General features: G+C 34.9%; 1 protein-coding gene and 3 long non-coding RNA genes across 6 annotated transcripts in view; 2 read left to right on the forward strand and 2 right to left on the reverse strand.

The window, feature by feature from the left end:
- The window catches only part of LOC132069252 (uncharacterized), a 2,269-nt gene extending 1,165 nt beyond the window's left edge, over window positions 1-1,104 (reverse strand). The window contains exons 1-4 of the long non-coding RNA XR_009417713.1: window positions 910-1,104; window positions 742-796; window positions 101-366; window positions 1-11 (exon numbers count right to left, since the gene is read on the reverse strand). The exon at window positions 1-11 is cut by the window's left edge and continues 796 nt beyond it. This is a non-coding gene — a long non-coding RNA (uncharacterized LOC132069252). The remainder of the gene's footprint in view (window positions 12-100; window positions 367-741; window positions 797-909) is intronic.
- A 2,260-nt stretch (window positions 1,105-3,364) lies between these two features.
- Window positions 3,365-10,098, reverse strand: LOC132029733 (bark storage protein A). Its single transcript, XM_059419076.1, has 5 exons — window positions 9,797-10,098; window positions 9,588-9,655; window positions 9,345-9,500; window positions 7,295-7,546; window positions 3,365-3,850 (listed from the first exon to the last, which is right to left on the reverse strand). Exons 1-5 carry the CDS (start codon window positions 10,017-10,019, stop codon window positions 3,491-3,493), a joined length of 1,059 nt encoding a protein of 352 aa, XP_059275059.1. The 5' UTR covers window positions 10,020-10,098; the 3' UTR covers window positions 3,365-3,490.
- Window positions 3,857-6,140, forward strand: LOC132029735 (uncharacterized). The gene is made up of 2 exons (XR_009407902.1): window positions 3,857-4,636; window positions 6,027-6,140. It is a non-coding gene; the product is annotated as an uncharacterized LOC132029735 (long non-coding RNA).
- A 22,832-nt stretch (window positions 10,099-32,930) lies between the features above and the next one.
- On the forward strand, window positions 32,931-40,887 carry LOC132029737 (uncharacterized). Of its 3 annotated transcripts, XR_009407904.1 has the most exons (7): window positions 32,931-33,113; window positions 33,214-34,112; window positions 35,115-35,234; window positions 35,399-35,529; window positions 35,772-35,844; window positions 35,983-36,168; window positions 40,778-40,887. It is a non-coding gene; the product is annotated as an uncharacterized LOC132029737 (long non-coding RNA). The 3 variants fall into 3 exon arrangements; XR_009407903.1 differs by having other exon boundaries at window positions 35,399-35,844; XR_009407905.1 differs by lacking the exons at window positions 35,115-35,234; window positions 35,399-35,529 and having other exon boundaries at window positions 32,933-33,113.
- The last annotated feature ends 26,125 nt before the right edge of the window (window positions 40,888-67,012 follow it).

A 67,012-nucleotide genomic window follows, 5' to 3' on the forward strand; every position in this document is an offset into this window, starting at 1 on the left:
ATAGTCCGTAGCTACATTTGTTTGCAAATATTAATGATTGAATAAATTTGTAATGTAATACATAAGACGATTAATTAAGTTTAAGACTAAGAAAACTTACCAACGCCTCATACTATCCTGCGGGTGCTACATATCCTCGGCCATCTGCATGAGGCCTCGCAGGGTAGTCAATCAAGCTGCGAGTGATCCGCGCCACTCCATGTACCTCTGAACCGGAGTCGCATGTCCGACCACCACTAGCGTCCCCATCCTCTGATCCCAACGCCGGACCCGGAGTTTCATAAAGGCCCGCCATGCATTAGTGACGGTCGCACGCTCGCCCCACGAGTAATGGTCGTGCTCCCAAGTAACCGTCTTAGGTATATTCTGTACATGGCCGAACTGTCGTAATACGCGGTCGATCGCGTGATCCTCAATGATATCCATATGTATTAACGGACACTCCAAAAAGGGCATTTCAATTAAGTTTAATTAGTTAAAATATCAACATCTAAACAATTAATTTTGTACTAATACTAGATTATATAGTTGTTAGTATTTTAATACTTATATATATGAATTGTATATGTAACTGTATACTTCGGTATGGTAATCGTTATTTCGTTATATTTTTCACAAATACCAAATACCATACCGAATACCAAGTTTTTTAAAAATGCATACCAAATACCGTACCAAATACCATAATACCAAAACCACGATATAAAAAATTCAGTTTTTGGTATGGTAATCGATATATACCGTACCATGCCCACCACTAACCAGTCCTACAAAACGTCAGCAGCTGATCCAAAATCTGATCATACGGTGTCCATATAAAAGCATGTAAAAAGAATTGAATTAGTTAACAATAAAAGACTAAAATAGTAAAAATAAATAACATACTAATGTTAAATCGAAAAAACTTACCGTGTCCGCCTTCATACAATCTAGCTGATCCCTGAACGGGAGAACTTTGTGGTGCGTATCCATATCTCGGATTACACCTCCCATCCATCTCCATGAGTATGGCACCATATCAACAAAGTAGTCAAGCGGAGGGTGAGCAGCTATGGGCTGAAAAGGTCTCATCCTAGTCCACACTCATATCTGAAATGGTCATTAAAAAAAATGTTTTATTAGACGTCGTTTCAAAAAGCTATATTTAAAATAAAATTACACACACTTAAATATATTACTTGGAGGAGCAGGAAAAATGCAAAGAACATAGGTCCTCGAGCCCATAGACGCTCGACAGAATCCTCGATACATGTAAGCGTAATGCTAAAGACCCCCAACCGTAACATCCCAACTCGCCCAAATGCTCCAAAAACGGCAGATACCTCAATCTCACATGGGAACCCGATGTGTTCGGGAACAGGATGCCCCCGAATATGAAGAGAAGGTACAGACGAGCATGTTGTTCAACATCCACCTGAGGTGTGTCCTCTATAATCGGATGCTCCATGGCTACGAGGAGCAAGTGAGTAGAGAGGAAATGTATCGACACCCGACTCTGTCCCAATATATCACCCTCATGAGGCGCAAAACCAAAGAAGCTTAGTCAACTCCTCTCAATACAAAGGCATCTATTGAGGCTCCTCAATATACAACGCACGTCCATCTACCTGTAGACCGTAAATGACCTCCACATCCTGAAGGGAGATGATGGCCTCACTAGTGCGGAAATGAAATGTATGGGTCTCTGATCGCCATCGCTCAATCATGGCCATCACAAGAGCCCTATCATTCTGTACCCGACCAGCAGTGACGCAACGGTAGATACCGCCCTGATATAGTATATCTAAGACGCGACGATGGGGGCTGATCGCCTAAAATATCCCATGCTTGTTCCATCAACCGGACGAAACAGCTACTGGCCACATCCTCATCCCATACTAGTCGGGACTTATGATGTCATGTGATGTAGAGATCTTCCGGCTCGGGCGGATCGGATCCATAGGTGTCGTATCTGTTTTACGCATTTTTAATTAATCATTAACACGTAACATTAATTATGTAATGTTTTATCGAAATATTATACTAAGGATGTTCAATCCTAAACTAAGTATGTTCAATTTCTAATTAGCACTAATCAAACAATTAACAAATAAATAAATTAACAAATAAAGATATAAAGATTAACAATTCATTATCAAACAATAAACAATTAGCTAATCAAACAATTAACAAATCTTTCACAAATAAAAATATAAAGAATAACAATTCACTATCAAATAATTAACAATTAGCTTGCAAGCAATTAGCAAATAATTAATAAATAATTAACAATTAGCTAGCAAATAATTAATAAATAATTAACAAATAAACAATTAGCTAATCAAACAATTAACAAATAAATAATTATCTAATCAAACAATTAACAAAATACTAAATAAAAAAATTAACAAATACTAAATAAATAAATAATTAACAAATAAACAATTAGCTAACAAATAATGAAGAAATACTAAATAAATAATTAACAAATAAACAATTAGCTAAAAAACTATTAACAATCAATTAAGAAAAAATTAACAAATAAACAATTAGCTAACTAACAATTAAAAATTAACTAATAAAAAAAATAACGAAACAAAAGTGCAGTGGACAGCCCCCAATTGCGCAAGAAAAATTTGCGTAAAAGTTTTTTTATTTGGAAATCCGCAACTATTACACAATAATCATGCTTAGAATAATAATATATTTAACAATGTAATAGAAAATTCATAGTAAAATACTTAGATTAAAGGTTGTTTTTGAGTTTCTTAGATTAAAGGTTGTTTTTGAGTTTTTGAATCAAGTTCTGTGCCGCTTTATTCTGAAATGCAAGCTTTGAAACTTATTCCTTGCCTTGAATATACTAAGAATATTGACTTTCGGGTTAAAAAATAACACGAAAACGATATTTTTTTTTTTTTAATGTGGGGACTACTATTTTTTCGTTGTTGATTTTTTTTTTTTTTAATGGTGGGGGGATCGATCAGTGGGGAAGAAGAAGAGCCCTTTTTTTATACCCCTATTGCGCGACCCTTTTTTTATACCCCTATTGCGCACTAATTTAGTGCGCAATAGGACTTAACTGTAAAGTTACAGTTTAATCCTATTGCGCACTAAATTAGTGCGCAAAAGTACTTACGTAATTTTTTTTTAATGGGTTATTTTAGTTTCAAATCCCATTTTTTGAGTCATTTAAGTTGCGTACTCAATGCAACATATATAGAGCCACTCCTTATGGGGGGATTGTTAATTGTGATAAACACAATGTCCTACATGATTGGAAGTTGATAAGAAAAGAAATTATGCATTAATTATAGGAGTACTTTACTGGTACGAGGCTTTTGAAGAAAAAACATACGACTTTGACCTCCAGAACAATATCGCATCATACAAATTCCTTCGCGACTTTGCTTATTTTCACGCAAATTCCATTGTTAGGGAAATTTACGTACTAGTACACATCAAATTAAAGTTCACTCAAGAAACTTCCATCAAATTAAAATACATAAAATCAGGCATCTTGATATTTCTTCACAGACAACTGCTTTATGAATTGCACGGTAACTTCAACGGAGTTAGTGGCAGCAAGGGTGATGAAGGTAGCAGCCTCATTCGACTCGGCGGAGCCGCCTCCCGCCATGTCAGAAAGGGCACGGATTACGATGTAAGGTACGTTCTGCTGGTAACAAATGAGAGCCACAGCTGCACTTTCCATTTCAACAGGGCTGACATCGAACTTGTTGTAGATGAAGCTCCTATATGCTGCATTGTCTAAGTATATGCTTGCACTTGTTCCTCTGTGTACTCTTGTTACCTTTGGTGTATGGCTCAAGCATGTTGTTGCGTTTAAACACTTTTCTAGTTTCAAACCCTAGTTACACAAACATTGTTGAGACAAACATAGTTAATTAACGTAAAAAAATGTCTTCTATTTAACGGCTTAAGCTTTTAGAAAAGATGATCACATACTTTAATATGGTACTAGAGTAGGTAGAAGTCACACATTCAAATCTTGCGGGTGAAAAGCGTGTAGAAACATAATATAATTAAGTAATAAAAAAAATAATAGCTGTAATTTTACTAACAGCTTAACTTTGTAGATGGGATGGCAAATGTTTTTTTTGTCCAAGAATAAAAGCATTAAGAAATTGTCTCACAAAATAATGGAAATTACAAAAGAAAAGAAAAAAATTGATGAAGTCCAGTAACACATAAAAATAAGTAATTATTAACTAGCTACGTATTATCTTATTGCCGAGTGCCGACACACGAGTTATGTTGAAGATGAATCAAGGTTATCATCACGTCCATTTAAATTGATGTCCTACTTTCCAAAAATATGCTGAGCGACAAAGAAAAAAGCTGAGCGACAAAGAAAAAAGACGACACCGATAATTATTTTGCAAGTATTTCTTGAGAAGAGGATTGATGGAGTACTTATTTTAATTTGTAATTAAGACTAATCTTTCTTTTTTTTATAATTTTTTTATTTTTTTATTATTACATAGAGGGTAGGGAAAGAGAAAATGAGGAAGGGATTACAACGTGGGGGATTCGAACCCTGACCAACAAGGGCTACTAAGATCCCTAAAATTAATTAAGACTAATCAACCCCACCATGGGCCCTCTCTTTTTCATTAACTACTCTCAAGTAGGGGTGGCAAACGGGTGGGTCGAGTCGGATATGGTGGAAAATGGGTTGACAAAAACAGATACGATTTATCCGACCCGCCCATATTTAACACGGTTAAAAAATGGGTTACCCGTCTGATAATATGGATATCCATATTATCCAAATTATCCAAAGCTACTTTCAAAGATGTTGGCTTCATGTAGCCAATAAAATTAATTAATTTACCATTTTGTCCACAAATCCAATCCCCACCAACATTTGTGGGAAAAGTAGAACCCTTTTCAATGACACGACCTCAAAGAAAATCTTTTTGGAAAATATCCATTACCCCCCACCACCTACTCCCCCAACCAAATCCTCCCAAACGATCACCCTCGAACGCCACTTCATCTTCATTTATCCTAAAAAAATATATAATATATGACTACTTTGTACTTAAGACTTTTCTACCCTTTTTTAACAAAAATGGCTATTTTTGTAAATTACCATTTTTATAAAGTGACTTATTTTTGCAAAAATTTATTTCTTGTGTAAAATGCAAATTTGCAAAAATAAGCAACTTTTTTGTCATTTTTCAAAAATGGCTTTACAAAAGTAATTTTTGTGCCACTTTAAAAAAATGGCTACTTTACAAAATTGACCACTATCTTGGAAATGGCACATTTCAAAATGGTTATTTTAATACTTTCACAAAGATGCTATTTTAAAAATGGCTACTTTTGCAAAGCTAGTTTTTAAAGTAACTACTTTCACAAAATGACTATTCATGAAAATTGACTACTTTCAAAAAGTGACTATTTTTAAAAAGTATCTACTTTCACAAAGTGGCTATTTTCTAAAAGTGACTAATTTTACAAAGTGACTATTTTCTTAAGTGAATACTTTTGCAAAACGACTATTTTTGAAAAGTAGCTACTTTTCGCAAGTAATATTTTGAAAAAGTGGCTACTTTTGTAATGTCATTACTTTTGCAAAGTTGCTATTTTTGAAAGTTACTACTTTCACAAAATGTCTAGTTTTGCAAAGTTGAGAGATAGGAATGGTGGTGGGGAGGTGAGAGGTAAGGGTCGGTGGTGATAGGGGGAGGGGGTGGCTGGGTGGTTATAGGGAGGGAGGGAGGTGTGGGGAGGAGGGTGGTTAAGAACTTGTTTTCTGAGAAAATATTTTCCAAAACATTTTTGACTAACCAAACACTGGGAAAATGGAAACATTTCCTTCATACCAAACACACTCTATATGTTGTGGTTTTATCTATTTTACCCATTAAATTACCCATATTTTAAGTGGATAATATGGGTTGACTCATATTGGACCCATATTAAATGGATAGGGTATCCAACCCATTTAAAATGGGTTGAATCGGGCGGATAACCATATTTTTAACCCATTTTGCCACCTCTACTCTCAAGTGGAGTATTTAACAAAAATATATAATTATCGTTTAACTTTTTCTACCCTACCACGAATTAACAAACTTAATGTGTACCGTGACCCTCTTAAATAATTGTTACAAACCATCCACGCACATCATCAATTAAATATTGTACTACTATTATAAACCCCACTAGAAACCTTTTTTTCGGCCTTTTAATCGGCTTTTTTAAGAGGGTTAAATTTAAAGGAATGTCATGTAGCACAATAGCCCGACCCACCATCAAGCCTGGTTCCGCCCAACCAACATTTTTTTTTTTTTTGAATTAATAAAGGAGATTTTTACTAGGTGCAACACATTTATAGAGTTTAGTAAAGCAAATGGCGCGCGTGCGCACACACACGCATATATATATATAAAATTCTGCATTGATTGATAATTAAATGAAATCCCAGGGGATGTGGGATTTCATATTTTGTTCCTTTTTTCAACGTACACTAATTATTCTCTTTGTATGTTTATTTTAAGAATACTTAATTAATGTAAAGTGGATATATAGATATTGATTTATTTGTAGACTTAGAACTAATAAATATTATACTATGCTTAATATATATTGCTACTACGCCATATACACTTGCAATATACTATTTCAAATATACAATTTACATACATACAATAGTTAATATATAATTAACAAATTTATAAGCTGGTTAAATAATATGTATACGATTCAAACTTGAAAATAATAAAGCAGTTATGTTTCCAATATAAAAATAAAATTAAAAAGAAATATAATAGAAAAGGAAATTAACAAATTGCCCACATTTTTCCACGCCCCAAAAAATGAATGAATTCATGTCCCTATTTTTTAGGCTAGGAAAAGGGTTCCTATTAATTAGGAGACAACAGTTTCTTTCGTTTTTTAAGGACATGAAAAAGGAAATTTGTTTAGGTTGGAATTTTGAGATAATATGAAGAAGAATGAATTTTATTTATAGATTGAAAATAGGACTAAAGTATAATTTAAGGAACTTGATAATTAAAATAAAATTGGCAACAACTAGATTTTAAAATATCAAATTTAATAAATTTTAGTATAGAATTTTTTTTTAAATAATTAAAATCCAGCCCGGCCCAATTAGCTCGCTATCTACCCCTACCCGGGTAGGAGGCTACGCCAGACACCCTTTCTCCTCCACAAACTATGGCCCAGCCCGGCCATAGTTACCGTTTGACAAGTAAGCAAATATTGTTGATCATATGAATACTTTAGACAAAACAAAATTGTACTACATTATATAATTTACCTCGAGGTTCTTGGCAATTGCATAGTAATGAGAGTCAACAGGGACCCAAAAGATATGCTGTCTTTCCTCGGGAGTGCCAAAAACAGGAAATACTTCTTCAGGTTGATACCATACATTGTTAAGAAGATTATTATTTGAGTTGCAATTTGTCACATTCACTGCGTATTTGGAAAACTTCAAGTATCCAATATCTCGAGTGTAATCTCCATTCACCTCAAGGGGTAGTTCATTCTCAGGGCCATCTCCATATCTCTGCATGCAGAAATTTATTTGATATATAAGTTTGACTTTTATCAAATTAAATTCAGTACGTAATTAAATGGAACAACCAAAGACTTTTTAACTTAAACTAAATTTTCTTCTATTATTGGATGCTGTTTTTCTTTTGCACAATTTCAATATAAGTAAAGTTCAAACTTTTGAAAAGAAGCCGTTGAGAGGTAAATGTACAAAACATAACTTAGAATTCAAAACTTTCTTTTCAATTTTAACACGCAAAATAAATGTAACACTAATGATTGTATGAGAAAACGCCTTCAGGAGGTACCCGCGCAATCAAATCTGATGCTTGGCCAAACTTTCAAAATACGGTTATTTTAAAACGTGTTTTATATCTGAAGTGTCTCGAAAAGAGTACTTTTAGGAATTAGCAGTTTGTGTTTGGCTAATCAAAAAACACTACTGTTAATATTAGAACAGTACTTTGTGCTTGACCAATATTCCAAAAGTGCTTTGTGGAAAAATATCACTTTTTTAGCTAATGAGAAATATTAGCTTCGATACTGCTCAAAAACATATATATTTTCTCTATTAAAAGTTTGGTCAAACACCTCAACTTTCTGAAAATATTTAAAAAGCACTTTCGGCTTCCCAAATACTTAACATACAGCATTCACTAATCCATTTGTGAAGGAAGATTTCTACAAGAACGTAACTTCTTCGAGACCAAAACTGTTAGAGCTAGTACAAAATAGAATTTGATTACGCACGTGAACTTTGCTTCTACGTCTTCATATGTTTTAGCTATACGAATATTGACTTTTAATAATCCAAAGTTGCTTGTAATGAGATAAGATTTGTTGACTTTGTCCGATCCAAATAAGCTTCTTCTTTCTTCTCTTATTCTTTTTTCCAAAGTTGGAATTAATAGACTTTTATATTAGATAAGGATAATTAGTATATCAATGTAGGCAGAGACGAATTTAGGATTTCAAGAGGATGAGTTCACTGTTTCTTTAAAGATAAGATATAAAATTTTATAGTAACGTCAACTTGGCGAGCAAAACGTTAAAAGCTGCTTAGAAATTTAAAAAAGAAAGACGTAAAAATGCATTTAGTAGGGTTCAATCCCGCGGTAAGGGATTAAACCCAGCACTTAACCAGTGCTCCATTGAATTTTATTTGAGCATCTATTCCTTTAGTTAATATTAGATATATTTTGAGGATTATATACATAATATACCAAGTTTAGTCGGGTGACCATGGATTCACGTGACCCATTTTTTATACATAAATTTGCCCCTGAATGTGGGGATAACTAAGATATTTAGGCAGCCAGCTAATTAAATTTTGTCCACCTAGTTACAACAGTTTTTAACCATCGATTGCTGGTTACTCACAATATCATCAACGTATAATGTGTACACACTAATGCACACAAATTATATATTGATTATGCATTGCATACTCGCTAAAATTTATAAGAAATAAAGACCAGGCCTGTTTTTTGCTGTGATTTTTACCAGGCTGTTGTGTAGTGTAAAAATCCCTAAATTAAAATGTTGGAAAAGTAGCTACCTGCCCATTCCAAAGAATAAATCGTCTTTTTAACCAAAAAAATTTGGAATTAATAGACTTTGTATACTCTATTATATAGGGATAATCAATATACAATGTAGGGATACCTAACGTTTCTAGGGAGACGCTAGGTGCAACTATATGTAGCCACCGGTGTATAAAACGGTGTATAAAAAAGTGTGTAACTAGTGTATAATGTATAGACGCTGATTATACACTGCATACTGGCTAAAAAGCATGGAAAATTAGGTACCTGCCAATTCCAAAGAGCAGTATGTGCCCAGTATTGAGGAATTGCAACATCTCCAATATGGAGAGATGGGTTTGCATTTCCTGCAATTCCATAGTGCACCACTCCTTTAACCTTGAACAGAGCTAACAACAGCTGTGTTGTTATTCCTGCATTTAGCTGAAAGTAATGCAAAAAATAAAAATAAAAATGAGGACATACGTACAACTAATTTCACAATAAAAAGGAAAGATAAAAAATACATACCATGGCAAGTCCGGTCATAACCAAAACGACGGGCTGTTTATCAATGTATCCAAACTGAAATCTCCTCCCTTAGGATGATAAATGAAGGAAACGTTCGATAAGCAAGTGATCGAATAAAAGAGAAAAAAAAAAAGCATACGCACAGATCATGTTAATAATGAAAGTATAACTTATAGGGAAAACATTAAGTTTATGATTATATTAATTACCTGCATAATCAATGGTAAGGTTACTAGGTTTGTAACTAGGGTGTTTAAGAAGTGGGTTCATCTCAAATAGATTAGGAATGACCAATCCCAAGTAAGGGCCTTTTCTATTAGCCATATCAATCAATTTTCTAGTTTTTCCACTTACAGCACCATTTGCTTCTTCTAGGGAAATTAGCACCATGAAAGGCAAAACCAATGCCAAAAAAAGCTTGGAAACTGCCATGGTACTGTATTTGGTACACAATTTGACAAGTTGATAAGAGGGGACTTTGTGGAGCTAAAGAGAATAGTATTATTAAGTTGAGAAGGGAAAACAAACAGAACCCTCATATTTATAGTTATTAGTTACGTTGCATCTGTTAACTAATAATTATACTACTTTCAACCACTTTTAACCCATACCTATTTTCAACCCAATTTTAACCCTTGCTTTTTTTTTTTTAACGCATGACTCATTTTTAACCCGTGCTCACTTTCAACGCACCGAGCTCCAATAATTTTAACCCGTGTTCACTTTTAACGCACCGGGATCCAATTTTCAATCAATACCAATTTTTAACCAATACTTGTTTTAATCCATACAAATTTTATCCCTACCTATTTAGAACCATGTCAAGCATCAATATAGCTTGAATGCTCCACAAATCTTCATTGATGAAAAGTGAAAATTATCACAATTGGCCAGTGAAGATGAAGTTAAAAAATAATTTTACACAACCTTCAAGAAGAAGGAGAAGAATCAAGTCTTCAAACTCAAATTGGATACACCAACTTCACTTTGAGGGGGAATGTTAAAATTTAAGTTTCTTCTACTTTATGATGTAATTGATGGTAGAAAGATTTACTTTCTTTTTAGTCTAGAAATATTCTAGAACATTTAGTTTCCTTCTAAGTCTAGTTACTACACTAATTATGAAATATTTAGTTTCCTTTTAGTTTGGTATCTATAATGAAAATAATATATTTTATTTTATTTTATTCTCTTTATTTATCTATAAATATATAGAGGCGTAATCTTTTATTTTTCGATACAAGAAACAATATAATAAATTAATGCAATGAGTTTTCATTCATTCTCTCTTCGATTTTCTCTCTAGTTTTTTCCGTTCCATAATAGCATCATCCATCAAAACAGCACCTCTACTCATGGATATTATTTAAGTTTTGTATAGCAACACTAGTTTTATGGCATGATACACGACATCCCCCTTTTGATAGCTTTGACCCTCTTGAACGCTGTTATAGGTGCATCACTGTGAAGAAAATCTAAAAATCAGCTTATAAGAGAGTACTTTTTAACCATTATAATAGCCACATAATGATATACAATACTGTTTTTTATTTGTTCCAACCGTATATTTCTTCTTACTTCTTAATATGTTAATATACCACTAAACATTCAAGTTTTCCTAATAACACTAAATCTTGTACTGCTGCGTATTAGGCTTATACATAATATATTATTTCCAACAAAAAAAAAAAGAGCAAAAAAAACCAACAATGACAACACAAGAAAGTAGAAATAAAAATTATCAGAGTTGAGTATACTATGAGTATATATGTTTGATCTGTTTTATTGTAAGCTATTTCTGAATAATTAATTACTCTATGCACCAAGTAAGTAAAGATTACGAGAATATCTAGGGTATTTTCCTTCTCATTTGTGCAAGAGAACTTAAGATTCTACACCTTTTATTTTCTTAAATTTAGTTTAAAAAAAAGTGAAGAACAAAGTCAACTCAATTATACTACAAGAAAACAAGCATTTTGCCGTGGTTCAAGGACAATCCTATAATTAAATTGAGAAATAAGTTTAAGTTGCAGAAGTATGTTTCTTGAGATGTTTTATCAATTTCTTTCCATTTGTATCTGTTGAACCGCTGTTAAAATTTCTTTTTCGTCCGGTAAACAAAGTGCCACCAATTGTTGCTAACTAGCGGCTACCATATATGTCAACTCACTCTTGCAATTAGACAATAGATAGTGGCGAGTTGGCGACTAGGTTAATCACTTGGAACCGGCTCCCATCCAGTATCTCTTCCTTCCAGTCCCTCCAGTTTTCCTTTTGATTGGTGACACGTGTCACTTATTATAATTAATGGCTCAGATTATTCTCTGATAATAATTCAATACATCGCACTGAACTAAACCCATTTCTCTTCCTTGAGTGCCCTTCATGTTTTTCTTCTTTCTGCACAGTGCTAAGCTGCTATTTAATGCACACTACTTTAATTTCCGTTCTCTTTAACTCCATCTAGAATCAATAACTTATGTTCAATCTTCAAACTACTTTAATGACTTATGAATATTAGGGGCTAATATTAACGAATCAAAAATATAAAAATGTTGACAGGAGTTTATTTAGAGCTAGTTCTAAAGATTACACCAAAAAGTTAAATGCAAACTACGAATGATTCATCGTTCTGTCAGCACTAGGTATAATATTGTCAATTTTCTCATTGGCATTTTTTTTTCCTCCAAATTCTCATTGGCATTCATTGGGCCAGACTTGACCTGCTCAGGAAGAGAGGAAATTAGCTGGGTTTGGTTCTCTGTAGAGGTGTGTTTAGAGTCATATTTGGAAGAAGGAATTTGAGCCATTAATTATAATGAGTGACACATGTCACCAATCAAAAGGGAAACTGGAGGGAAGAAGTACCGGAGGGGAGCCGGTTCCTAATCACTTAGATATTCAAGAGCTTTGCAACGTTTATTGGTACATATTGATGTTTCAAAAATAGAGGTTGTATAAAGCAATAAATTTAAACATCTAAAGTCCAACGTAAACAACTTAATGACCTTTGGTGATGGCTTAATTTTAACCCAAAAAAACACGTGCAACATGACCAAAGGGTCGAGATATTGAAAAGTATCTCCCCTAGTTTTTTTATAATTTCTAATGCTTACAAAGACATGTACTCTGATTTACTAAATCCAAAAGTAGCTCTATGGGTAAAAGGGTCAAATATATTCCTATACTTTAGTTTATTGTCTAATTTTGCCCTCCGTTAGTTAAAGTAGTCAAATATACCCCTTTGTTAGCCAAAGTATACACATGTACTCCTGAATGAATGAAAATTCCCAAATCAGCCAAAATTACCCATTTAACTAAAATTACCAATGCCCCATAAGTTAAACCCGACCCGACCCGACCCATAAATTCCCCCCACCCTAAAAAAAAAAAAAAAAAAATTAATCTCTGTAGTTTTTTTTTTTTTTTTCAAATTTACAAGTGATTGTGTTTTCTTAAATTTAAGCAATATTTGCTATGTTAATTAAGAAGAAGAATATTATCGTAGTGTTATGTGTTGTTTAATTTTAGCTTTACTTATTTTTCTTAATTTCTAAGCACAAATTTGCAGCGTATATTTTTTTTTTTAAAAACTAAAAAAAAAACAAAAACTATTCATCAGTAAAATTATTTTCTCTATCGAAGCTCATTTCATCGTCACATTGAATGTTTTTCAGTTGCAAATAATTTATTAGTTTTAATCATCGTTTCATTTTTGTAGAATATATATATATATATATATATAGCTTCTATTGATTTGCAAGTTTGTGTGTATTCTAATGTTTTAGTAGAAATTTGCGATGTTAAGAAGAAGACAATATTATCGAGTAATAATGCGATTAATTTTGTATGTTTGTGGTTATTACTACTGGTGTTATGTGTTTTTTAATTTTAGCTTTACTTGTTTTTCTTAATTTCTAAGCATAAATTTGCATAGTACTATGTTAAGAAGAAACGAGAGAAGAAATTATTTGTCTTATAATAGGAGATTAATCGAGTATCTTGCAGTTATACAAGTTAATTTCTGTAGCTTTTTTTTTTTTTGGGTATATTAGGGTATGGGGAAATTATTTTTCGGGTCGGGTCTAACTTATGGGGCATGGGTAATTTTAGTTAAATGGGTAATTTTGGCTGATTTGGGGATTTCCATCCATTCAAGGGTATATGTGTATACTTTGACTAACGGAGGGATATATTTGACTACTTTAGCTAACGGAGGACAAAGTTAACCAATAAACTAAAATAGAGGGGTATATTTGACTCGTTTCCCTAGCTCTATTGTTGCTGAAAAGGGCATCACTAATCCGTTGGTTTTTTGTCATTTATACCACCTATTTTCTAGAATAGATTTGATTAATGATCATTCAAATCTTATAGAGAATTTTAAAATTGATAAAAGTTAAAATGCCTCATTTAAATATTCTTGTGAAAATGAATTTTTTATTTTCTAGAATAGGTTTGATTAATGATCATTCAAATCTTATAGAGAATTTTAAAGTTGATAAAAGTTAAAATGCCTTCATTTAAATATTCTTGTAAAAATGACTTTTTATTACCATGTGTTGGCTATTACTATTGCACCACCAGCCATCGATTGCCAAAATCGCTCCACACTAATCTAACACTACGAGCTATTTTTTGGGGGGTTTTTCATTTGATATCTAGTAATTATATTGGATCCCAACTAAATTCGGATCACGCACTGCAAGGCCCATTTCTGAGCGGCGCTGCCACCATAATTTTTTCCATTTTCAGAAGCTCGAACCTCAAACCTTTGGTTAAGAGTGGAAGAATCTCAAGCATTCCACCACAACCCATGTTGTATACACTACAGATGACCAGAGGCGGATCTAGGATTTGAAGGTGGCGGGTGCCACAATTTTCTTCGATGTACATTTTGTTAGGAACATGGATTTGGGTCGGATCAATCTCTTTTTAGTTTATTCGGATCAACTTAATAGGCTTTTTTTTTTCCATTTGTAATAACAGAAGTGAAATTAACATTTTCACCAAGGGACTTGCATCTCTTATGTATATTCAAAAATGAATTTGCACAAGTAAAATAACATCTTCAATAAGGGAATTACACCAATCAAAATAAGAAAAATAATAGAAAAACTCTTCAATGGGTAAATACACCTCATAAGTAAATATAGAATTAGATAAACTACAAGTTCTCAAAAATAAATCATAAATTTCATGTTTTTTCTAAGCAGTGCTTACAAAATTTCCATCACAATTTAAGTAGTAAAGTGATTTAAATTGAATTTAACAATTATAGAATAGCACAAATTTTTATAATACACTCCCTCCGTCCATTTTTATTGTTCATTATACTAAAAATATATGTCCACTTTTACTTGTAAGTTATATAGTTTGAAAACCAAGACATAATTTACCATTTTATACCTATTTTACCCTTATTATTAATTACTCCAATTCATTTCTCATTTTATTTATTGCTTATTAAGAGTGTCCCAAGTCAAATATAGACAAGTAAATATGGACGGAGGGATTTTGAAGTTTCTATTTGTGTGTTCTCGCTAGAGATCATAGATAAAATAACAGAAAAAAAGGCAATATAAATAATAAAAAGATAAATAGATAATTGGGAGAACCGAAAAAATTACTTGCCGAAGAAAAAACACAAAGAAAAAGCGGGAGTCGAAAAAATGTTCAAGATAGATTCAAACTTGTGTCTACCAGCCGTGGCACCGTTGTCTAATTTACGACTAGGGTGGCAGGATCAAATATTTAACTTAATTTCAGTAAATTACAACATAAGCATATAAAAAATTTATTAATCGAGAGGGTACCATGCCACCCGCCCCCGCCGACAACCACCACCACCACCATAGCTAGCCATCATTATTAGCCACCACCGCCAATCTCACCATCTCATGATAATACCGTCAACTATCACCCCAGGTCATGTTTTACAGTGCGCTTATCAAACAAACACTTTTTATAACATACAAGCTGATATTTTTGTCTTATTTTGTGAATATATATTATTGTTTTACTTAAAATTTTATATATTTATCAATCTTAAATAGAGCTACATCATGCACATTCAAATGTTGGGAAAAAAAAAATCAACTATCCAAATTGTTCGATGCACAAATTTAGAGATAATATCTTAAGACTCATACATGTATTTCATAGTCAAAGACATTTTAATCTTAAAAGAATATCAGAATGAGGCCTAAATCAAAACCCCTTCGTCAATATTTTCAAATTTGACACATTCAATGATGACATATGTTGCCTCCTTTTTTCTTGTAATTTAAATGCAATTGAGAACATTATAATGTTAATTCATGAATTTTATTCCAAATTGAGTGTCTTGGAGATTTTTCCTTTAATGACGTCATTAATTGTCTTTGGTTTTTCACTTTTTCTCAAGAAAAGTTTTTGCTTAAAAGAATTACATATGTATCTGTAATGTACATAATAAGCACTTCCTTGATTTGGTCAATAACGGAAAATTTTATTATGGGTGAGGCACACCCATTAGCAGGTGTGTGGGGAATTTTTTAATTGAAATTATAATGTGGGACCCACAGCTGCTCCTCATTCTCCACCATCCACTTTTCTTCTTCGTTGGCATTTTCTTTCTCTTTCCTTTTTTTTTTTCCTCCTTATTTTCTGTTTTTCATCTTCTTTGAAACCAATTTTATTAAGGGGAAAGGGTTAAAAATACCTCTTTACTTTGAAAAAAGAGCTAAAAATATCCTCCGAATTTATTTTGGGTCAAAAATACCCTTCTCATCATTAAAGTTTTCAAATATACCCCTATCTTGACGGAAATTATCCCCCAAAATAACCCGAAATCGTTTTTTAAACCCACTCCATCATTTAAACCTGACCCAACTAAATAATAGCTCATAAGATCTCTTTATTCTCCCAATACGTGAGTATGAAGTTTAAGGGAATTAGGGGAATAAGGGGATATTATGAGTTATTATTTAGTTGGGTTGGGTTTAAATGATGGAGCAGTTTAAAAAATGATTTCGGATTATTTTGAGTGATAATTTCCGTCAAGACATGGTGTATATGAAAACTTTAAAGATGAAAGAGGTATTTTTGACCCAAAATAAGTAAGAAGAATATTTTTAATCATTTTTCCAAAGTAGAGGGTATTTTTGACCTATACTATTGGAAAAGGGCTAAATATACCCTTCGTTATCTTTAAGTCCGAATATCTGCTTGTTATATCTTATGAGTCCAAATATACCCTTCCACCGTTAAAATTAACCAAGGTCAAACCCAATCCCACATGGCATGAATATTTTAATAAAACAAAGATTATGTGGCATGCCACCTCACAAACAAGTTAAAAAATATATATATTCTCCTTTCCTAAACTTACAGACCAACACTTTTTGTGTCTGAATTCCAAAATTTCCAGTAACTCCATTTCCGTCAGGAAAGTTGTTCTGATCCAATACTAGGTTCCTAGCAACTCGAATGCAATTCAAAGTAATATATTTCAACGTTTCAAGCCCATTAATCGACATATTGTTATTCACGTTTACAATATTGAGAAATTATATTCAATGAATAAAAATTATAATGATAAGCAACATTACTTGTTTGATGTTTGATCAGTTCACTGAGCTCCTACGATTTTGTCAGCTACACTCGGCAAAAGTGAGAAAAATGGGGATTTCATGGGAGGAAACCAGAGCAAAGAGGATAGGAGTCAGATGATTACCATTTCGGATCGAACGAAAAGTAGAGCCGGCAAGAGACCCATCAGAAAAAGAGTGATTCTCACCGAGTTAAAGCGAAAACGATTACTGCTTGAAGCTAAAGGAACAGGACTACAGAGGAGTAGGGATTTTTCCCGGGTAGGATGGAAGCTAAAGCTACAATGACTACTTTGAATTGCATTCGAGCTGCTAGGGACCTAGCATTAGATCAGAACAACTTTCCTGCCGGAAATGGAGTTACCGGCAATTTTGGAATTCAGACATAAAGAGTGGAAGGAGAATAATTTTATTTTTTTAGTTTGGCATGCCACATAATCTTTGTTTTATTAAAATATTCATGCCATGTGGGATTGGGTTTGACCTTGGTTAATTTTAACGGTGGAAGGGTATATTTGAATTTCAAGATAACAAGAAAAAGATATTCGATAAAGATAACGAAGGGTATATTTGACCCTTTTTCAATAGTACAGGGGTATATTTGGCCCTTTTCCGTTTATTAAATACAGTCTACAGACAACATTTCCCGACATGCTGCAATTTCACTATCTAGTTTTTGAGTTTTTCCGGTAGAGTCCATCATTTTACCACCTACCTGCTCAAAGGATTCCACCATCTTTCCCTTCAGGATTGTTTATGCTCATAGCCTCTAATTATCTATTTAGGCTGGTCACTTTTTTATTTTCATTTGCCATAGCCAAACCAGTTGTATAAAATTATCAAACGTATATACGGATCACAAATATTCAATCCAAAATTCACTATATGAAAAGGAAAAGAAGCCTAGAACTAATAAATCGGCTAACCAAAATCCCCCAAAACCATTCTCCAAAACTAAACCCTTGAAACGAAAAGAATCTAAATTGTGTTATAAAATGATAAATAACACTTCATGTAATTTTTTTTTTTAAAAAGCATTCAATAAAATAGAGAAACAAGATATTTTAAAAGGAGTGAAAAAAGAATCTAATGGTAGGTGAAAGGCATAAGGAAGAAGATGTTAAGGTGAAAGGCGTAAGGAAGAAGAATTTAATGGTAGGTGAAGGACATGCTATCTGACTACCCGTGATAACATGTCCTCTTCAGTAGTCAATACCCGTGATAACATGTCCTCTTCAGGACCCATTTTTTTTGTTTCGTTTCGTTTCGTTTTGATCGATAAAGAGAAGGGGAAATTATTGGGAGGTAACAATGACCTATGCAAGGATGTTCGGTTAACGATACTCTAAGATGAAAGGATTACCAAAAATTAAAACGGAAAAGGGTCAAATATACCCCTGAACTATCAGAAAAGGTTAAATATACCCCTCGTTATACTTTGGGTCTAAATATATTCTTTCTGTTATACTTTGGGTTCAAATATACCCCTCTAGTATATTTTGGGTCCAAATACATGGCACTGACAATTCGATGAGGTGGACACCACATGGCATGCCACCTCACCACCCCAATCCATTTACCCCTCTCTTCTCTTTCTTCTTCCACCACTACCATCTCCTCCCCTCCACAACCTTTGCCACAATTAGCACCACCACACCACATAACTAGAGGTTCCCTTGATTATGCGTTATCACGTTAAAAGAACTGAGATTTTTTATTCCTTTCCTTTGATCTCAATGTTCTAGGGTCGTGTTCACTTTAGAAGTATATTGGCTGATTTGAACACTGACACAACACAATTGCTGAAATTGATTGGTCTCAAGCAATAGTATTTTATGGGGTGATTTTATGAAGTGTTTTCTCTTCTTTTGCATCTAACCTAAGGCATGTATCCAGCTTTGAAGCTCTTCAGCCAGTAAATAGGTATAATTTTCCTGTCCAACTACATGTAATAAACATTTTGCTGCTATCTGAAGAGAACAGTTATTCATTTGCAATTGCCCTCTATCATGATATCACTGTTGCAGCTAAACAATTGTATCTAGGTTCTTAGTGTGTGATTTTCCATTCTTCTAATCAATTGCTTAAAAAACATGGTTGCTTCTTTCTCTTCATCGTCAAGTTTCACGCACTTAGTTGGCACCATCAGGAATCTGAAAGGGCAGAAATTCCAATCCGGAGATGGTGGTGTGGTGGTGCTAATTGTGGCAAAAGTTGTGGAGGGGAGGAGATAGTAGTGGTGGAAGAAGAATGGAAAGGGAGGGGTAAATAGGTTGGGGTGGTGAGGTGGCATGCCAGGTGGTATCCACCTCACCGAGTTGTCAGTGTCACGTCATATCTCATATCCACCATGGACAATTTTAATGGAGGAGGGGTATATTTGGACCCAAAGTATAATAGAGGGGTATATTTGAACCCAAAGTATAACGGGAAGGGTATATTTGGACCCGAAATATAACGAGGGGTATATTTAACCCTTTTCTGATCGTTCAGGGGTATATTTGACCCTTTTCCGAAATTAAAAAAATATTAACGAAATAGATTGCTAAACCAATAACTCTTTTTTTTTTTTGTTCAGTTTATCGGTTAAACTGATTTTTGCACACCCCTAAATTCAGGCTCTACTTTGATGATACTTAGGACTTTGAATTTCTCGGGTGTAGAATGTAGTAACTTTGAATTGAATATATATTAAAAGAAAAAGAAAATTCTTATGTAGCAACTTTGAATTGAATATGTACTAAAATAAAAAGAAAAAAAAAGAATTCCAATAAATTTCCTAAGGTGTTTTTACTTTTAAAAGTATCCTACATTCATTTTTGGTTATCAATTTTTACATTAATTTTTTTTTTTAGTGCCAATTATTTTCTTTTAAACTTGTACAGATTTTAACTGATTTTTAAGAAAAAGTTGAAAATATGAATAATAAAATGAAAGAATATCTTAAAAAAAATTGATCTGCGTATAATAGAATTGGTTTTAAAATTAATGAAAAAAAAGAAAATGAAAAAAAAGAGGATAGAGAAATGACCGAAGAGGAAGAAACAAAAACGTGGAAAAAGAAAGGAAGAGAAGGAAGAGCATAAAGTGGTGGGCCCGCATTATAATTGTAATAAAATACTCCCTCACACACCATGTCATATATATGTCTCACCCATTGTGAATTTTTTTTCGAGATGTACTATATATTTGTGATAATAAAAAACCTGAGGTAGGTCAGAAGTTAATACTCGTAATAACATATCCTCTTCAGGACCCATTTTTTTATTTTGTTTTGTTTTGATCGATAAAAGAAGGGGAAATTATTGGAGGTAACAATGACGTATGACAGGATGTTCGGTTAACGATACTCTAAGATGAAAGGATTACTAAAAATTAAAAACATATTAACCAAATAGATTGCTAAATCAATAACCTTTTTTCTGTTCAGTTTATCGGTTAAACTGATTTTTGCACACCCCTAAATTCAGGGTCTACTTTGATGACACTTAGGACTTTGAATTCTCGGGTGTAGAATGTAAAGAACTTTGAATTGAATATATACTAAAAGAAAAAGAAAATTCTTATGTAGAAAAAGAAAAAAAAGAGAGAATTCCAATAAATTTTCTAAGGTGTTTTTACTTTTAAAAGTATCCTACATTCATTTTTGGTTATTAATTTTTACATTAAAAACTTTTTTTGAGTGCCAATTATTTTCTTTCAAACTTGTACAGAGTTTAACTGATTTTTTAAGAAAAAGTTGAAAATCTTAATAATAAAACGGAAGAATATCTTAAAAAAATTTGATCTGCGTGTAATAGAATTGGTTTTAAAATTGATGAAAAAAAAGAAAATGAAAAGAAAAGAAAAAAAGAGTGAAGAGAAATGACTGAAGAGGAAGAAAAAACGTGGAAAAAGAAAGGAAGAGCATAAAGTGGTGGGGCCCACATTATAATTACAATAAAATACTCTCTCACACAACATGTCATATATATGCCTCACACATTGTGAATTTTTTTTCGACATGTACTATATATTTGTGATAATAAAAAACCTGAGGTAGATGAGAATTTAATACTCGTAATAACATATCCTCTTCAGGACCCATTTTTTTGTTTTGTTTTGTTTTGATCGATAAAAAGAAGGGGAAATTATTGGAGCTAACAATGACGTATGACAGGACATTCAGTTAACGATACTCTAAGATGAAACGGTTACTAAAAATTAAAAAAACATTAACCAAATAGATTGCTAAACCAATAATCTTTTTTTCTGTTCAGTTTATTGGTTAAACCGATTTTTGCACACCCCTAAATTCAGGATTACTTTGATGACACTTAGGACTTTGAATTTCTCGGGTGTAGAATGTAGCAACTTTGAATTGAATATATACTAAAAGAAAAAGAAAAATCTTATGTAGTAACTTTGAATTGAATATATACTAAGATAAAAAGAAAAAAGAAAAAAAGAGAACTCCAATAAATTTCCTAAGGTGTTTTTACTTTTAAAAGTATCCTACATTCATTTTTTGTTATCAATTCTTACATTAATTTTTTTTTGAGTGCCAATTATTTTCTTTCAAACTTGTACGGAGTCTAACTGATTTTTTAAGAAAAAGTTGAAAAGCTTAATAATAAAACGGAAAAATATCTTAAAAAAATTAATCTGTGTATAATAGAATTAGTTTTAAAATTGATGAAAAAAAAGAAAATGAAAAAAAAAAAGAGGAAAGAGGAGAGAGAAATGACTGAAGAGGAAGGAAAAAAACGTGGGAAGAGAAGGAACAAATGGAAGAGCATAAAGTGGTGGGGCCCGCATTCTAATTGTAATAAAATACTCCCTCACACGTCATGTCATATATAAGCCTCACCCATTGTGAATTTTTTTTCAAAATGTACTATATATTTGTGATAATAAAAAATCTGAGGTAGGTCACAGGCTAATACTGGTGATAACACGTCCTCTTCAGGACCAATTTTTTTTGTTTTGTTTTGTTTTGTTTTGATCGATAAGGAGAAGGGGAAATTATTGGAGGTAACAATGACCTATGCAAGGACGTTTGCTTTCAACTGTTTTCCTTTCTTGTGATCCTGTAGAAACTCTTTCATTTACAATTAAGAGTAGCTAAACATTTTTTTTTGTGTGTGTACTAGAAACCTGTTTGTCTGGAAGATCTAAAAATGTCAGTAAGAAATTAAACGAAAGAACACCTAGTATTAGAAATGAAATGTAATTAGGAGTGAATAGGATATTGAAGATTCTTATAGCTGATCCTAAACAGCTTGCAATTGAGGTGCGATTGTAAAGTTGAATTTGTATCATGAATTGACCAACTTACCAGTAGACAACATTCAGCAAATCCTGAACCCAAAAATAGGGACAATTTCATATATGGTCATCCAAGTATAGTAAATTACTTGCTAAAGTCACTTATTTTTATTTTGTATCAATAAAGTCACTCAAGTTAAATCACTTTATCCATAAAGTCATTATAGCTAGAAAATTAAAGGGATAATTGTTGGGATCAAAATAGTCAGGGCGTCATGCGGAAGCTATCAATTGCAAACCTTGAACGATGATAAATCAGATGACAAAGAAAACTATAAAAAAGACTTTATTATATGATATGAGTTTGATCAATTGACCTACTCATGATAATACTAATATAAAAACATATTCTAAAACTATTGAGAGAATAAATCTCCCCTAAAGCAAAATTCTCTAAAGGACTACATTATTGATGCTTTTGTGTTTTGCATGAGAAGAATGGATCCTCTATTTATAGAAGTCCAAAAACTTCTCCTCCAAGATAAGGGATAAATATGGTAAAATCCTTTTCCACAAAGAAAACCTTTTTACCAAGAAATCCTTTTTTAATTAAACATAATTATGGTAAAATTCAAATAAGGCCGTAAATTTAGGGCAAACCCTAACAAATCTCCCCTTGGCCTGAATTTTCTGGCAAAATAATCTTTATTTTTCATCTTCATATAATCTTCATCACTGCTGCTTGTCATGGTTAAAAATAAGGTTAAAAATATTATGATTTAAAAATTGGTTTAAAATTATTTTTGCTTTACTTTTAAAGATGCAGCAGTAGAGATGTTGAAAATATGGTTGAAAATTTATCACCACATGTAGTACTCTGGACAAAAACTTCATTATCGTGAAATTGATTACAGCTTGATTTGAACACGCCTTGAACCTGTCTTCAACCCCCTAAACCATTGGCTGAACTATCGGCTTTGATACCACTTGTTGGGATCGAAATAATTAGGGCGTCATGCGGAAGCTATCAATTGCAAACCTTGAACGACGATAAATCAGATGATAAAGAAAACTATAAAAAGGACTTTATTATATGATATGAGTTTGGTCAATTAACCTAAACATGAAAATACTAATATAAAAAAATATTCTAAAACTATCTCAGACCTCTCATACTCCACCCATTTTAGAAGAGCCTCAGCTCCAGCTCCAACACCCCCAGTTCCTCCGGATGCCTCGGAGGCAGAGATGAGAGAGCCATCTTTCGACCGATTAGTAGGCACGCCAGCTCGGCGATAGGGTGCGGGCCATGGTGATAGGGGTCAGAGCAAGAGGGCCAGGCTTTCAAGGTTTGACAGTGAGTTCAGAGATGGCCCAAGGCAGCAGTTCTCTAAACGCTCAGCTCATTTAGCAGCTAGTGCGCCTCCATAGTTTCCTGGACCCAGGTTTGATAGACCCACTTATTCTGGGCCAGCTCAGAGTTCCAGAGTTCCCAGTTCTCAGATTAGGAGTGGTTCCAGTCAGACGAGACCACCTATACCACGATGTACTCAGTGTGGTAAGTTGCATTAGGGACCATGCCGATTGGGTTTAGATGTTTGTTATGTCGGCGGTCAGCCAGGCCATATCAAGCGTGACTGTCCATCGATAGGTGGTAGAGGTAGGGTCCAGCCCACAGGATCAACAACTAGTTTTTCGTCATCTGTACGCCCTCCAAGGCAAGGCTCACAGACACCAGCGGGCCGTGGCAGGGATCGAGGAGGAGCGTTCGGTTCGAGTGGTCCTCAGTGTAACGCCTTATTTTGAACGGGTCCAATATAGTTTACAACTTCACGGTTCTTCTAACTAGTTTTAAAAGGGTTAGAGTCACCACCTAATTTTTAAGGAAAAATAGGAAACCTATATGTATTTGTGTGTCTACTCCATTTTTAGTCCACGAAACCTATAAGATTCTAGATAAGGGTTTTATTTACCCTTGGAAGGTATTAAGCATCCCTCGAGCACGCCCCTCGAAGAAATCCTTAGACTTAGTTTAAGCGAACACTAGAGGATTATCTATCTGTTTATCATTATTATTACCTGTTTTCAAAATGTTACGACTTCATGAAAAGTTACACTAGGTGATAATATCCTAAGTATATACAGTGTATAAAAATATATTTATATCAAGTATTCATAAAGAATGTATAGTAAAAAAAGAATATATAAAAGAGTATAAAGAGAATGTACCTCGTAAGTATAAAAGTATATTTGTTAGTACAAAGAGTGTATATATATATGTTAGTGTAAAGAATGTGTAACTATATTAAGAATATAAAAAAACGTAAGACTATGTAAAAATAAATATATCAAGGATATAAAGAATGTGTGTCTATGTAAAGTGCGTCTATATATATTAAAAGAATGTATGTATATTAAACATATAAAGAACATATTTCAAGTGTAAAAGAGTGTACGTCAAACCTAAAATGTATAAAGAATTATATAACTAGGTATATTAGTGCATAAAGAATGTAAAAATAATTTACGAATATTCATTGGTGTAAAGATTTTATATAACGAAATTATTTAGAAAAGAGAAGTTTATTTGACTTGTTTCTACTATTTAGTTTAAAAAAAAAATTTTGTTTAATGAATATCCTATCAAAAGAATAAGGAATAAAATAATTGTAAAAAGTATTGGTAAAAAATAAGTATAAGGAATTGTGGATAAAAAATAAGTGAAAATGTATAATGCCTCTAAAGAATAAAAGATTTGTAAATGGACGACTTAATATTTGCCTAGTGTCAAAAGGTGGATTTAACTTAATTAAAATATGTATTAGTGTACACAAAATAATATAAAATGTAAGTTGTATTAAGAGTGTATAAAGAATATAAAATAAAGGATGGACTAGTATGTTTGCCTAATCGTCAAAAGTGTGAATTTATTTAACAAAGTATTTATACCAAGTCAATTTAATCTAGTTATGAAAGTATTGACGGCCTAAGTCTTGCCTAAAGCGAATGACAATTTTAAGTTTAACAAACAAGGCGACAAGTAAATAAATATATCAACCTGTCATTCCAAAAAATAAAATTTCACTATACTATGAGTTTATGTTTTGTATAGCTATAAAAAAAATGCGGAAAGTAAATACAAAATTGATTCGATGAAGTCTTGGGTTCCTTCCGAGTGTCTCTTGGGATGTATCTCGAATGCACTTGATAAACACTTAAGAAAATGTTAGTAAGAAAATAAATAACTATCGGATGAATTAAAGAAATAATGAATAAACTTAAAATCAAAAATCCGTCTTTTGTACATGGGAGGCCTTAGAAATCGACGGAAATTTCTTCATCGGCCATTTGGGTGTAGTATTTTCCCAAATCAGTTTTTTATATAAAATGATACGAGGGGTGAAAGTATCAACAACAGTCTTGGGCAGCGCGTTCGCAGCGAGTCGGCCAAGAAATGTTAAACATAGTACCGTTGGCCGCCGAAGTAGTATTTTTCCGAAACAAAACCAACATTTATTTAGCAAACAAAACAAAAAAATCAAAATAGTGTGAACATCCGTGAACCGGAGCAGCAGCGGTGCTAATGTAACAGCAAAACAAAACAGAGACAGTAGCATGTCCTAAAAACGTGATAGCAAATCGAAAAAATAAGAAAAGGCAGCAACAAAATTGAAAATAAATAGCTGTGGCAGTAGTGCTAGAGAACAACAGAAGCATACAATGGTAAAACTAAAGCAAATCACACCCATTAACGCCGAAAAGCAAATGAATGTGACCATAAATCATACACAATAGCAAGACGAAACATTAACGATTAAAATAGAACGGAACGGACAAAATTAGTCAAGAAGACAAACAAAGCTCAATATATTGTTGTTGATGGTGTTTTCGATCAGATCCGAGTTCGTGGCAAGCCATATCATTTTCTGGTGTAAACTAGCAAAACAGAGGGGAAGAGGAGGAAGGGGCGTCGTGGTTGCTGGCTACTCCGGTTCACCGGAGCAGCAAAGAAGACGAAGGGGACTGTTTAATGTTGTTGTTTCGTTCTGGCCGAAGCTCGTTTGTTTTTTTTTTTTTTTTTAATTTAAGATAGAACAACAGTGAGGAGAGGTGGCAAGGGCTGTCCGTGGTGGCGTTTGGGGTGGAGTTTTGGTGGCTGGTGGGGTGGAGTTTGATTGCTCCATTCACGATCTGGAAAAGAGAGGGAAAAAGAAAAAAATGAGAACGGAGATGGAGGAAGAAAGGAAGGGGGCAGTGGGGTCATGTTGTTGTTGGCGGTGGCTGTTTGGTTGGAGATCACCGGCGGTGGCAGCGAGGGTGGTGGTCGGCGGCTGTGGGTGAAGAGAGAAGTGTTTTATGGCTTTAAAAATCTAAAAATTGTGAAGGCTTAAGAGAGGAAAAGAAATCTGGAAAATTATGTGTGTAGTGTGTGTAAATGAAGACAAAGGATGAAAAAATAACATTAAACCCCCAACTTCTTTTATAAAATAAAGTGACCCATTTTATTGTCCAAAAAATATAAAGCAATACCCCCTTGTCCCCTCAATGCTCATTTTAATCTTTGGGTTATTATCCAATGGAGATTTCACCCTTTTAACCAATGTATAAAATTTATTATTTAATGGATCAAGAACCCAACCCATCACCTCAAATGTCAACTTTATAAAAGGTGACGAGATCTGACTTGATCTTTTTGCTTCCGCGTTTAAAAATTAATTCTTATTTTCTCTCGCACTAATGACTATATGCTATATATGTATAAATAATAATGTAAGTATAAAAATATAAATATTAATGTATAAGATATAAAAATGTATCTTTATAAAATAAAGAAAATTATTAAATGCACAAAATGGTAGTATTACGCTGTACATGTGCAAAAATAATGATTCTTAAAAATGACAATAAATTGATAAAATTCCTAAAATAAGGATAATTATCGATAAATTGTCGAAAAATGCAAAAATGTGTAAAAATGCTATTCCGTGCTCTTTTAACGAATTAGGCCCCCAAAACGTTAATTTTAACCTCAATTTGAGTCTTCCCTTGATATTGTTTATTATCACTCTTATGACGTATATGCGTTGACATTGATCCGGTTATAGCATATATTATAAGTTATATTGTCGATCGTATTATAGAACCGAGTCAATCAAACCTTTTGAGTGTTTACACACAATGGTGACCAAGATAGCTAGACGAGTATATAGCTTGTAGTTTGCGACCATCTTGGGCCGATTGGATTGAAATTTGCCGAAAATGGTAGATTTTGATGTTGCTATGGGTACGGATTGGTTAGCCTCCTGTTATGCCAATATTGATTGTAAGACAAAATGGTCAGTTTCCAGTTTTCGGGAGATTGATTTCGCTCTTGATGTGTTACCGGATATTAAGCCCATATCTATTCCTCCTTACAAAATGGCTCCTGCAGAATTAAGGGACTTGAAGGAGCAATTAAAAGATTTGCTCGAGAAAGGCTTTATTAGGCCTAGTTCGTTGCTGTAGGGAGCACCTGTGTTGTTTGTAAGAAAGTAAGATGGTTCCTTGCGGATGTGTATTGATTACAGACAGTTGAATCAGGTGGCAATAAAGAATAAATATCCACTTCCAAGGATTGATGATTTATTTGATCAGTTGCAGGGTGACAAATGGTTCTCAAAGATAGATCTGCGATCGGGTTACCACCAAGTGAGAGTCAGGGAAAAGGACATTCCGAAGACAGCCTTTAGTACTAGATATGGTCATTTTGAGTTTCGGGTAATGTCGTTTGGATTGATTAATGCACCAGCGGTATTCATGAATTTGATGAATAATGTGTTCAGGCCTTTCCTAGATCTATGTATGATTGTGTTTATTGATGATATCCTGGTGTATTCTCGATCTGAGGCAGAGCATACAGATCATTTGCGTACCGTCCTTAAAGTTCTTTAGACTCGAGAGCTATATGCAAAGTTTTCAAAATGTGAGTTTTGGTTAAATTCTGTAACTTTTCTAGGGCATATTATTTCAGCTGATGGCATTCGAGTGGATACCCAGAAGATTGAAGCTGTGAAGACTTAGCCAAAGCTTACAACACCTACGGAGGTTCATAGTTTTTTAGGGTTGGCAGGTTATTACAGAAGATTTGTAAAAGAATTTTCTTTTATTTCTGCACCACTGACGAAGCTGACTCAGAAATTAGCTAAATTTCAGTGGACGGATGCTTGTGAGCGCAATTTTCAGGAGCTGAAGAAGGGATTGACTTCAGCCCCGGTCCTGATACTTCCAGAAGGATCGGAGGGCTATGTTTTTTATTATGATGCTTCAGGCGTGGGGTTAGGTTGTGTGTTGATACAGCACGGTAAAGTTATTGCTTATGCTTTAAGGCAGTTGCGGAAGCACGAGAAAAGCTACCCGACCCATGATCTAGAGTTAGCTGCGGTTATTCATGCATTAAAGATATGGAGACATTATTTGTATGGCGTTCATGTTGATATTTATACAGACCACAAGAGTCTCCAACATATTTTCAAGCAGAAGGAGTTGAATTTACGCCAAAGACGGTGGATGGAGGGATGGAGCTATTGAAGGATTACGATGTGAGTATCTTATACCATCCTGGAAAGGCAAATGTAGTAACTGATGCTCTTAGCCGCAAATCCATGGGCAGTTTATGTGATGTTCAGCCGAAGAAGAGGGAGTTAGCTCGCGAGCTTCAATAGCTAGCCAGCCTAAGAGTTCGCGACGATGGACTCAGGCAATGCGAGAGGCATTGTCCAAAATTCAGCTGTTTCATCTTTGATAGTGGAGGTGAAAAAGAGCCAATATGAGGACCCCATATTAATTCATTACAGAGATATACTTCCTCAGAAGAAAAAGTCACCATTTGAGATTTCTGCAAATGGAGTTCTCAGGTATCGAGGCAGATTATGTGTTCCTGATGTTGTAGGGTTACGTCGACAGATTTTGGGAGAAGCCCATCATTCCCGTTATTCTGTTCATACAGGAGCGACAAAGATATATCGTGATCTTAAATCCATTTATTGGTGGGATGGAATAAAGAAAGATATAGCAGAGTTCGTAGCTCAATGTCTTAACTATCAGCAGGTAAAGATTGAGCATCAGAAGCCTGGGGGATTGTTGCAAGCTATGAAAATTCCAACTTGGAAATGCGACGTGATTAATATGGATTTCATTGTAGGCTTGCCTCGTTCTCAGCGTAAGTATGATTCGACATGGGTAATTGTGGATAGACTTATGAAGTCAGCTCATTTTCTACCGGTCAGAACTACGTACTCGGCTGAAGATTATGCAATGCTATATGTCAAAGAGATAGTACGACTCCATGGCGTTCCAATATCCATTATTTCCCATAGAGGAGCACAATTTACAGCTAATTTCTGGAAGTCCTTTCAAGAAGGTTTGGGGACTCAGGTGAGACTTAGCACAACATTTCATCCACAGACTAATGGACAAGCTGAGTGCACCATTCAGACTCTCGAAGATATGCTACGGGTATGTGTGTTAGACTTCAGAGGCAGTTGGGATGATCATTTGCCGCTCATTGAGTTTGCATATAGTAATAGTTATCACTCTAGAATCCAGATGACCCCGTATGAGGCTCTATATGGGCGAAAGTGTAGATCGCCAATTGGATAGTTCAAAGTATGGGAGGCAAAGTTACTAGTGCAGACTTGATCCAGCAAGCGGTAGAGAAATCAAGCTCATCCAGGACTGATTGTTGACAGCCCAGAGTCGATAGAAGTCTTATACGGAAAATCGCCGACGAAACTTGGAATTTCAAGTTAATGACTGGGTATTCTTGAAGGTGTCGCCTGTAAAGGGTGTGATGAGATTTGGTAAGAAGGGCAAGCTTAGTCCTCGGTATATTGGGCCTTACAAGATTATGCGTAAGGTAGGCCAGGTGACTTATGAGTTAGATCTACCTTCGGACTTGGAGTCAGTCCACCCAGTTTTTCATGTGCCAATGCTTTGCAATTGCATTGGAGATCCTTCCAGAATTGTACCTGTAAATGATTTCCAAGTCACTGAGCAATTATCTTATGAAGAAATTCCCATTGCAATCCTAGATAGACAAGTTCGAAGACTAAGAACTAAAGATGTAGTTTTGGTTAAAGTTCTGTGGAGAAAAAATAGTAGAGAAGAAATGACTTGGGAAGCTGAGGAAGATATGAAGTCCAGGTATCCACATTTGTTTCCACCCCCAGAGGAGGTTCAGACAGAGTCAACATTGTTTTTAGTTGCGTAATGCTTTCTTTTTATGATGTTTTGGTCATGTGTGGCTATTATTATTGTTGTTGTTGTTGTGGCCCTATGAGGCGTTGTATATTTTGGGTTGTTGTGACAGGACGGTAGTGGCATATTTACAGGGGAAACTCTGGCGAAATTTTTGTAGAATTCCTAAGGGTCTAACATTCGAGGACGAATGTTTCTAAGGGGGAAATGATGTTACATCTCACATTTTTGTATGTTGAGTTTCGCCGAGTACTAGTTGTCCTAGTCTTGGGAAGCAGGACAAATTTTTCAAGGTCATGAGGATAGATATGTCCATATTGGGTATATAAGAGAGTAAAACCATGTTTAGTAAGCTTCGGGAAGGTTTAAGACTTATCGGATCATCGGAGTTAAGTTTCAGCGAAAGTTCGACAAAGTGTCACATTATAGCGCAATATATGGCTCTCAGAGCACAACATGTGGGCCGCAAAGGGCGCTTTGAGAGACACAGTTGTGCAGCAAAATGCGACAGAGAATTTTTGGTGATGTTGCAAGGTCTGCGACACAACATGCGACTTTCAAAGGTTGAGTATGAATTGTTCTAGACTTGGTATGGTTGTGATGTTGTTGGGTTGGTTTGTGCAAATAAAGTTGTAATATGAAGTTGTTAGATTGTTAAGTGAGTTGTGAAGATGAAAAGGGAACTAGTGAAGGATTGATGCTACCGAAATATGTATAGGATTGAGGAAAACAAGCTACATGAATCTTATGCACATAAAATGTTCGACAAAATGTCTAAATGAGTTCTCTTATAAGTTATGAACCCATCGTTGATACGGATGCTTCGTTTACTGTAGATAATCATTCATAGAGCGTACAAGGATTCGTGAGATCCGTATACTAAGGAGACAAGGTATGTAAGGCTAACCCTTTCTTTCTAAAGGCATGATTTTTCTATTGTGAGTCCACACATGGTACCCATAATGTCCTACTCCTAGAAATGCTAGAAGCTCATAATTCTTAAAGTTCCTATGATATTATTGATAAATGCTCTTCATGATGATGATGATGATCCTATTTCTAAAGATATCAAAGCTTATAGTTCTTGATGTTCTCGTAATATTATTGAGCTTATTCCTATGATATTATTGATTTTACTCATTATTGTTGGTCTCATCTTATAATAATTGTTCTTTCAAGGTGAGATATAGCGATGATGATGATTCCATAATAGAAATCGGAGGTTTATCGACCTTACGCCACTCCGATAGAGTAGTAATGTTTCATTGGGTTCTCATACATGCTTTATAGAGTAGTAATGTTTCATTGGGCTCTCATGCATGCTTTGTTGCACTCCACTAGTTCCGGAGTTGCCTTGTGAGTCAGCATGGTTACATATGCATATGCATGTGTATGGAGGGGCCCTGTCCCGACCACATATTGTCTTGTACTCCAGTAGAGGCTTGTAGACAGTTATGTACAGTCGGATGTTGTACGGCCTTGTTGGCCCATACTGTATGTCCAGCTTATTTACGCAGTTATGTCCTTTCAGATTTGTCATATTTCAGTCTATTACTTCTGTGAGATAGCATGCTATCTCATGGCGGCTCTAATGGCCTACCTAGGCTTATGATTACGTTATGGATGTATGTCTAGTGGTACTTGACAAGTAAGTCAAGTGCCCGTCATGGCCCTCCAGTTTGGATCGTGACAATTTGCTTTTCTATATTTTCAATTTTCCATTAGAAAATTCTAAGTTATAAGAAAAGGTCATCGTCAATTTCTGTTGATAATAGTTTTTTATCAACTGTATCCACTTTTTGTTCAAATTCTTCTTTCAATAATTTTTTGAGTTAATGACACTAAACGTTTTTATAATATGATTTAATTTTGAGTACACCTTATGAATTTTTTTTTAATATATTATGAAAATCATATGCTTACATCTCATGTGAGGTACATCCGTAATTAAGTATATTAAAATAGATAAATCAGAATTATAATGTATTTACTTTTTATGAAATTAAAAAGGATAATTATTTTAGTTGAAAATATTTATTTAATCAAAAAAGAGTTTTTTTTGGAATGTGTATCTTTTGATACTCTTAAATTTACTTTACTATATATATTTTTTATATTGGAAATGACACTTTGGGGTGGACGAACATGGACAAATAGAGGTTACAAAAGTTGTACTTTGTGCTTGGAATGGCATAGGACGAACAAGGGCATTTTGGGAATTTCGGATGACTTTCGATAATGCTACTAATTGAGTTAACAATGCCTTCTGCTTCAAATGAAACACAGGTGTTCTATTCATGTCACCACTCACCACTTCAGCTCTATATTTTTCCCTTACTTCTTGGTTGCTCCTTCAGGATTTTCCTTTTTCTTTTGTTGCTTCTCTTTCTTCTTTTCTTATCTTTGTTCGTGGTCAGTTCGCTGTACATCTTTCCCCCCTGAACTGTTTTATGTAAGTAACTTTTTCTTGCTTCATATTTTCATTGAGGTTTTTAACCCTATGTTTGAAATTGGGTTTTGAAGAATTCAACTACATGTTTATCTTATTTCAGAATTGGACCTGACAATTGGAAAGTCTCAAAATGCGATAGGATGTTTTGGAGTTCTGAGAGATAGTGCTCTAAATGTCCGTTTGAGTCCTTTCATTGTGAATGCGATGGCAATTTTGGAAGTTAAGTTTCTTCATTGTTCTTTTCGTCCATATTCTGCATTTTTCATGGTTGGTTCTATATTCTATATGCTCCGCCTTCTATGCTTTTTTTTTTTTGGGCTTAATCTCTGAGTGATTTCTACTGCTGTCTAACTTTTGTCGTGAGATTTGGTGAGTTCTTTTTTCTTTACTTCCTTACCCTGCTTTTGTTAGTTGGTTTGTTTGCATGTATGTGGTTTCATTTGTTAGGCTAAATGGTGAGATTAAGTAAGAGGTTAGTGTTTAAGGATGTAAGCCACTACAAATGTTTCTTTTCCTGTGCTCTCTTCAATGTTATCCAAGATCACATATTTGCAATTTTAACTTGGGGTTCAAGGGGTCTTAGGAATTCAAGGAAGTAATGACCGTTTTGAGTGTCCTGGGATTGTTCGCTGTTGATTCAACCTCTATGGTGTTATAGCAGTTTAAAGAGCGAGTATTAAGAAGATCTGAGTTGACAGAGGAAGATATGGTGCTCAATACATAAAAGGCCACCCACAAGAAAAACTAATGAACTTGAGAGAAATGATCAGGTTAGAGGCGATTTACTGGCAAAGGGAATTGCTCTAATGGATGTAGGAACACAAACTGTTTGGAGGCCTTGCAGAGTAATTGTTTATTTTATTTTTGGATAGGTGACTTCTCCTATTAATCAAGTTGGTGATCGCAATTTGGCTATGCTTAAAACTTTGGCAGATGATTACTATTCGCATATGCTTTATTGATTTGCTTGCTTATGAACTTCCTCAAATGAAATGAAAGGTAGAATAAGAGCCTATAGTGCTCAGTGGCGGATCCAGGATTTTCAATCAGGGTGTTCGGAAAAACAAATGAACCTATTTTTGCATTTGTTCAGGGTGTTCAAAAGTCAATATATCTACATGAACACAAAAAATTGACCCTAAATATACACTGTAATTTTTTGCCGAGGGTGTTCGGGTGAACACCCTGGGCCTTGACTACATCCGCCCCTGATAGTGCTCTGTCTTTTCCTTTTAAGATAATATCATGTGAGGAACTGAGACGGGAACTTGCTTTTACAATTTTATAGGATCACAGTCTGTACAGTTGAATAGTTGGAGAAAAATGTAGTTCATGTTAGACTGAGAGATGTTAGTGAATTTAACTCCACAAAGCCTGATTATTATTCATGTCCAAGATATGAATGACTCTTTAATTTTTCTACTTCAAAGATATTGAAATATTCTACTTTTTACAGTTAGATGCTTCCATTCAGTTAGTCTTGGTATTTTTTCTACTTATGATTCCATATGGTGAAGTCCCGTGGTTTTCTCCTTGCGGAGGCGAAGCTGCTTATATTTCCTAAGATATTCCCAAACCATGTAGCCAACAATGTGCTATAAATTGTGCTCTCATTAGAATGCTATGTACCATTTTATATGAAATTGTTTAAGCCTACTTAATTACTTTTCCTAATAGCTAATTAGATCCAATAATATTATGATTAGCATAATATCGTGAATCATAGAATTATTAAAAGCCTTGCACTATTTGATATTTCTTGAGTTCTTTACCTTTTTTACAATCTGATGGTTCTCTTTTTGTGGTTTTGGAGCATTCAAAGTTTATGGCATATAGCATGTGATCTGTTGGTTGTCCTTTGTGATCTAAAGCTGATTTTATTGACTGGACACCCCTGGATTATAATAGGAAAATTGTTGCAGTACAGAGGCTAAATGTATCGTCTTTCACTATGCTTCCCCTTCTCCTCATTATTTGTGCTGATCATTCATTTGTTCTCAGTCCTACCTGGAGTGCTTCTGTGCAATCAAGGACAACAAACAGTTGTGTTCTGTTAATGGTATTTTTAGACTCTCTGACTTATATGCTGAATCAAGAAGAATCTTTTTTTTTACTTTGTGTGTGAGTGAAGGTTCTTAAATAAATTAACTGATACTAAATTTGCAGCTCTGGTCTCAATGTAGGATCTTACAAATTTTACAGCGGTATGGACATTGGAATTGTTTTTCTAGAATTTGAAAATCTCTATTTCGGTGTTATCAATCTTTCAAATGCTTTATGTTAAGGAATCTTGCTTTGGGGATTCCTTGACGTTCTTCTGGGAAGAATGACGATGGCAAGGGGGCTAGGAAAGTTTTTTTTTTTTTTTGCCTCTGACATAGCACTACAAAAACAGAAAAAAAAAAAAAAAAAAACTGTGAGTTGATACCTCTTTACTTCTTGCATGAAGATATATGGGTGTCTGCTTTGTAGGATAAAGTAACTATACTTCAATTTGCTTGAATTGATGGTTCAGAATCATAAGATTTGCCTGACATACATAAGTTGATATAGACTTATTCCAATTATGCCTTATTATTTCCTTATATTGATAATATTTTGGACGAATGTTGTATTTTCCCAGTTAGCAAAGGTTATCATGTTCCTTCCTACATGCAGATTGCGAAGGAAGGAAAGATATATTCAGGGGATGGAGCATGTGCCAACAATATTCATGTATATGTAGAAAAATGTAATAAGCTATTGGTTTTATTCTTTAGATATTTTTGCATTTTCTCTAGAAAGATTCTGGTTTATAAATTCCATGCTTCAGGCTAATGGCACTATACTGAGTTTTGAAATTTGACGTTTCCGAAATTGCATGTTATAGGTTGAAGGGAAGGGCTTAACTTTGACTAAGAGAATGATGATATCCATAAAGGAAACTTTCAGTGCCTTATGGTTGATCAATAGAAGATGACGGGATCTACAGGAAGCATAAGGAAAGTCATAAATTCTGATCTCTTAATGGAAGATGTAACACGGGATGGCTGAAATGGTTTTCTGTCAAGACCTAGTTCGCTAAGTCGCACGGGCATCTACCTTTTACACCTCAGTAGGCGAACCCTTATCCCGACAATCTTAAAATCATGAATAAATAAATAAATAAATAAATAAGCGGAAGGGATAAAAACACGTAAGTCTGACGATAATGATATAGAAACATATAGAAGTAAGAAAATCCAACCAAAAGGACCACTTGAAAATCCAAAATCGTATCCGCAAGGTAAATTATTTAATTTGTATAAAATCACTAATTTTTCTAACTTCTAAAAATATATAATTTCTTAAATCGCTAATGAATAATTTCCAACTAAATTTACAGCAATAAAATGTCACGACCCAAATTACCGTTCGTGTGGGCACCTACCTTATTATCACTAGTAGGCAAACCCTTACTCGTTAACCCATTATTCACTAGCCAATTTTAACTTCTTTAATCATTTATACTTAAACAATCAATGAACAAGTAAATGAATAAATAGTCTAACCAAGTCATAAATAATAATTAATATAAATGCGGAAGTCTTAACTATTACACTCTCCCAAAATCTGAAAGTCATCGTACAAGGACTCTAACCAACAATGCCTAAGGAATAAAGTATATCTCAAATATAATAACAAATAATGTCTGGAATGAAAGTAGACATCTGGAAAGAGAGATCTTCAGGTGGCATGGTATGGATAAAAGCTCACCCTCAGATCCGATCAAGTTAACAAGCTTCAAGCTAGAGATGTCGTCTGGATGAAATCTCTGGAACACAATCTGCACTAAAAAAGGGTGCAGTAAGGTAGTATCAGTACAAACACTATGTACCGGTAAGCATCATAGGCCGACTAAGATTAGTTCATGTATATAAGCATAAAATCAACAAGATAAATAGATAGGCACTTAATACTCAAATTCAAGTCATAGAATATCCCATAACTGAGTCACAACCTAAGATGAAGCTTCTAAACCACAAGTCTGTCACGTCTCAATAATCTTATATGATAATCACAAGTCCAAGTTCCAACCCTAGGTAGAGTCACTAATCCACAATTTAACTCAGTCAATGATCATATTTATATCACAATAGACATTCAACATCCATATCAAAATCAGAACCAAACGAGTATATAATAATGTAGAATAAAATATAATGATATGCAATACAATGCAATGTGGTGCAATGATCAACCACACACTATACATACATGCTAACTGGTGTCATTGCCCGGTAGTCATGATATGCAGGGGACCCATGGTGTCCATGTACCACTCGTTCCGGACTCACTCCTCGGACCCGATCTTACAACTAGACTACATCCTTACCCCCAGTCAAATGTCCATGTTCATGTCTAGGGTTGATCCTCACCCCCGATCAAATGAGCCTTTTCATATATATATATATATATATATATATATATATATATATATATATATATATAGACACACACACACGCACACACATATTGTCACATCACTTTCAATGATCAGTTATCAAGTACCATGTATCAAATAGTATCACAAGTTCAACAAGAAGATTATATTAACTTCTTCACTAATTCCTTTCCATCATGTATGAATGTATGAATGCATAAATGAGTGCAAACATGATAAAACAATACAAATAAACTAAAAATGAGGGTACAAGGCACAAGCCACAAGTTATATCAAGACTTAGATAAATCAGCTCAACCATGAAATGAATCATGCAAACCATCTCAGCCAACATTAGAGGCTATGTCCCTCTTTACTTCCCAACATAACAAGTACACCTCACAACAAAGTCTTGTATCACCAAGGTGCTCCATTTCATTATATATCATCATCAACAGTAAAATCATACATCAAGTTTTCATCTATGTGCTATCATAAGTTTATATCACAATTCAAGTCTAAACTCATTATCCTTCCTTTCTCCGATGATATGTGTCACGATAAGAGAGATTGTGTACATCAGGTATTACAACACAACAATTCAGGTAACAAGTCTAATCACAATAACAGGGAAACAAGCCACCATCAACAACAATCAACCTAATAGAAATTCATCCCGAAGCACCACAGTATGAATAAAACTACACCTCATATTTCATAAGACATAACGTAATGGCGACTAACCACAAAATCAGAAGTCATACCAACCTAGCTAATATCCAACCAAAACACCATGTCCGAAGACCTAATCATGCTTTCTCCCGTCAATTCTACACAATACATACGTTTCGCTAATCAAAGTCTAACTAAAGTAAGCCGTAACCTACCTGGAATGCCGAGCAACAGTCTCGAATCGTCAAACCTTAGGCTTGCCTTCCTCTTTGGAGAACCTCAAAACTATTAACATCTATCAAATATGAATTCAATGTCAAAATATGAATCTAAGGGTACCCATATTGCCATAGTTTTACCCAAAACTCAAAAATGGACCCAAAATAGCCAAACCCAAGCCACGAGGCTAAAACTGTAATTTTATTGAAAATTTCGATGCAATATAGTCAAAATAATACTCTACGAGTCCAACAATATCCATATTGAAATACTTTTAGAAAAATACCCAAAATACCCCTATAATGTGAATTCGTGTTCATGAGGATAAAACAGAAAACTTAGTGTACAATTATGTTACCCATCATCTAGTTAACCTTCAATCTTAATTTCATGAAATTCTATTCATCATAAGATATCCCAATTAATCTTTTTTATTTTTAGCCCTAGGGTTCTTAACCCATTACTTCTTCACAATTAGTGTATAGGATAACTATGAGATGACGATAATCGACAATAAATAATGAATACTAGGTTAGAATCTTACCCCTAAAGTGCTTGTGAATGATTTTCCATTGCTATCGCCCCAACCCTTCAACTATTGAAGGTTTCATCAATTCTTGGGTTCTAATCTTGCACCCACCATTAATGGAGCTTAAGCTTGCCATGGGATTTGAAGAAGGGAAGATAATGAATCACGTAAGGGTTTGCACTTACCTTTAAGGAGGAACCCCACCCTAGCCCTAGGAAAATAGCCTCTCACTTTCTAGAGAAGTGTTTTGGGTTTATGAGGGGAAAGACTTGAAAATAACACTTAAAAACGACTTTTCTGCCCCAGATTTTCGCTGCATCAGATTTACCCTTCACTACAACCGGTGCACATTTCGCTACAGCGGGTGCCCAAAATTCTAAAATGTTCAAAACTTTGTTTTAGCCCCTGAAATTCATCCGGAACCTCCCGAACACAAACCATATATGCATTTTGATTGTAAACCACGTTACGGACTTAACCGTGACCTAGGAATTCCCAAAAGAGATCATTTAAACCCGGTATTGACCAAGTCAACCCCAACACTATGAAACTAAGCCTTTACTCGAGACTCAAAACATCCCCGAACGCCTTGGCACCCAAACCAATGGCTTCACTAAGTCGTAAGTCGTACTAACGGGACTCGAGGCAAGGGTCAACAAGGTTAAGTGGGTCAAAACACTGTAATGACTAAACGGGTCGTTACATAAAATCCCCAAGTAATTTCTATGGTAATAAAACTCCCAGGCAGTTTTGTAAAAGGCGGGGGCGTGAGGCAGGGCATTTTACTTAGTACGGTGCGAGGCGTAAGCCCCATGGATCTTTAAATTTTTAATTTATAACGTAGTAAAATAGTATAACAACACACAAATTATAAAAGATATATTAATAGTTTTATAAAATTAAAAAAAATGATTAAAGAAACTCATAGAAAACAAAACTTCTAACATGATTTTACAACTATAATTAATGCAATGATTTGAAACTTATTATGAGATGCAAATCAACTCTAACATCTTAATTTTCAAACCGTAAAAGAATGACAATTTCTTAAAGTATACTACTATCATACTATGCAGTTTACTTCCCTAAAAGAAAATAATCAATAAGCTATATCATATTATAATTAAAACATCACTCCTTCATGAATATAAATAAAATTACTTTCAATTAGCAAAATAATAAACTATGATAATTTTCAGACACAGGACAAAAACGTGAAGACCAATGTCAAGTAAAGATGTAAAATTCGGCTATGTATATTTGAAAAAAAATGTTAAGTGATATTCACCCTCACAGTGTTCTCAAATAGTAAATATGCAGAACTACTGTTTGTTATTTGAGTTACTTTCAATTGTCTTATTTCTATAAATGAAGAAAACTATTAAGCATCATTCATTTAATAATGAATTATAAGGGTCAATAATGTTAATTGAAGAATTTGACACATAATTTGTATAAGAACTCTAGGCGAGCCCCGAGCATTGGGCGTTAGGCGTATTTAGGGCGTACAATCGGGCGTTTAGAGCACAAGCCTCACACAACTAATCCCCACACGTAAGCCCCGAGGCGTTTTGCCAGTGCCCCGCCTCCTGAACTAGTCCCAGGACTGCCTTTTAAAATACTGCTCCCAGGTAAATCTCCAAGAAATTTACCTGGGAGTTTATTAACAACAATAAAATCCTCAAGTAATTTCTATGGTAATAAAACTTCAGTGCCTCATGGTTGATCAATAGAAGATGACGGGATCTGCAGGAAGCATAAGGAAAGTCATAAATTCTGATCTATTAATGGAAGATGTAACAAGAAATGGCTGAAATGGTTTTCAAAAGGGGGCATGCGTAGCCGCCCCCTTTAATTACTATTTTGTTCATTCTAACATAAAAGTAGATAAGCTTATGTATTTTTTGAATTGGTAATCCTTGATGTATACTTTAATGTTCTATTTGAGCAAATGATATCTTCAAACAAAAGGACCACTTTAAAATCCAAACTAAAGGGCCACTTGAAAATCCAAAAGGAACACTTGAAAATCCAAACAAAAGGACCACTTGAAAATCCAAAATCATATTCGAAGATAAATTATTTAATTTGTATACAATCACTAATTTTTGTAACTTCTAAAAATATATAATTTCTTAAATCTCTAAAGGGGCGCCCCCCTTTAATTACTATTTTGTTCATTCTAACATAAAAGTGGATAAGCTTATGTACTTTTTGAATTAGTAATCCTTGATATATACTTTAATGTTCTATTTGAGCAAATGTTATCTTCAAACAAAAGGACCACTTTAAAATTTAAACAAAAGGACCACTTGAAAATCCACTTAAACTCCCAAGAAATTTAACTGGGAGTTTATTCATAGCAATAAAATCCCCAAAAAATTTATTCACAGCAATAAAATCCCCAAAAAATTTATTCACAGCAATAAAATCCCCAAGTAATTTCTATGGTAATAAAACTTCAGTGCCTTATGGTTGATTAATAGAAGATGACGGGATCTGCAGGAAGCATAAGGAAAGTCATAAATTATGATCTCTTAATGGAAGATGTAACACGAAATGGCTGAAAAGGTTTTCAAAAGGGGGCATGCGTAGCCTCCCCCTTTTAATTACTATTTTGCTCATTCTAACATAAAAGTGGATAAGCTTATGTAATTTTGAATTGGTAATCCTTGATCTACGCTTTAATGTTCTATTTGAGCAAATAATATCTTCAAACAAAAGGGCCACTTGAAAATCCAAACAAAAGGACCACTTGAAAATCCAAAATCATATCCCTAAGTAAATTATTTAATTTTTATACAATCACTAATTATTTAAAATATATAATTTCTTATATCTCTAATGAATAATTTCCAACTAAATTCACAACAATAAAATCCCCAAGTAATTTCTATGGTAATAACACTCCCAGGTAAATCTCCAAGAAATAATCCCCAGTAATTCACAGTAACGAACCTGCCAAATAATTTCTTAGGTAATAAAATCTCCTGGTACATCCCCAAGTTATAAGCCTCATCTAAATTTGCAGCAATAAAATTCCTAAGTAACTCCCTAGGTGATAAAATTCCTTGGTAAATCCCCAAGAAACAATCCCTAGCTAAATTAGCAGGAACACAATTTCCTAGATGATAAAGTCCCCAGGTAAATTCCCAACATATAATTCCTAGGTAAATCTACAAGTACCAATACCTAGGGATTTTCCTACGAGTTCAAAAAGAAAATATTTTTTTTAGATTTTTGGTTGTTTACCTGTGGAATTACCTATGAAAATGATACTTGAGGATTATTTTTCCACATAAATCCCCAGGCAATAATTTGGCACTAAATTTACTAGCAGATTTACCTAGGGAAATCGTATCCGAATGTAAATATTCTAGAAATTAGGATTTTTTAGATTTTTGCATGAAAATCCACAGGAATTACATGCGGAAAAATTCCCAGGTAAAATTCCCATGTAATTCGAGTTTTTCTAGTAGTGCGAAGGAACAATATGTACTCTAAAAAGTAAAAAACGATATTAATTTTATGCTAGAGTGACTCACTAGAACTGTCATTGGGCAAGGATGGCTCAAGAGATTTGGTGGCCTAGAACTAAACTATTCTTAAAGTGAGACACAAATAAATTACATGGTTTTGATTTAGTTCTGAGAGCCCAACGCGTGATGTGTGAGTGCGCTCACGTCACGTTATGAAACTCTCTCATATATAAAAATATGGTATTTAAATTTTTAAAAGTTAAAATGAGTGAGCTTATTATCATCTGAGTTTCGACCCTTGCGACCTTAGAGATTTCTTAATTGAAAAGTTCAGACACAAAAGAACTTATTTTCTAATGTATGAATCAATTAAATATGACAAAATGAAATAGCTAATTCAGAGAATCTGAGTTGAATTAGAAAATAATCGTCATAAACATAAAATAGAAAAAAAAATTATGCATAGAGGAAGAAAAATTAGAATGGATTAGAAGGTAAATATATTAGTTAATTAAATCAGAGAAGATTTATAGTTATTTACTCACTCAATAATACAGTTTTACCAAAATGTTAGAAATATTAAAATTTGAATTTTTAATTAATAATTAAATAAATAATGTTTATATTATACTATATATAGTACTTCACATTTTTTGGGCCTTTAATATTTAGGGCCCAAGGCATAGACTTCACTTGTCTTACCTGATTTTTTTGCGCGGATTACCTTTCATACGGACTGGTCTTTAATTTTTGCCCCTCAAATAACCAGTCTTTAATTTTTGTCCCTGCGTCTTAATGAAAATTTGTGGGCCAAAGTACCCTTATTCGCTGGTCTACGAAACATGAGATTCTGGGTTCAATCCCCAGCAGAGTCGGAAAAAAAAAAGAATTTCGCAAGGATAAGTTTCGTACAAATGAGGTTATCCGGCATAAGTTGTGTAGTAACTAATTCGTTCGGCATAAGTTTATAGAAACTTTGCCTTGTCTGGTAAAAGTTGCGTAGAAAAGAAGTTATGCCTGAAACATTGCCTTGCGTATTTGGGTCATAGACAAAGGTAGGCCGAATTTCTTTTTTTGTTTTTTCCATGTCAGGGGTATTTTTGACCATTTTTTCGTTGGTTAAAGTGCCGAAGAGCAAAAATTAAAGACTAGCGATTGTGGGGCAAAAATTAAAGACCACCCCAAGATAGGGGCTTTCATGCGAAATGCCCGTCTTATCTTAGAGCCGCCCCTTTCATAGGATTATAATTGTTAGGTGTTTTTGTCCTCATTTTCTTATTATATTTGAATTACTTTTGTTTGAAGGAAAGATAAAACGTTTACTATATTTGTTTTTTTTTCTATTAGAAAATTATAAATCTTTCATATTAATTTGACTAATTCGTTTCTTGAAGAAAAAAAAATTTGGGTTCAAATTATAAAATTCTTTCATTCTTACTTTACAAATCTATTGCTTAGAGGGAGAACTATTCCCTCGATATGTTGTTTGTTTTTTTTTATATTAGTGAATTCTTCATATGTAAGTCAATAGATTAAATCATGTCAAATTATTCTCATTTGATTTATTTCTCTTTGTTATCTTATTTATCGTCGTCCAATGTTTATTTTATTAGTTTTTGTGTGACATCTGATTATTTTGATTTTAACAATAAGTATCACTTCCGAAACTAACCGAAAAGATTTAAGAAATGGAAAAGAGAAAAAAGCTTAACCTCTGCTTTAAATTACTAGTTTAAGTATAAATTAGTGCAATTACAAACAATTTTTGTTTTGAACAAGAATATTATTAGTCCCTATTGAGCTAGCTCGAAGGTTAAAAGATTGCAATTATTAAATCCATAGTGGTATCAAATATCAATTCGAATTCAGTGGTCTCTTCTCAGTTGTTGCAGGTTTATCATTTTCCGGCCCGTTTATTTTCTTAAATACGATGAATAATTAATATAATCAAGTTGGTTAATTGCACTATCAATTCAATCAAACCTGTCACGACCCAAATTACTGTTCGTGCGGGCACCTACCTTATTATCACTAGTAGGCGAACTCTTACTCGTTAACTTATTAATCACTAGCCAATTTTAACTTCTTTAATCATTTATACTTAAACAATCAATGAACAAGTAAATGAATAAATAGTCTGACCAAGTCATAAATAATAATTAATATAAGTGCGGAAGTCTTAATTATTACACCCCCCAAAATCTGAAAGTCATCGTATAAAGACTCTAACCAACAATGTCTAAGGAATAAAGTATATCTCAAATATAATAACAAATAATGTCTGGAATGAAAGTAGACATCTGGGAAGAGAGATCTTCAGGTGGCATGGCATGGATAGAATCTCACCCTCGGATCCGATCAAGCTACCTAGCTTCAAGCTAGAGATGTAGTCTGGATGAAATCTCTGGAACACAATCTGCACTCAAAAAGGGTGCAACAAAGTAGTATCAGTACAAACACTATGTACCGGTAAGCATCATAGGCCGACTAAGATTCGTTCACGTATATAAGCATAAAATCAATAAGATAAACAGATAGGCACTTAATACTCAAATCCAAGTCACAGAATATCCCATAACTGAGTCACAGCATAAGATGAAGCTTCTAAACCACAAGTCTATCAAGTCTCAATAATCTCACCTGATAATCACAAGTCCAAGTTCCGACCCTAGGTAGAGTCACTAATCCACAATTTAACTCAGTCAATGATCATATTTATATCACAATAGACATTCAACATCCATATCAAAATCAGAACCAAACGAGCATATAATAATGCAGAATAAAATATAATGATGTGCAATACAACGCAATGCGGTGCAATGATCAACCACACACTGTACATACATGCTAACTGGTGTCATTGCCCAGTAGTCATGACATGCAGGGGACCCATGGTGTCCATGTACCACTCATTCCGGACTCACTCCTCGGACCCGAGCTTACAACTAGATCACATCCTCACTCCCGATCAAATGTGCCTGTTCATGTCTAGGTTTCATCCTCACCCCCGGTCAAATGAGCCTTTTCATATATATATATATATATATATATATACACACATACACACACACACACACACATATATTGTCAAATCACTTTCAATGATCGATTATCAAGTACCATGTATCAAATAATATCACAAGTTCAACAAGAAGATTATATTAACTTCTTCACTAATTCCACATCACTTTCCATCATGTATGAATGTATGAATGCATAAATGAGTGCAAACATGGTAAAAAAATACAAATAAACTAAAAATGAAGGTACAAGTCACAAGCCACAAGTCATATCAAGACTTAGATAAATCAGCTCAACCATGAAATGAATCATGCAAACCATCTCAGCCAACATTAGAGGCTATGTCCCTCTTTACTTCCCAACATAACAAGTACACCTCACAACGAAGTCTTGTATAACCAAGGGGCTCCATTTCATTATATATCATCATCAACAGTAAAATCATACATCAAGTTTTCATCTATGTGCTATCATAAGTTTATATCACGATTCAAGTCTAAACTCATTATCCTTCCTTTCTCCGATAATATGTGTAGCGGTTCGATATTTTTTCCGATCCGTATTTGCACTTGCCTCATTTAAAAGGAAAGTGTCCCGAGAAAGTACGATTGTCAATCGTACCAGAAAAAAGAAAAAATATACCTCTACATGATGGTGCTCTAAATAGACTTTATTTTTTAGAGTCGCCACCTAATTTTTTGAAAATTAGGAAAAACCAATTCGAAAAGGGTTCATTTAAAACAGCTTAAATTTTAAAAGAAACCTAATCTGACCAAAGTATGGGTAAGGGTTCTAGTGATCCCCCGGGGAAGGTGTTAGGCACCCCGGTATTAAAGATCTGTAAAATACGGTTGACCTATGAGTTCTAATGGTATGCCTTTATAGATATGAATTGCTTTATAGTGAGAAAAATTGTTTTAGCTTATATTTCCGCAACAAAAGAGTTTAGTCATTCATACAAAATAAGTCATATTTCAAGAAATGAAAGCGGTAAAATTTTGCCCAAAATTGAGCGTTTGGGTGTCGGACTAGAACACTTAGGCTAATACCTGAAGGCTCTTAACCTAAGAAGGACTCTACGTAAGTCCACCCAAAAATAGTTTTGAAAAAAATATTTTTTAAAGTATAGAAAATAGTTTTAGGCATACTATTATAGTCCGTATATTAATCATATTTTTTATATTATATATTTTTTAGTCTAATATTAGTCCAAGGTCATTTTGAGTCCATTTGTCCAAATTGTCCATAGGCACGGTCCCAATTTGTCTCAATGTCCATAAATTGCCAAGTCCTTTTTGTCCAAAAAAGTATATTTTTAAGTTTGAGAAAGTGTCCATTTTTGCCCACAAGGCCGTTTCTGTTTCAAGAATCACTTTTACACGCCAATTATTATCAAAAATCAGTTTTGTTACTTGGAAATGATTTTTAGCAACTCTAAATTTGTGACAATTATTAAAGGGTTCCAATAAGCATATAATAACAAATAGACAATGTAAAGTAGGGAGTTGGGCCTACCAAGCCCAACAGAGAAATAAAATAACACGATTGACTTAATCCGCTCCGAGTTATGCTCCAATGCATATGCTTATCCATGGTTGAGGTTGACTCGATCTAAATGAGTTGGTGGGCCTCGTTGGACCCACCAACGGATAGGGAGGTTTACAAATAAAAGGGTATACAATACATTAGTACTTGACCAAAGGACATAAATTAAATTTACATGGCCAAAAATTAAATTACAATATAACTGGGCCAGGCCCATAATTACTAAACTAATAGGGAGGGGGACATTTATGCAAAAAGGGTAGTTTTTAAAAACATATATATATATCGGCTGAACTAGTGTATAGACCTAACTGGCCCAAACTCTGAAATGTGCATGAAATTTCTAAGTGTTGAACCATGATATACATGGTATACTAGGTGGTATACTTGTATATAGAGAGAAAAACCCTTCAGAAGGGCATACCCTCCATATACACTAATATACACTACACTTCCCCAGTATTCCCCTTTTAAAATAACTCATCCAAACTACCCAAAAAATACATCAAGGTTCCCCAAAAAAAAAAAAAAAAAAAAAAAAAACTAAGATTTCCAGGCTTAAACTACCCAGAATCCAGCAGTTGATCAAGCAAAACGAGCAGTCAAGTTTGTAGTCTAAAAAATAACAAGTTTTAGGCACAACAAATCAAATAGTATTCCAGTTAATCAAATAGGAAAAGATCAATAGCTTAGGCTAAGCAAATATACATGTATCAGCCTCTAAACTCAGTACAAAGCAAAATTGGAGTCAAATGAATACTCAAAGTTCGTGATTAATCCAGTCCAAAATGAAAGCAATTCTTATTCAGTAAAGGTTTTCCAAAATCTCAGTTTTAAGAGGTTGAAGCACAGGTTATACAAACAGAGTTCACAAGCAAAACTTTTAATCCAAACCCAGTTGATTTAGTAAGGTTCAGAGATGAACCAAGCACACAAGTCTTTATAGTTTCAAAACTACAATTTCTAAACTGTTTTTTCAAGGTTTAAACTCACACAGCTTCTCATTATTAACTTAAAGTGAGTCATTTTACAAGCTAAGGCAGTTTTGAGCAAGTATCAGGCAGGAAAAGACCACAAAAACCAGCAGCTATGGCTAATAATACAACTAAGAAAGAAACAGGAGATGCATCATGGTCTAGCAGGTTTCAGGTCTATAAAACAAGCAAGGCCAGGCTAAACTCCTAATGCCAAGGATCACACAAGCAGTAGTTTCATGAACAAGATAAGAGTCCAAGTGATGAGAGGGGGAAAACAGTAGCATAGAGAAGAAAAGAGGTAAGGGAGTGTTAATCAAGCCAAAGAGACAAACAAAGGAAGGGTATGAACACCAACTATTTTTCAGTTTCAAGAAATCAAAGCAAATAAGGCAGGGTGAGAGGATCAAGTTAAATAAGAGTGTATTTTTTTAGGCTATTCCTAGATTAAACTAGTGTCAAGTTTATTTTTTGTCTTTGATTACCAAAACAAGGTAGCACAGAGCAATCATAAGTGTAGGAATCAATTTCAGTCTAGTTTTTAGCCTATCACATGATTAAATGCCTAAATGATTCAAACAGCAGGCTCAGGTAATTCCAGATTCCCCAGTTTTATTAGTTAAGATCAAAACAAGCTCAAATTCAGTATTTTTCCAAGCAAAGGTTCAACTGCAAATCACAAGGTGTCTCTAACAACATAAGGTCTTATAGGGACATTGTTAAGGTCCTCAAATGATATTCTAACTCAGTTTTACTCCCAGAATAACACAAATGAGCCAAAGGCACAAGTAGAGATCAAGTAGCTATATATAGTAATCAGAACTAGTCACAACCAAAAGGTAGTTTCAAACAGATGTACTAGCAGTTCAGGGAATCCAAAGTGAGACTAAAGAAGAACATGATACTATTCCTAGGTGCAAGTATAGGTCAGTTATAGTTTTAATCAGAAGGAGTTTAAAGAAAGCACACTTAAAGCTAAATTATGTGACCAGTTAGGGAGGTATAGTGTTTATGGTACTCACCCTAGGTCCCAAGTGGTATATTAAGTCATGGTACTACTCAAACAATAAGCAAAGACAGGGTATAATCAAATAAGCCACAGAATTGATCAGGCAAATGGCAAAGAAAAAGGCAACAACACAGATACTGAATTTAACCCTTTCAAGCAGTTTTAGGCTTAGTTTTAACCCTCCCATGCCTATCTTCTATGTGATATACTATGTACAAAAGTTCCAAGAAACTATGACCAAGAAACAACTTGAAGGAGCACAAATTATAAGAAAGAATAGACTGCAGGATATTCTAGGTAAATAACAGGTAAAAGGGAAGACAAGTCACACATCAGTCTTAAAAAAAAACTAGTTTATACCTCTTATACTTAGTTTTAAAACAGGAAATTAAGCCTCCATCCTCCCTACACTTCTACCTCTTTTAAATAGGTTAATAGAATTGGCATTGACAACACACACAATGTTCAAAATAACACTTAGTTTTCTCAGAAAATCAATAAGACTAGCAACATGTGACATAGAACATCCAAAACAATCTTTTACACTCAGGTTCTCATTTTTTAAGACCACATATCTCACTAATAGTTTCTAGAATTCCAAATAGGTTTCAAAATCTAACAAACCAAGTCCAAAATCCACTCAACCCTTTAAAGGAGACTTAACAGGACCAAAGAAAGACAAGATAGTATCCAAACAAGGCAGAAACAATTCCATAAATCATTCAAGTTCTTCATCTCTAAGTTTTTAAACAGCCTCATAACCACACAAGGGATCAAAGGTACAGGTTTTTTAAAACATTCATGTAAACAGTAGGCAAGTTGTTCATTTGAGGATTCAAAACAACTTTTCAAGTCATTTAAATGTCTTCCAATTAATCAATTTTGATGAGGAGAAGTTTGAGACGTCACTACTTTTCTTAGAAGTCCTTTTAACATTAAAAGGAACCAACAGTACAGGTTTTCAAAACTAATCAGCCCAAATTCAGACAAAACACATAGAAAAACAGTAATACCTATTCATCCTTCAAATCTTTAAGTTCAAACAGTTACAAAATGGAGGGAATACAACCGTAAAAACCAGTGAATCATTTTTAAAGATCCTATCAGATTTTGAAAGTTCATCTTTTAGACATAAAACCAAGTCAAACAAGCACACACAAACACACCTAGCTCACAAATGGCATTTCAAGGTTATTAGCCAAACTAGTGAGCTAAACCAGCAAAACAAGATCAAAAACCTCAAAATTTCAATAATACAAAGAATCATGAGATCCAAACAGGCCCCTTTCTCATCTAGGAAGAAAAAAAAAAGATTTTTCTTTTTTGAAGACACAAATCCCTTAAATAACACCATGATGGACTAATGAACCGCTCAATACCTTGGACAGACTCAAAAACACCTCAATATCTCAAGAAATGCAATGGAACAATAATTATGAATACAAAACCAGTTCCATTTCCTATGTTAAACCTCAAATATCACATTATAATACTAAGAATCATGTAACAACCTCATTATTCCAAACATATATTTGATAAGCAGCTTTACAAGCAAGAAAGCAATAGCATGATCTTAACAAACTTTAAACACACTTAATAAGCAGTTTCATAAGCAAAAAGAAATAACATGATCCAAACTAACTTTAAACACACTTAATAAGCAGTTTCATAAGCAAAAAGCAATAACATGATCTAAACAATCTTTAAATACATATCATAGGACAAAAATAGAGTAAATAGGTTAAAATGAGGTATTACCTCTTTGTAGGGCAACCAAAAGATCAAAAAGGGGATTGAGTCTTCAAACTTCAAACACCAACAACCAAGCACCTTTAAACAGCCCTTAACTCTTATATTTTTTCAAAAAAATAATAGTATTTTATATGGTCTTGCAAAGATATTGATGATTATAGTGTATATTAAGTTCTATTATATTTGTATAGGTATTTAGGGGGTAGTATTTGTGAAGCTAGCGTAGAAACTTAGTGAGAATTTCAAACTTAGCCGTGAGAGGAAAGAAAAATGGGGATCCCTTTTTAGTCATGAACACTATATATTTATAGGACAGTAGTGGGAACCCTAAAGACCAAAATAGAAAGTTCTAGGTGCTCTCCCAAACAGATTTTCCCCGCAATTCCAAAGATATCCCAAATAATTTCAAAATCGGATAGGACAAAGGAATTTTTTCAAAATTGTACCAATTTATACTATTTTCAATCATAATTTCAGATAAATCCCACAATACAACTAAGAATCCAACTAATTATACCCAAAAAATTCCAATAAAATCAGAAAAATCTAGGATAGTACGCCTTGTCACAAATAAAACAAATTCACCTCATCCTAACGGTATAATCATACAAAACAAGATAGAATCCCCAAAGCACGGTACTCAAATTGAGCGGAATCCTGGGAAATTATCCCTGGGTCCTTCATTTGTTGTGTGTGGTGCACAAGATGGCTAAGAGCTTCGAGGCTCCGCCCATGGCAACCACACACATGAAGAAACCGAACAACATCCTAATTCGAGTCAATTTCAAGATAAAAATTACGAATTATACGAAAATAAACCTACCAATCATAAGGAAACATGGTAGAGGACAAAAGCCCTCAAAAATCCAGCGTAAAACAGCCATGAAACGCCGCAAATTTGATTGCTAAGCAAACCTTAAAGAAATCGCCATTTTCGCCTGAGAAAGAAAAAGAAAGGTCGGGGTGGAAAAATGAGGGACTGGAGGGGGTGAAAGTTTATTTTGTTAAACTTTCACTCCCTCTTTTAATACCCCCCCCCCCCCCTCACCACAAAGTTTTAAAACATTTAAATTGACCTCCCTTCCCCTAATTTAAATTAAATAAAGGCTCAGTATTATAAATACACATATAACTAAATAAAATAGTTCTTTAGGCTAATTAAAATTTAAAACCCGTAAATTTAAAATATTAGCTTCAAAACAAACCTAATATTGATATAGTTTCGGAGAATATTTAAAAATGTGAGAAATGCGATCAAAAGGAGCCGTAATTCATGCCTCGTCTTAATTAACAACTTTCCCGAGTTAAACGGAGCGGGATACATATCTTCTCTTCAAATCATATTTGAAAGTAAATAACTCGTAATTTTCTTGGGATTGTCAAATTTTTACTAAATTTTTTGTAATTTTCTCGGGATTTTTGAAATTTTAATTTCTGTGGAGCATACTTGCTCCTTCTTTGACTCGGGAATTTTAAAAATTAAAATACGCGTTTTATGAAGTGAAAATTAGGTGTCAACAATATGTGTCACGATAAGAGAGAATTGAGTACAACACGTATTATAACACAACAATTCAGGTAACAAGTCTAATCACAATAATAGGGAAACAAGCCACCATCAACAACAATCAACCTAATAGAAATCCATCCCGAATCACCACAAAAGATGAATACAACTACACTTCATATTTCAGTACATGACGTAATGGCGACGAGCCACAAAATCAGAAGTCATACCAACCTAGCTAATATCCAACCAAAACATCATGTCCGAAGACCTAATCATTCTATCTCCCGGCAATTCTACACAATACATACATTTCGCTAATCAAAGTCTAACTAAAGTAAGTCGTAACCTACCTGGAATGTCGAGCAACAGTCTCGAATCGTCAAACTTTAGCCTTTCCTTCCTCTTTGGAGTACTTCAAAATGATTAACGTCTATAAAATATGAATTCGATGTCAGAATACGAATCTAAGGGTACCCATATTACCATAGTTTGACCCAAAACTCAAAAATGGATGCAAAATAGCCAAACCCGAGCCAAGAGGGTAAAACAGTAATTTTATTAAAATTTTTGATACAATATAGTCAAAATAGTACTTTACGAGTCTAAACGAGTCCAACAATATCCATATTGTTATACTTTTAGAAAAATACCCAAAATACCCCTACATTGTGAATCCAGGTTCATGAGGGTAAAACGAAAAACTCAAAGGCACAATTATGTGACCCATCATCTAGTTAACCTTCAATCTTAATTTCATGGAATTCTATTCATCACAAGATATTCAAATTCATCTTTTCTATTTTTATCCTTAGGGTTCTTAACCCATTGGCTCTTCACAATTAGTGTGTAGGATAACTATGAGATGACAATAATCGACAATAAATAATGAATACTAGGTTAGAATGTTACCCCAAAGTGCTTATGAATGCTTTTCCATTGCTATCTCCCCAACCCTTCAATTATTAAAGGTTTCATCAATTCTTGGGTTCTAATCTTGCACCCACCATTAATGGAGCTTAATCTTGTCGTGGGATTTGAAGAAGGGAAGATAATGAATCGCGTAAGGGTTTACACTTACCTTTAAGGAGGAACCCTACCCTAGCCCTAAGATAATAGCCTCACATTTTCTAGGGAAGTGTTTTGGGGTTTATGAGGGGAAATACTTGAAAATAGCACTTAAAAACGACTTTTCTGCCCCAGATTTTCAGTGCAGCGGGTGCATCCTTCACTACAGTAGGTGCCCAAAATTCTGAAATGTTCAAAACATCGTTTTAGCCCCCGAAACTCATCCAGAACCTCCGAAACACAAACTATATATGTGTTTTGATTGTAAACCACGTTATAGACTCAATCGTGACCTCGGAATTCCCAAAAGAGATCATTTTAACCCGGTGTTGACCAAGTCAACCCTAACACTATGAAACTAAGCCTTTACTCGCGACTCAAAACATCCCCAAACACCTTGGGACCCAAACCAATGGCTTCACTAAATCATAGGTCATACTAATGGGACTCAAGAAAAGGGTCAACAAGGTTAAGTAGGTAAAAACACTATAATGACTAAACAGGTCATTACATTAGATACCAATTTACCAATCGTTCGTCCTCGAATGAAGAAGGGGAGTACGAAGGTTGCCAATAACCCAAGGAAATGTATTATAACCACGCGGAAGCCTCCACGGCACCAAGTGCGCCCTAACCACTATATGTTCATCTTATCAGTCAAAGCTTCTTATAGCTTAGCTAAAAGACGCAGTTTCCATATTTCTGTACTTGAACCTACCACAGGAATTGCTACAACACATATGCGTCATCTAATATATCGAAGTTTGATCATACTAATCCCAATTTATACCTCTAATGATTACAACTTCTCTAGACCCTTATGATAACCAATGTAATGAGCAAATCTTTCTTAGATCAGTAAACTAAGATTTCATATCTTAACACGCTTTGTCTATTTCACTAACTCATTTACCCTTTGTAGCACCCCCTTTGAGAAGATGCCACTTATGAAACAAAAGCAAATTTCATTCAAAAATGCTTACCTAAGTGTATCACATGGATCACGTACAAGTTCTCAAAAGTATACAAAATGAACATACTCATGCTAATATGATCTTCATCTAAGCTTTCAAATAGTCTACTTCAAATGGTCATCCTTAAATCTCCCTCGGAACATTACCTACGATAGTAAAAAACTATCGCTAAGCATAAAGCTTAGTGAGAAATAAACTTAACTAACATTTCATATCAAAAAGTATGCTATGTAAGGAGTATACTATGTAAGGAGTACAAAAATAAACTCTAGAAATGAGCATCATCATCATATACTTAATGAAGGTACAATTGTTTCAAGAGAATCAAATATCAAATAATAAAATAGTTCAATATATCAATATTCAAAGTCTCAAATGTCAAGAAGCTTTCCAAAGCTAATTCAAAAAGGTTCACCGATTAGTTAATTAAATAGTGAGATATGTATCAAATATGAGTGCAAGAAGTAAATTCAAGACATAAGCTTATCTGATTTTTCATCAGGTACTTAATCAATGTATGACATTTCAAGAGAACCACCAAACCATAAGATAGTGCAAGATACTAATATTTCAAATACCAAGTGTCAAGAAAGCTTTCAAAGCTAATTCATGAAGCGTCATTCAATTAGTTAATTTTGCCCAACACATATGTCATGCCATCACATCAAGCATAATCAAATAACAAGAAGGACCGAAGCCTAAATCAAGAAGAATCGTCACCCAATAATCAAGAGAATCATGAGCCATGTTGAAAGTGGCTTTCCACTCTTATTCGAAAATGGACAAAAGTCCATCATCAAGATGAAATGTAAATCCAAAGTCAAGATGGGCAAGATCCGAAATCAAGAAGGGTCATTACCCAATAACCAAGAGAATCAAGAGCCATGTTGAAAGTGGCTTTCCACTCATACTCAAAAATGGACAAAGTCCATCGTCAAGGTGAAATGTAAATTCAAAGTCAAGATGGGCAAGATCCGAACAATACGATGAGGTATGTCATTATAAGTGACAAGGTCACTATCACAAGAAGGACAATGTCCCGACAAGAATGCCAAAATGCTCAAGCAATCCGTATGTGTGGGCAAATTAAGTCGTCTTACAAAAATACTTCACATAACACCAATGTGATTTTAACATAATTATAACCCAAATACAAAATTATACCCTCAATGATAATGTTATCATATTTAAGTGTCTCAAGATATTCTTTCCCAACCAACAAAGCAAGTAAACTATCAAAGTAGCAACAAAATCAATATGACAATAATTTAAAGTAGATATTATTTCACCAAGATTCAAGCTTCTCACAATATCTCAAACTAAATAAATTGAAAGAAAAGTTCAAGTTTAGGTGCAAACCTTGGAGCTTTAGTACTTCTAAAGCTCAAACAAACATCAACAAGTTAAAAATCCCCAAAGCAATGATCAAATAAATATATCGACTGCCTTAGCCGATTTTCCTTAGCTTGTACAATAGTATATAGATATACCTTAAATACACAATCAAATATCTATTTAAGTTCAATGGTTTCAAAGACGTCAAAACTAAACATGATATTAGTGAAAATCACCCTGAACTATCAAAACAAATTCTGACCGTCTTGTTGTCTTGTATCCAGGCTCGCTCAATGAGGTAAACGGAAAAAATAGACTTTGTGGTCTTAATGAAAGTTTTAGATATATGTCTTGGAGTTCCATAGAAATTTAAATCACCCCAATATCAATTTCGTACAAAAATATATGCTCAACGTGGATAATATGTTGGCTGGGTATGGTAAACAGGATAAGGAGCAGGTGGGGGTTGGTAATAAGGCTGAGGGGTTTGGGCGTATTGGCTGTAATACGAAGGCTGGGATGAAGGGTATTAGTAGGTTAACATCCGGTTTGGTCTACGTTCTCGATGGTCATGACCGCGACACTCCGTTCTTCTTCTTCTTAGCCGCTCCCCAATTGAATCTCGATTGAATTGCCTTACTTGTTGCTTGTAAGGTCGCCAAATTTGTGATTCTTCCCGTCTTGATACCTTCTTCTATGAAATCTCCCATCCTGATAACTTCAGAAAACTTTTGCCCGATGATACTTATCAACCTTTCATAGTATGTTGCATCTTTTAGAGATTGTACAAAAAGCGTTATCATCTCACTTTCCACCATCGGGGGCCGACCTTGCGGCTTCTCGCTCTCCACCGCATAGCATACTCTCTGAAAGTTTCTGTTGACTTCCTTTCTAACTTCATCAAATAGAATCTGTCTGGGACGGTCTCAGTGTTAAACCTGAACTTATCCATGAATTCCTGCGCCATCTCTCCCCAACTACGCTATTTCTGCGGATCTTGGCATGTGTACCAATCAAGTGCTTCTTCTGTCAAGCTTCTTATAAATAGCTTCATCCTAATGGCTTGATCTTTCCCTACTCCCACAAGCTTATCACAGTACGATCTCAAATGAGCCCGAGGATTTCCTTTTCCATTAAACATATCAAATTTTGGCACCTTATAACCGGCAGGTAACTCAATGTCAGGGTGACTACACAGATCCTCGTATTCAAGTCCTTCACATCCCTTGTGGGTTTGGATGCTTCTGAATGCTTCCTTCAGACTACGAATCTCCTTTGCAACGTTCTCGTCCGCTTTTGCCCTAGCTTCCCTTTCCATCTCCTCATAAGGATCAACCTCTGGATGTTGCACGGCTTGCAATGAGGTAGTGAACGGTTGAGCTTCCACTACATATACCGGTGGCACATACTGCGTGTTATGGTTAGCGGCGTGTGCCAACGGTATGTGTTGGGTTGCTTAGTAGCTTTGGGTAAGTGGGGTAGTTTGGTTGAGTGGGATAGTTTGGATAACTGAAGGCTGAGGAACATATGGAGTGGTGAAGGGTAACGGATTAGCTTGTTGAAAGTTAACTTATTGTGGGTTGGCTTGTTGCGGGTTGGCTTGTTGCGGGTTATTTTGTTGCGGAATGGCTTGTTATGGGTTAGTTGTTTGTGGGGTGGCTTGTTATGGATTAGATTGTTGTGAGATGGTTTGTTGTGGATTAGTTTGTTGTGGGATGGGGGCGACTATAGCGCTTGGATTGATTGTGTGAAGTGGAGGGCCGAGGGAAATGGTTGAGGGGCGAAGCGAGTCAACAGGTGAAAAGGATGGTGGGATCGCCGCACTTGTTCTCCGTTTATGAGGAGGAGGGTCGAGGTAATGGACAAAGCTGGTGAGATTTCGTCAGCCGTCAATTTCACTTTGCATGTCGGCCATTTGTTGCATCAATCGGGCGATGAGTCCATCGCATTCCTTCCTCCGAAGCCTCGGTGTTCGTCTCTCGGAACGGTGATAAGTCCCAAGCCATTCTGTTCGATGCACCCGATTCATTCATGTTGTTGGATGCTCGTGCTTTTGATCTTGTGAAGTATGGGTGATCCGCCGCTTCAACAACACGAATCAACCTTTGGGGAAATAATCAAAATAAAAGAAAACCTTCAAAAATGAAGAAAACTACGTTAGTATAGTGCGAGTAATTGCTATTTTGATAAAATACTGTTAACATAAACAATCAATGTTGAAAGAAACATATATCGCATAGCAAACAAATCTCATAGCAAAAGAAAAAAATCATAGCGCGACCTATTATGCATGGGACCTCTTTGTACATGCAGGTAGGCCTAACGCCAAATATTCGAGATTATGATAGAGTGATCCAAGCCATTAAATTGAGACACTTGAGTTTGGGGAAATAAAAGGCCAAGTTTCATTGAAATAACAAAAGCGAATACATTGATGAGACAATAAATTAAAATACATCAAAGGTGGCATAATGTAAAAACAATCCTAAGACTTGGCCTAGATCTTTGCACTTGATCACGCCGGCGGCGGAAATGAAGATGACGCCCCGTCATTGCTAGGACCTGCTCCCGCATTCCCCAAATACTGCATTATATTCGCCATTTGAGCCCACATCTCGGGAGTGACAACCATGGTCCCCAAGCGAGCATGTCTTATCCAAATTGTCTTCTCGATATCCTCAAAGCCTGGCTCACCTGCTAGGCTAGGATCTATGTTCCCATTCTCTTCTTGAAGCCACGCATGATATTCTGGGATACCTCCTGCCGATCCAACCCCAATACTTATTGGATTAATATTATCCCATTCCTCGAGAATCCGGCCACTTCTAGAACTCAAGTCCGGCCCAAAAAGAATTTCGTAACCACTCATGTTAGCTTGGAGAGGGATTACTTGATCTAGACCGAACTGTCAGAGTACGCGTGCTGGAGCGTATGGCTGGAGGCCTTCCAACCCAACAAGCTCAATATAGTAAAGCCTCCTATCTCTTATGTAGGCCGTGGTACGTGATAGCAAGGGGTATTTCCATTGGATTTGGTCACCAGTGTGGGAAATCAAGAACTCATACCAATCATTAGTGCTGACTGGAGATATAAACGGTTTCGTTCTTTCATAAAAACTATTAATTTTGTTTGATTCACTGAAGCATATGTCTTCCATGTTTGGACGTTGGTAAAAATGCTCCATTGCCCACATTTGTAGGAGAAGATTGCAGCCCTCAAAGAAATTCGTTTCACCTCTTTTACACTTTCCTAGGGCTCGGAAGTATTTCGCAAAATCATGGGAACCAAGGTGAGTTGTGCACCGTCAACTCTTCAAAAAGTGCTCGAGCCACGGAACATATGCAAGATCGATTTTCCCGTATTCACGTGGGAATACCAAAGTCCCAAGTAAGGCAACATCAAATACAATGGGACGTCTAACTTGCCAATGGGCGGGAGTGCATGAGAATTCCTTCTTGAACAGCTTGTAACCATACGGACGACCGTGCCTCTCATACAAGTAATCCAAAGAGACCCGCTTATTCTCGAAGCATCGAGTTCTTTAGTGTTCTTCAACCCCAAATAGCGGAGAAATTTCTTCCCCGACCGATCGTGTGGGATAATCTGACCTCTCCCTTTGGTATTTTAAATTAGTGAAATAACTGATTTCTTCCAATGTGGGTGTGAGTTCAAAGTCCTTAAATTTGAAGACAACTCGATTTGGATCCCAAAATTGAAGTAACGCTCTAATCACATATTTGTCGGGAGTGATCTGGAACAGTGAATTGAGGAGCTTCTATCTCCTCGTAACAGCCAGTCTACTACCAAGGTCCAAATCTTCCTACCATATCCTCAGCTTGCTTGGAACACCACTGACCATCCTAATCTTGGGAATCGGGGGAACGAAGTCCATCCTACAAAAAAGAAAAAGAATGACTTCCAAATTCGACATGTCATGGTTAGGCTTGGATCCTTCTATCATTATCACGTTACACATAATATCCTTGTTGGTCGTTGGGTTTATGAACCCGTCGACAATTTGGTGGGCATCCTAATTGTGGAGTCAATACCAAGGACCGACCCACCTAAGGTTTATGCATGCATGACTTAAATGGAATTGGTGGCATAGCTCTATCCTAAGTTTTCTAATATTTGGCTTACTAGACACAAGGTTCCCAAGCGGACTACTCGAGTGAGAAGGCTACGCGGTCACCGGAGATTCGGACACCCCGCGCATATGCCAACTCTCCTAAATTTTAGAATTTTGAAAGAAATTTGCGGGTGCGCAAAACACACCTCGCGTGCACGTGTGATAGTGTGAATTTTTGATAATTGGAGGAAATATGAGCGGAATGACAGTTTTAAAAAAAGCCATAACAAATAATTACATGAATTCACATGAAAGAAATAGTTACAACAAGTAACAAAAATTGTCACATAAATTTAAAAAGCACATAAAAGGAAAAACTAAAGCACAATAATTTAATTAACCTAAGTTTGTTATGGCTAAGAACCTAATGTCCCCAGCAGAGTCGCCAAGCTGTTATACCCCATTTTAACCGGGTCAAAGCGGAGTACAACATATTGGTGACTCCTAATTATTTAACTTAAGGAGTCGCCACCTAATCATTTTAATGGTGAATTAGGACACCTAATATTAACTAAAATGAAGCTAAACTAAACTCTACTTTTTAAGGTCTTACGAACCTAATAAGTTCTAGGTAAGAGTTCTAAATATCCTAACGGGAAGGTCTTAGGCATCCATTAGGGTCCGCTAAATACTAAGCACGACCAAACTTAGGTTAATATAAGGAATAAAAATAATATTTTACTATTTTATATATTATTAGAGAAAAGGTATTCATAGCTAAATATTTAGATGATTAGAAAAAAAAAGCTTACTTCTTGTAACGAAATGGACTTATTATCGATCACTTCAAATTTTAAAAGGAGTAAGAAATAACTGTAACCAACAAATTTAGGAATTGGTTCAAGTTGAAAAGTAATTTCATATTTGAATTTAAAAGTCTCAAGTTCCAAAATATTTAAAGGCAAAGTAGGATATGATTTGAAAAGGTGTTTCAAGGCCTGAAAACGTGAACTCATATTCAAACATTTCATCATTTTTTAAAGGTTTGTTGACTTTGTTTTAGAATAGTGAAAATGCACTCTTACTCATTAAAAGGAAAACCATTTTGTATTAAGGAAATGGATTGCAAATTTTGACCAGTGAATTGTGCTTGAATGTTATAAAATTAAAAGATTTTGATAGATATAATTAACTTGTTTCGAAAGCCTTGATGAAAAGGGTATTGAACTCTAAAGAAAACGAACTTTCTCACTTCATCTTTCTATTAAAAGAGAAACCCGATAGAAATGATTACATCTTGAAAGGAATTAATGATTTGAATTTAAAGTAATTGATTTTAACAAAGAAAAGTTGAACAGAGTCTGAAATTTGGTTCAAAAACATTATAGAAAGGGGTGCAAGCTAAAACAAATAATGATCCAAAGGATGTTAAAAAGAGAGTTCTTCTTTTGATTAGCCCCTTTTTTTTTTTTTAAAAAAAAAGACTCTTAAAATCCAAGTTCAATGGTGAAAAACAGAAGCTATTTCTCCCTATTGGCCTAACAGTTGTTTGTGCAGATCACGTCTTCTTTGTGCACATAATGTTATTATAGATATTATGGATTCTAAACAAAGGAAGCTAATTGTCGATTTCTCCCTTAACGTCTAACCAGTTAGGTTCAAATCGCTTTAGGCTATTATCTCTAAACAGATCAAGCAAGCAGACATAAGTAGAGGAAATGAAATTAAGAAAAAAGAATCCACGCCAGGGGGAGGTCAAAACGAAAGACGCTGCCACTATATATATTTTCTGGTTGCTTTGGTTTGGAGGTATTCCAATGGAGTGAAACAGACGAGGAAAAGTGATGCAAGTTTGGGCCTGGCAAAAGATCATCGAGTCTCAAAACGAAACTCCTCACGGCTCCAGCAAATCATGAAACCAAAAAAAAAAAAAAAGACATTAGAAACCTTACGTTCGAGGGTCTTCTAGTCCCCAATTCACTATTAGAAACCTTTTAGATGAGGTATAATCTTAGGATGATAATGGAACGAACAAAGTAAAGGTTTGAAACTTACCTTTCAAGAGTCTCCTTGCCCTAGTCTTAGAAAATTGCCCTAAGTGTTTCTTAGGAACTATTTTGGAGTTAAGTGAATAAATAATTCTAAGTGTGGGCCTTTAAAACACTGAAACTGTTCGTCCATTGCTACGGCGGTCGACCAATCCGCTGCAGCCAGATCCGCTATAGCGGACCCTGTAACCCTTAACTCCCCGCTATAGCAACGACCCGTCCGCTACCGCTGGAATTCACTTGCCGCAGCAAGCCTTTTTAGGCAGTAACCCCGGTAATTAGCTGAGTTCCTTACTTAGTTTCTACAAAGCACCTCTAAGCCTTAAGAATACAAATCAAAATTACACTAAGTAAAACAAACACAACACACATTCACTTATACACCACACAATGCACAACACACATTCACTTATACACCACACAACACACAACACACAACACAACAAGCCAAATCTCAATTTTTAGACTTCTACATTTGAGTTTTTACTAGCTCATTCTACTCTCGGAGAGGTGTTACCGGCTAAGGTGGTCAAGATTTCTATAACGATCGCGAAGGTCGTTACGGTCAGATACCAATTATTCCCTTCCTAATAGTGGAGATTACTCTATTCAAGTTCTCTTTACAAGATTATAAAACAAACGACCGGTCTAAATTACAACCCATACAACTAAACTTCAAGACACAACTGGAAACTGAACTTGGATTAGGTATCTGAATCAAGAAGACGCATCTAGTACCATAACAGGCCATGCCATAACACAAACCACTCACATAAGAGTTTAGGGACAGGGTTTCCATCATTCGTGGAAGAATAAGACAAGGAAGTGCAGATACCAATTAGAATCGTCTACATACCAATTTGAATGAAGTAGCACAAAAGAATGAAAGAAGTGAAAGTTTTCTAAATGTCCCATAGCCTCTCACAGATAGGTATGGAGCTCTTCGTACCGATCCACAAGATTTTACTATAAACGTCCTTGTACAATGAGATTCACGAACCTAGGCTCTGATACCAACTGTAACAGCCCAACTCACTAGTGATATTGTCTGCTTTGTGTCTAGGCCCGCACGACTTTAAAACGCGTCACTAGGAGGTAATGCATGCTTACTTATAACGACGGACTTTCCTTCCTAAGCCAATCATATACCCCTAAATGCGGTAAATAAATCCGCCGAGGTTTGCCCCCACCGCATGGGATTTTCCTAGACTCAGCACTGAGGTTTGTCCCGCCTACCAGGAATTTGCCTAAACTCAGTTGAACTCTGGCCCACCATCAACAAGGCTGAAACAGGAGTAGCTCTAATACCATCTGTAATAGCCCAACCCACTAGTGATATTGTCTGCTTTAGGTCTAGGCCCGTATGGATTTAAAACGTGCACTAAGAGGTAAGGCATGCTTAATAATACCGATGTGGGACTTTTCTCCTAAGCTGGGGTGTCACAAAACCAGATACATCGAGGTGAGGCAGATTTAGAATTTAAATTCAAGTTTAGGATTCTATCACATCCCTTTCGATTTACTGAGTTTGATATCTGTTATTTCTATTTCTTAAGTGAAATTTTCAAAGATACATATAAGATCTGTCCAAAAATTATTATTTTAAGATAAACTCATGTCATAGAAACTACATTCGCCCTGATAGTGGGGACACTTAAAACTTGGTCGTAAAACTCACCTGCCTACTGTTGAGATTAGTTTAGGTTAGCTTAGATTAAGTTTAGATTAGCTTAGATTAATTATGTGCATGTACAATTGCTCTACACAGCTTGCAGTGGCATTATTATTAATTTAGGTGAAAGTTAGTTAGAGCTAGTTAGATATTTTGTTAGATTTGATTCTCATTCACTGATGTGTATATAAACGTGATCAATGATATGGAAAAGTTAGTTTGCATTTGCACAACTCAATCTCACTTTATCAAGTCTCAATCTTCCTCTCCAAGTTTGCAACATAATTACTTTCTTCTTCCTCAAGCTCCTCCAATGGAGGTTGAGGATTGATCTAGTTCTTTCAATCATGGAATTCAACATGGTATCAGATTATTTTTCTTATTTTTTCTGCTTTAATCTCTGTAAATTTGTTTTAGGTCAGTTCCAATTAAATCGTGAAACCCTAGTTCTTTGATTAAACTCAAAATTGCAATTTAGGCCAAATTTTGTTCAAATTTCACTTGATTTGTTGATATTTGTTCAGGTTTTTTAATTAATACTTCAATTCAACCAAATTCATTGTTGACTCAAAGCTTTTAATTCATCATCACGAGCATCATGACGGAAAATCAAAACGCTGCTACAGAACAAACAACAACCACAAGAATCAAGCGATCCTTGATTCAACTAATCCATCGTATATGTATCCTTCAGAAAATGCTGGTACTACTTTAATTCCAAGAAATTTGATGGTACAGGATACAGATCATGGAGGAGAAGTGTACTTCGAGCATTATCAGTGAAGAATAAGACTAGTTTCATCAATGGAAAGTGCAAGAGGCCAGATCCAGATTCAGAAAATCTCGCACAATGGGAAAGGTGTGATGACATGGTAACATCGTGGATGTTGAATTCATTGTCACAAGAACTGATGGATAGTTTGCAGTATGTGAACAATGCTAAAGAGCTTTGAGAGGAACTTGAGGATCGATGTGATCAAACTAATGGAGCAAAGCTCTATCATTTGCAAAGAGAGATCAATTGTCACGACCCTAATTACTGATCGTGCGGGCACCTACCTTATTATTACTAGTAGGCGAATCCTTACCCGTTAACCCATTAATCATTAGCCAATTTCAACTTCTTTAATCATTTATTAACAGTCAATGTGAATGAATAAATAACTAAAACAAGTCATATTTAATAGATAACATAAGTGCGGAAGTCTAACTATTACACTCCCAAAATCTGAAAGTCATCGTATAAGGACTCCAACCAACAATGTCTATAGAATGAAGTATATCTCAAATAAAATAACAAATAATGTCTGGAATAAAAGTAGACATCTGGGAAGAGAGATCTTCAGAAGCTCACCCTCGGATCCGATCAAGCTAACTAGCTTCAAGGTAGAGAAGTGGTCTGGATGAAATCTCTGAAACACAATCCGACTATAAAAAAAATATGAAGGTAGTATCAAGACAAACACTATGTACCGGTAAGCATCATAGGCCGACTAAGATTAGTTCGCGCATATAAGTTTAAAATCAACAAAATAAACAGATAGGCACTTAATACTCAAGTCCAAGTCACATAACATCTGTTGACACCTAATTTTCACCTCATAAAATGTATATTTCAATTTTCATATTTCCCGAGCCCAAGACGAAGTAAGGATGCCCTAAAAAAAAAATTAAATTATTTAAAAAAAATTAAAAATCCCGAGAAAATTGCAAAGTTGATGTTTAATTATTATTCTGTGAAAATTGACAATTACAAGAAATTACGAATGATTTGTTTTCATAAATATAAGTCAAAAAATAAATAATACACATCTTGTTCCGTCTAACTCAGGAAATTGTTAATTAAGATAACGTATGAATTACGGTTTACTTTTAAGCGCATTTTTCTTAAATATTATCCGGAACTATATCAATATTAGGCTCGTTTCAAAGCTAATTTTTAAATTTACTAGTTTAAATTTTTAAATTTAGCCTAGAATAATTATTTTATTTAGTAATATGTGTGTTTTTATTACTTAGTATTAGTTGGTTTAAATTAGGAGAGGGGTTTTAAATTAACCTTTTTAAAAGTCTAAGGGGGGTATTTGTTATCATATATATATAGTTTGTAAAAACAAACTTCCACCCCCCTCTCTCATTTTCTCCACCCGATTACCCTCACCTCTCTCCTCGAGGCAGGTGTTCTGCAGTTCTAGGTTCCACCATCGGCCGACCCATCATGTATCCACGGCCATTTATGGCCAGTTTTTTGAGGGGTTTTGTGTCACACCCCAACCTTCGTCAGGGTGTGACGGGCACCCGACTCTCATCAGAGTCAAGCGAACCCTTAAACGTCAACTCAATTTTTTTTTTTTTTAAAAACAAGAATTGAAAATTGTAAATGAAATACTAAAATCGACACGTGGCTCCATGCATCTCAAAACAGGATATATATATATATATACATACGACATAAAACAAGGCGAGTTTTTAAAGGCCTCATTTCTATACAACAAAAGATGGCCAAAGAAGGCCAAACAAAAGAACCACGACTCCCACGCTCGTTCGTACTTTTCTATAGAGTATAACTCGTACAATATGTAAAGCTATACCAAAACAGGAGGTCTAGATAAATGGGCCGCCCGACTCCCAAGGCTATCTCCCTCTAAGAAGTCGGGTCCCTCGGGTCGCGTCCCCGAACTCCGCATGAAACGCGACCCAAGAAAGGGGTCGACGGAATATGTACCGAATATGTAAAGCGAAAATAAATAGATAATAACCACCGCAATTTAAGAGGGAAGAAATCACATACAACCCCATACCGCAACCTTCGCTAAGAGAAGACATAAGTAGATGTACGTGGTCGCAAACAAGCCTTAAGTAAATAATCGCAATCCAACTAACAAATCGAGAATAAGTAATGTAATCTAGAACATTTCTCCTAAAGAAGTAATACGGAGACATCACACGCGCCGCTTCCGCAAAATAATAACAACAATAACAATAATAGCCCCGCCGGGGCGGCCGGCTTCCGGCTTGATATCAATAATGGCCTTCGGGCATTGCTTATTCCCAAGATAATAATGAAGATAATTTCCCAGCATTGTCGCTCCGATAATAACGAAGATAGTCTCTTTTCGGCATTGTCAGCTTCCGATAATAATGAAGATAGCCCCGCCCGGGCATTGCCGCTTTCCGGCATAATAATAAAGATAGCCCTTCGGCATAATAGTAATAATAAAATTTCACACCCCTTCGGGAGTGGTTTTAAAAATCGCCTTTAATAAAATACCGCACTCCTTCGAGCGGTTTTTGAAAATTTAAATAATAAAATATCACACTCCCTCGGAGTGGTTTTTTGAAGATTTAAATAATAAAATATCACACTCCCTTCGGAGTGGTTTGAAAATTAATTAAAAAAAATCGTTCAATAGTTAGGACAATAGCCCAAAAAATTTCCCTTCAATTGCCCTGTGGTACTAAATAAACCAAGTAAAACGATAGGCGGGAATCCGGGGAATAGTGGGGCCCGCCCCCGGCCAATGGAGGTGGCGTACATGGGACATGCCTAGCGAACCTCATAATATCATTAATAATTGGTTTGGGAGTAGTCGGATTGATTCGGACAAGTTTTAGACATTT

Source organism: Lycium ferocissimum, chromosome 9 (assembly GCF_029784015.1).
Source record: "Lycium ferocissimum isolate CSIRO_LF1 chromosome 9, AGI_CSIRO_Lferr_CH_V1, whole genome shotgun sequence".
Classification (NCBI taxonomy): Eukaryota; Viridiplantae; Streptophyta; class Magnoliopsida; order Solanales; family Solanaceae; genus Lycium; species Lycium ferocissimum.

Excerpts from the sequence above, each read along its gene's own strand:
- LOC132029733 (XM_059419076.1), bottom strand. The coding sequence starts at position 10,019 with ATGGCAGTTTCCAAGCTTTTTTTGGCATTGGTTTTGCCTTTCATGGTG. Across the intron at positions 9,501-9,587 it reads TTATGACCGGACTTGCCATG|CTAAATGCAGGAATAACAAC; the intron begins GTATGTATTTTT and ends CATTACTTTCAG. Across the intron at positions 3,851-7,294 it reads CAATTGCCAAGAACCTCGAG|GGTTTGAAACTAGAAAAGTG; the intron begins GTAAATTATATA and ends TTGTGTAACTAG.